The sequence below is a fragment of the Ambystoma mexicanum genome, chromosome 5p, assembly GCF_040938575.1.
Source record: "Ambystoma mexicanum isolate Mex_15411 chromosome 5p, UKY_AmexF1_1, whole genome shotgun sequence".
In the NCBI taxonomy this organism is placed as follows: Eukaryota; Metazoa; Chordata; class Amphibia; order Caudata; family Ambystomatidae; genus Ambystoma; species Ambystoma mexicanum.
This window is the reverse complement of record NC_090930.1, coordinates 512,191,482-512,263,570: the sequence shown is the minus strand read 5'-3', so window position 1 is coordinate 512,263,570 and position 72,089 is coordinate 512,191,482.

Sequence of the window (72,089 nt, the reverse complement as noted above, 5' to 3'; positions counted from 1 at the left end):
TTTTTTGATTTATTTAGCCACATTTATAAATGGTACTGTTCTCAATATGCACATACATTTTTTAGCTTTTTAAGTAATGGTGCATTCTGTGAACTGTGCAAGGTAAGTGGCAGGAACACTGTTGATATGCATGCAATGTATGTACTTGGTATGCTTTGGTAATATAAATTCTGTTCTCCTTTCCTGTGTGCATTTTAGGAATTTTATAGGAGGTGTGTTAGTGGGGGAAGAGGTTGTAAAAATGACAGAAGGAAAGAAGAAAATAACAGTTTGAACATTAGAATGGGTGACATGGGTAAATGAAAACTTTCAAAGCATATAGCATTGTAAGTGCCACTTGATGATAGGTGATGGGACAAATGACAGTATGGTTTTTGAGTAGGTTATGTCGGATAAGTGGCAGCTGCCCTGTTCACAGGCACTTATAAAAGAGTTGCAAATGTACTGTACAAAAAACATTCATGCCTGTAGTTTGTGTTGATGGATGGAGATGTGAATGAATCTGGGAGCAGAAATCTTGGATAGGTTTACTGTACTTTTTGCTGGAGGTGCTTTGCAATTACAGGAGACCTGTACTCTGAGTGTTTAACTGTAAATCTGGAGTGTTGAATAGAGATGATCGAGTTAGATGTAGAGGTCTTGGATGTGATTGGTGGATGGTTGTGGGGCTGCTTACCAGCAGCCAATGAGAGAGTGGTGTAAAGTGTAAGTGGAAAGGGAAGAAGGGCTGCCCCTATCTTGCGCGATCCGTGGACAACACGGTAGTCTGCAGATCACACGCGCTGCATCCAGGGCTTGTTAGCATGATTGGCAAGGAAATGGGAGTGTACTATGGGGATCATCCAATCAAGTGTTCAGGGTGTGCTAAACAGGAAAGGATGGCAATACTTTGTTTCATTGCTGTGTTGGTTGTGTAGTAAAGATGGCTGGAGTTACTGTATGGATAGTGGGAGATTCCTTTGTATTTGATCTCGAGAGCTATGCAAAGGCAAGATGGTTTTCTGCAGATCTTGGTTTTCCAGGCGTGGAGGCTTTATGGCGCAGTGTGCCTGGCCACTATTTGCAGGCACTGCTTGCTGTTTGTAGAAACATGTCTACTTTTGGTCCAACTGATGTTTTGGTGGTGCACTGTGGAGGAGAGTGTTTGGGCTACATCAGTGACTCACAGTTTGGTTCCTGTATTGAAGTTGTTTGTGGAAGAGTGTGTGGGAGTGAAGGGTCGTTTGAGCCCCCCTCACACATTCATGACAAAATAACCCACTTGCCTTGATGTGCAAAGAACCACTCAGTCGCCCAGGTTATCACAGAGGACAAGCCCTCTAAGCCCTGTACCACATAAAAGACCCAATGAAAGATGTTGTAATCACATGTATGCAATTTATAGGTTTTCTAGATTTATTCAAAGGTATACTAATGACTGTCATTTATTATATGTCGAATGGTAGTTTCTCATGCCAGCTTAGTTAGTGTCAAATCTATCTCGCCGTGACCTAACCCTCACACCTCCTGGACACATGCAGCCGGACCTTGTGACCTCCCGGACACATGCAGCTGGACCTTGTGACACTCACCCTCCCGCCAACTGGGCAACCTATACAGGAGAAGCAGCGCCTACAATGATATATGTGCCTCTACCCTCCAGCCAATCCTGCACTGTTGTAGTACCCTATGTTAGTTGCATCATTTATGATGCTGTTTACCTTTATAATTCTTTGTAACTGTATTGTTTGCCAGAGCGCTCTCGAGGCAGCAGAGTTCTCTGGATGTCATCTTTATATAAACTTACTAAATCTTGCCTTTACACGAGCTAATGGTGCTTTTTCCTAATGCAAATGTGGTATTTTCTCAAATAATACCAAGAGCACTATGGAACAGTCCCAATGTCTTCAATCCCCAGCAAACTGTTGCTAGGTACCTTGTCAATAGTGGCATGGATGTGGTTTTGGGAAGTGCTGAGATGTTTGTTTTCTCCAATAAGAACAATGATTCCCTTAGTGTGCACTACTGTACTGGAGATGGCGTTTCGTATTCCTTCCTTGGAAATGCTTGTTTTTTTGGAAATCTAAGGGATGCTTTACAAAGTTGATGAAAGGCAGTAAGGAGGAAAAGAAGAGTAAAAACCCTGAAAAGAACTAGAAAATAAAAGGTTTTCCTTCAGTAGCACCTAACGAAAAAACTTTTTTTCAAAGGCTCTTTTCAGGGCCACCACTAAAGAGGACTCCCCTACCCTGGTTGAAATGTGTTCCACCACGCCTGCACAAAGCACAATATCTCTGTGGCCACCGCGGTAGTTCAACGATCACAAATATCACATCCAGGGTTTTTGAGGATGGCAGGCATGGAAATGGGAGTGTGGAGGCCAGGGGATTGCTCAATAAGGTTTCCCGGGTGTGGTGTGTAAGGAGAGACTGTGGAAGAAGGTCTCTTTGCAGGGAGGTGTGCAGATGGCTGTGGGAATGGCTGTGTCGTCCAGGAGGCAGAGTGTATGGATTGTTGGGGACTCCTGGATACATTGGTTGGAAGTGCATGCAGAACACTGTGGAGTGGCTGCACATCTTTGATTCATTCATGTGGATGTCCACTGGTATGGAGTGAGTTTAATGAAGTGGCTGAATTTGGTTCCTCTTGGTGCCACTTTGGTGACGTTCGATCATCCATACATTATTATTATTCATTGTGGAGGGAACAGTTTAGGACATGTTACTGGAATAACTCTGCAGTTTGCGATGAAGGAGGCACTTGAGCAAGTCATGCATATGATTCCAAACTCCCGAGTACTTTTTTCTCGTATTGCCCAGAGACAGATGTGGCTGCATTCATCTTCATTTGGTCCGCAAATAGAGAAAGCAAGGCGCAATTTCAACAAGGCTGTTTGTGTCTTTTTGAGGGATATTGGCATGTCCTCCTTCCATAATGAAAATATTACGTTTTGTAGCACAAACTTTATTCGCAGAGATGGAGTCCATTTAACTGATGCTGGCAATCAGCTTTTTCTGCAAAATATCCAAAATGCATTGTATTCCTTTTTGCAAGTATAGGAAGCATTTTCCGGTAGGGTTGGCAACTTCAACCCTTCCAAAAACAAACAAACACCACAAAGATCCTCTTTTCAGAGCCACCACTTTCTCCCGGAAAAGAGTGCAATGTTTTTGACATAGCCACCCCTCGCATTATTTTAAAAGTCTGTGAACTACCAGGCTATCCATGGACCTTACAGGCTGAGCAGGGGCTTGCATCATTTTTCATTGGTAATTCTATTTTTTAACTGTGAAAGGTGGAGCCTTTTTTTAAATTATTTTAGTTTTATATTTCTTTTGTTTTTTTTACACATGACACACAAGGAAATGAAGGGAAGTGAGGGTAGGGAAGGGGCACCAACCACAGGGATAAAAAAGTGCAAGTGGAGAGATGAAGATGTTGGGTGGGCCTTGCTTAAATAGGGGGCAATCCTTCTCATGCTCCCGGACCAAAGCCTCTAAAGCATTTTGAAGTTGCTCCCCCCTGCAGAGTACCATGTTGCAGTACATGTACAATACAGTGAGCTTCGAAAGGTAAGGGTCTGCTGCGTTGCATATGGCCTGCAAGGCTGGTTCAGGGATCCGCTGCCCCACAGAAGTGTCCCTTGTGGTGGCAGGAGCAGATACAGAGGATTCTCTAGAAGAACTCAACCTACTGCCTTGTTCGAAGGTGACGACCCTCCGAACTGCCACCTTGTGGGTTGACCTCAGGTGTCGCTGCATGGAGGTGGTGCCATAGCTGTACAAGCCTGGTTTTCCACGACTGAGCACCATCTGGCACTCAGTGCACTGCACCTTGCTTGCACAGGTTTTGGGCATGTCTCCAATGGTGGTAAAGAGCCTCCTCACCCAAGACTCACACTGGATGCAGGCAATGGGGAATTCCTCTACCTCATCCTCATTCTATTCTTGATCCCTCTCTACATTACCATGCCTGTTCCCTCCGCAGGCCTTTCGGAAGGTGGTGGTGGTGGCGAGGGTGAGGGTGCGGGTGTTGCGAGGCAGAGGCAGTAGCAGCAGCCATGGTTGCCATTAGATCCAAAGGTAATACAGCACAGCAGAATTAAACAGAAAGTAATTCTAGCAAGGAGCAATCTGGAACACTGTTCTGGCACAGCAGCAAAAGTAGCACAGCAGAGCAGATTTCGGCAGAAAAGAATTGCAGCAGCAAGGAGCAATCTGAACCACTGCTCTGTTCTGGATAGCCAGAAACAGAATGAGGAACAGCTCCAGGGTGTGGCCTTTTATAGAGGTGCTGGGGAGCGGTTTGCACCCAAAAGCGGCCCTAAAAGGTTCACAAAAGTGTCCAGATTGCAAGGGGCATCGTGTGGGACCTCTCTAAGGGTGTAGTTTTACAGTAAAACACCTTGGCTTGCCCACAAAAGCACTTTTTCGATGTCTGGGGACCCGGACCGTGTCCGCAAATAAGGGCCGACGCTCAGCATGGGTGCGGTCACATGGTGACGTCGCGAACATTCTCGAATGGGACGGCTGGCCACAGGCCACCTATTGCACAGTATACATTGTGTGCATGTGCATAGGTGTCCTACAGACAGGGTTGGGCTTCCCAAACTAATTAAATGTGCGAAACACGTGCAGCAGACATTTCTAAATAGGCCCAGTGTTCGTAGAAACCAGGAGGTGGGATACGCATGTGCCCATGTGTCTGTCAGACATGGGTGGGTGCCTCGCACTAATCAAAGTATGTCCCAACTTTCTCTGGACATGCCGGACATGGGCGGTGTTACCAGGACACCGAGGATGAGATATGCATGGGTGTAGGTGTGCGCCAGAGAGGCATGGGCTCCCACAAGTAATTCAAGGTGTGTCACAAGTTTGCGGACAGGTGTGGCATTCTGTGGACACCTCCATTTTGATTGCGGACAGGCCAGACAGGGTAGGTGTCTGTTGGACACCTGCCAACTATATTGAATTTTACGTGAAGATAACCAAAGCCATGTCTGTTTTCCAAAGCTAGGTTAGCAACCTATTCTTTGAAATAAAACCACTGTGGTTGAGGGCACAGTTATTAATCACAGAAGATTCTGCTGTAGGTGTTAACATCCACAGTAGCAAGGCTGTGTAGGAGGACAGGAAAGGATAGAGTTAGATTCTAAATATCCCTTCCTACCGACCTCTTCTGTCCCTATGTAGCGCTGATGTACCGCCTACAAAAAGGGGAAAGAATAAGAAGAAACACTATCTACTTCTAGGTGTTATACAACATTCAGCCTTGCGTAAATACACCCTGCAACCACTCTCTTCCCCTATGTGTTTGTATGGGAAGGGACAAGTACCAGAAATAAAAACAGTGCTTAAATGATGAGTTGTACATCCATCCACTGGATTGTATACAAGTTTAATTGTCCAGGGATTGTTTGTAACGACCCCATCCACTGCGATTTTAAAAGGAATGTCACAAAGTCAGGTTGCAAGCACTCTGAGTTTGTGTTTAGACCGACATCAAAAGACAAAAGATACAACACTCTCCACTTTGCATTCTTCTAGATCTTCCTATTGCTATAGCAGTTGGAGGGTGGTAAAAAATTGCTCATGTATAGAGGGTAAATTGGTGTCTATCAATAGTAGCAATCACTGTCTACCGGTTTCAGCGGCTCATGTTCATTATGGTCACTTTCTTCAGGACAGTCTTTTTGTATTGTCAACAAAAGGGTAAGTGAGCCAAGTACTATACCACCATGTTGATTTTCTGGTCGGGAAAGTGGGTAACCAATGCTTTACCACCTCCTCAGTGTGGCGGGGCTGACACAGAAGGGTGACCTGTGTAGAAACACAAAAGATAAATACCCACGTCACCATTGGTTGTTCACTGCCAATGGATGGCTTTCAGAATTAGCGGTATTACTAGCGCTAATCATGTTCTAAAAACACTACGCTGAGCGTGGTGTGATTTACCTCTTCACATAGTTGCTACTGTAATGTTAAACATTTTTAAGGTACTAAAAATGGAAAAACAAGCACAAAAAAGAGCTTGCCTAAGCATTTTCTGACATATCTAATAGTACTGTCCAATGTCTCATAGGTGCCCTACTATGATGTACTTCATATTCTAGGGTCACAATGCACACATTGACCTGAGTGTTCCTTTTCCTTATTGTCTCCTCAGGATATGGACACCTGGTATCCCCGTGATTCGAGTGGGGTGTCCTGCTCCTAAGCCAAAGCAAACAGAACCTTCACTGTTTTAGATTTTATATTGAGCGCATCATCTTGTACGCGCACAAAAGCACTCAAAGCCGGCTAGAAAGGTACATCTGCTCTAGGATGGCATCCAAGGCGAAACCGCACTCTATAACATAGATGCAGCATTTGCGAAAAGCTTACCGTGCTGCAGTCAATGTACCACTCCCGTGTCTGCTCTCCCCGCACCGTGTACTGAAGGCGGTGTTCGAGAGGACCATTCATAAGCCCGTCTGCAGTCACGTGACGTATGCCTGAGGCGTCACGTGTGCAATGGAGCTACGCGCACGTACGGAACAGTCTGCCCGGAAGTCAGGCATACCTCGAGTTTGAAGGTGGAGAAGGCGGGCGAAAGCGGCCGCAGGAACGGCGGCCAATCTGAGAATGTGAATATACGTTGTAAGGCTCTCACTTGTACGACAAATGACTCGTGCACGTATGAACGAGATGACACGACACACCCCTTGAGGGGGATGACATATATAGTTTAAGATTTCACTATAACAAAATGGCCTTAAACCGAGTGTTTTTTTGTCATCAGTATCTTCGTAAAGTGCCAAGTGTTATTCAAAATACAAGCTTCGTTTTTCTATAGAGGTATTTATTGCTATGAATGGCTGATGTTAGGAATGTGGTATCTAATAAAGCCTACATCTTGGTACAGAGACTGGACCTTAGAGCTTGTAGGAGTGCTTATTGCAGGCATCTAGAGTGTAAAATTAGCGACCACAATCACAGGTGCTCAATTGTTCACTGCTAGTGTTTGCCATACAATGCTCTCATTGAGTCCCACCTTGTCTAATTTAAGATGAAATATCCATTTCTGCTCTCTTTTAAGGAGCAGATTGGCCATATCTCCGCCTCTTCTTGGGCAAGTGACCTTCTCTATGATGGTCCATGTGATTTTGTTGGCCTTATGTCTATGTATTTTAAAATGTTCAACTAATGGAGCGTTTTCCCTTTCGGTACGTATACATGACATATGCTCTTGTATGCGCTTTTTGACAGGTCTTATAGTCATCCCTATGTATTTTTTATTACATGGGCAGGTGATCATATAGATCACATTTGGGGTGTTACAATTGGTTAAGGATTGTTGTCGCCACGGAGTGAGTAGGCCCAATTCCAGTGTTTGGGATTTTTTGGTTAGGGCACAAACGTTGCATTGTCCACATGGTGTATGTCCAAAGGACGGTGTAGTTCCCCAAAGTGTGGTCTGTCTCACAGCTTCCTGAGATGGCATATATGAATGTATGAGAGTGTCTCGTATATTCTTTCTCTTTTTGATGGCAAACCGTGGTATAGGAAGGGTTACAGGCCCCATGTTCAGTAGTGGCCAGAGTTTTTTGATTTCTCTTTTGATTTGATTTACTTTGTTGGAATAACTGAACACAGCTGTAATCGTTTTTTCCCCTATCGGGTGTGTTTTCTGCTTAAGGGTGATGGCCCTCGGAATGTTCCTTGCCCTTTTACGGGCCGTTTTAATTGTTTTTTTGGGGTATCCCCTTTCCGCCAATTTGTCTGCCAAAATCTTAGCTTGGATGTCATATTCTTGTACAGTCGAGCAATTGCGCTTATAGTGCAAAAACTGTCCAAATGGCAGGTTTTCCGGTAGACTCCTTGGATGGAAGCTTCTATAGTCCAGTAAGGCATTTCAGTCTGTTGGTTTCCTAAAGACAGTAGTCGACATTTGTCCTCCATCGGTTCTAATTTCTATATCTAAGAAATGGATCACTTCTTTAGAGATACTGTGGGTGAATTTCAAGAAAGGATTTCCGAGAATTGAGCCAGTCCAAAAATTGTAAGAATGAGGTTTCTGTCCCTGTATATATTGCCAAGATATCATCTATGTATCTCGTCCATAGGGATATCTGTGATCGAAAGGGATTTGTTGCTGTATAAATATGTCGTTCTTCGAATTCAGTCACGTAGAGATTGGCCAGAGTTGGGACAAATGTCGCACCCATTGCAGTCCCTGAACACTGTTGATAGAAGATTTCATTATGTAAAAAGAAATTCTGTGTTAAGGCCAATTCTGCCAATTGCATGATGAAGTCTATTGGCACTTCAGGCGGGGTCTCCAATTCCCGTAGCACTTTCTCCACGATTTCCAGTGTTGCTGTCTGTGGTATGTTGGTATAGAGTGCCTCGATGTCTAGTGTCACCAAAAATTGTGTGGTTGGGTCAAAGGTGACTTCATGGAGCATATTTAGGACACTCATGGTGTCTTTTAGGCAAGACCGCATTTTCGGTATTTCGGGTTTCAAAAAGAAATCCACAAACTGCGAAAGGGGCTCCAAGATGGATTCAATTCCAGCTACAATGGGCCTGCCTGGGGGTGGTGATATGCCCTTGTGCACCTTTGGTAGTGTGTAAAAAACTGGTAATTTAGGAAATTTAGGAGTGAGGAATTCTGCCTCCTTTGCGCTTATGTACTCTTCACATGCTGCTTCTTCCACAATGTTTGCGATGGTCGACCGCAAAAGCTGTGTAGGGTCCCCTGTCATGATTTTATAATGATTGGGATTGTCAAGTGATTTGGCTACCATAGCGTCATAATCACCTGCGTTCATGATGACTGTTGCACCTCCTTTGTCGGCTTGTTTGATGATCAGTGCGAGTCATTTTTTAGGCCTTGTAGTTTAGACAGATTTTGAAAACTCGGTTTGCCTTCTTTTTCCAGTTCCTCTAGTTTTTTGAAAATGGCTTTCTCAAAGACCATTGACTCTGCAGATGGAGTCGGTGGATAGTAGGTCGATTTAGGATGTAGACCTTTGGTGTCTTGTTCTCTTCTGTTCTCAGAGTGTTGTTCCCGTTCTCCAAAGTGTTGCCATAATCAAATGTTCCTCATTAGTCTAGCGACTTCCACTCTAGTCTGGAATGCGTCATGTCGGGTGGTGGGGACAAAGCTCAGTCCCTTTTGTAGGACCTACAGCAGAATCTTCTTCTGTGATTAATAACTGTGCCCTCAACCACGGTGGTTTTATTCCAAATTCAATACAGTTGGCAAAGGCCCAAAACTTTTGAGTTACACAATTGATTAAGCAAGCGCATTCCCTGTGAACTCTATTATTTGCCCCCCCCATATTTTGATGAATGTCTGTTGGACACCTCCATTTTGCTTCATTGCGGGCATCCCAGACAGTACCGTGCTCAGCAGACTCATATCGGGATAATAAAAAAAAGGAAAACACACACACACAGCTACAGTATACATATGTAATCCTTTATTTACACACATACATAGACACAATTAGGAAAGGTAGCAGAAATTGAGACATATACAGGGGAATTGGGGTTGTGTGCAGGTTGGGCATTAGGGGAGGAAGGTATTGAGGTCTCATCATAACGTCTCTCTTCACAGGGAATTTGCGGGGATGGTTGGCTGGGAAAGGGGGAAGAGGTATATATGTGCACCATGAGCTGAGACCAATCCCTAAGCAAAGTACTTTAAGAACATACAACAACTTTAACGTCTAGATATATAGCACCTTTTGAATTTTAATATTCTGACTGGTAATGAGCAAAAGCACCTGGCCTAGATATGTCAGTGAACAAAAACAAGTGGCCTAGATATGTGATGTTATCAGTGATGCCATCAATGACATTTTTGATGTCATCTTTGATTTCCTGGGTGTTAGTCTTAGCAGTGTACTGTGATGGCACAAGTTATTGTTGCTTAGCTTACCATAACTAGCAAATCTCTGGGGTTTTTCGGTTTTAGTTGTAACCATAATATTCCTTTAACAAAGTTTTCCCACTGATTTTGACAGGTTTTTATTAGTACAACGTAACCATAACGTCACTTTCACAAAGTTTTTTCACTGAATTTGATAGGATTTTATTAGTGCAACTTAACTATAACGTCCCTTTAACAAAGATTTGGCACAGAATTTCATGGGTTTTTACCAGGATACCATTAATTTCTCTACATGTCCCTTTTATCATACCGACCCCGTGCCCCAACATCATAGCCACAGAGTCTGCGGACAGTCGCACAGTTCCGTGGACCTCGGGCAGCATTCACACTGCCCAAAAGTACAGGGATTACCTTACATTATCATATCCTGCAGCAAACAAGACATGTATTTTAAAGTACAACAGATATATGTCGCACATTCATGAATTAAATATGTATACAAATTCTGTACTTATGAAACTAGAAGTACAATGTCATAGGTTGCACAACATGATGCAATGCACCAAGCACAAAACTGAACTGTGTATCTAACAATATTACCTCAGTGCAACCTTGGATACACACTCAGAAGCAACTTTCAGAAGCAGGTCCAACCTACTCAGAAGTAACCAATACAAAAAGTAGTAAGTACACTATCAGGGTAATTCATGGAAATTCGCACAAAAGTGGCGCAGGTGGTTGGTGCACAGTGTTCCCGTGCGATAGACTGCGCCAGCCGCCTGCGATAAAATCCAATTCAGCGCACAGCGTATTCATGGATTTTAGCCTCCAAAACCAGCCGTGGCGCAGAGTGGCGCAGTGACCCTGCAGCAGTGTCAGTTACGCCCCCAAGAACACCCTCGCGCAAGGAAAAAGCATCAAAATCCCCAATCCAGCGCAAAGGTCTGCGCCAACCCAAATCCAGTTTACCGGACTGCCAAATAGCAAACGCCAAGCGGGGAACGTGTATTACGGGTTTCGCGGTAACTTCCACACGCGAAAGGGCCTGTGCGACCGGGGTACGTGTATAACTGGGGTTTGCGGGAAGTTTCACAAGTGATTGGCCTGGGTATGTGTATTTCAGGGGTGCATGGGAAGTTTCACACGCGAATGGGCTGGGTACGTGTATTTCAGGGGTACGTGGGAAGTTTCACACGCGAATGGGCTGGGTACGTGTATTCCAGGGGTGCGCGGGAAGTTTCACACGCGAATGGGCTGGGTACGTGTATTTCAGGGGTGCGCGGGAAGTTTCACACGCGATAGGCCCTGTGCGAGTGGTGTATGTGTATTCCTGGGGTTCGCGTGAAGTTTCACACGCGAATGGGCTGGGTACGTGTATTTCAGGGGTGCGCGGGAAGTTTTACACGCGAATGGGCTGAGTACGTGTATTTCAGGGGTGCGCGGGAAGTTTCACACGCGAATGGGCTGGGTACGTGTATTACAGGGGTGCGCGGGAAGTCTCACATGCAAATGGGCTGGGTACGTGTATTTCAGGCGTGCGCGGGAAGTTTCACACGCGATTGGCCTGGTTACGTGTATTACAGGGGGGCGCGGGAAGTTTCACACGCGATTGGCCTGTGTACGTGTATTTCAGGGGTGCGCAGGAAGTTTCACACGCGAATGGGCTGGGTATGTGTATTTTAGGGGTGCGTGGGAAGTTTCACATGCAAATTCGCTGTGTACCTGTATTACGGGGGTGCCGGGGAGTCCTACACGTGATTTAGCAGTGTGGGTCCTCCCAGGTGTTCCCTCTACACCCTCCACGGCCCCTGCAGGCAGCCCACACCACAGGGGACTACCCTGCACCCCTGGTCATGTCCCGCAGGCAGCCCATCCACCATGGGCATGCCCCCCCAGCAAAGCCACATGTCACCTTGCACTACTGGTCACCAACTCATGTCCCCCTGCACCCCCACTCCCCAGCAGTGCGGGGCACCTGCCAGCAGGCCCCCACTCATGTCCCACTCATGTCCCCCTGCACCCCCACACCCCAGCAGTGCGGGGCATCTGCCAGCAGGCCCCCACTCATGTCCCACTCATGTCCCCCTGCACCCCCACCCCCCAGCAGTGAGGGGCACCTGCCAGCAGGCCCCCTTTTCATGTCCCACTCATGTCCCCCTGCATCCCAACCCCCCAGCAGTGAGGGGCACCTGCCAGCAGGCCCCCACTCATGTCCCACTCATGTCCCCCTGCACCCCCCCCTCAGAAGTCAGGGGCACCTGCCTCCAGGCCCCCGCTCATGTCCCCTTGCCCCGAGGTCATGACGATCCTAAATCATGGCCCTTATGGCCAGCCTACCCAGCACAGAGACCCAACCAAGTATTGCATCCACCCACATCGAAAAGGCAATTACATGATACAACCCCAATGGCAAGTATGTAAATGTACACCTTTCCGTCAAATACACACAATGGGTGCAAGTGAATCTCAAAACACAAATCATGACATGCATGAAACCAATGAGATAATACCACAAATAGAAGTATTAAAAAACATATATTGAAGATAACATGAACGTAAATCAAATCAAACACACAACAATGGGAATAACAAAAGAAATGATCCATGTCCGGTAAATAATGAAAAACAAGAAATAATAAGCCAAAGAAATCCAAATAGGAATGGTGTCCAAAGTCACAGTCCAAATAATAAAATGCAAGGTTTAAAACAATGTAAAAACCATTGCTCCATGGTGAACACAAAAAAAATATAAAAAAAGATGAATCTAATGTAGAACTATGTACAATCGAAGAATCCAGGGTCCATGATCCCAACTCAATAAATGAAACCTACAACATACTACTACCTAATAAAAATAACTATATACAAAAATGTGGTTCAGTGTTCAAGCGGTCCAAAATAAAGAAAAAACGAAAGGAAACCTAACACTAACTTACTAACTATTTACAAGGGCAGCGGGCAAGTCCAACGGCTCACTGGTTGATGTCCCGGGCCAGGGCATCATCGAACTCCTGCTCAATGTCCCGGAGGCGGTCCTCTTCCATGGCCCCGAGGGTTCGCAGGGATGATGACATCCGGATCTCCAAGTCCCTGCGAATGGCCTCGAGGCACTCGGCCTGCCTCCGGGCCCTCCGCATGGAGTTCTCCACCTTGACCATCGTGATCCGTGCCTCTTCTGCCCGCTGCCGCTCCGCATCTATGGCATGGCCCAACCGCTGCCACACGGAAGACACTTCCCGTCCAGGGTCCTCCTGCCCTCCGGGCCGATGCCTACCCCTCCGATGATGAAGGCCCTGAGCCATCATGGCTCCCACATTGTTGCTGCTGCTGCTGCTGTGCCGCAGCCTGTGCCCTGGCTCTTGCTGCCTGCACATCCTCCTCCGGCTGGTGTGCAGTTGTTGAGGTGGCCACCCCTGCTTGACGTACGACTCCCGACTATGGCAGGGATGTGTCCTCCACCAGCCTGGCCGCATGGTCAGAGGGAGCTCCACAGGGTACCCAGGTGATACATGGGTGGGAAGATGGCATGGAGGACGACTGGGGCATAGGGGGTTCAGTTGAGGGGGGGTCGGAACAAGGTCCAGAAAACGGAGGAATCCGGCCCTGGTGAGCTGGCCCAGTGGGTCAACGCGGTCAACGAGCCATGTGAGAAGACGTGCAGTCTCCTCATGAAAAGACTGCAGGTCAGCTCGCATGGCACGTTGACGCAACGCCACCCCACCCAGGACAGGCTCAACCCGGTGCCGGATAGCCACATCCGCAGGGAGAGGAAGGCTAGTTGGTGTAAGCCAATCCCCTCCCTGGGAACGGGTCTGGACGTAGGCATCCCTGCTGGTGCAAGATGATGCAGTGGCAGGATCAGGGACAGGATTGCACACAGGCACCTCCGCGGCAGCCTGTGCTGCCTCCTGTCCTTGCCCCTGCACTGCACCACTAGCACCAGTGGAATCCTCACCTCCAGACCCCGTCTCTGTCCCTTGCACGGCCTCCCCCTCCACCAAACCCCCCACCAACCTGGATGACTCCGTGCCATCTTCCTCCGTCAGACCCTGTGGGGTCTCAGCTGCCCCTTCTGCTGCCGAGGAGTCCAACTCCGACCTCCGCCTCTTGGACCTCCCCTCGGCAGCTGCGACCTGGGACGCGGCACCAGACTCCTCACTCCCCGACGAGATGACAACCTGGGAGGGGAGCCGGGCCTTGCGTCTCCGGCTGGCGGTGCGATCCCTGCTGCTGTGCCCCACAGCACCCTCACCGCCTTCTTCATCAGTTGACGCTGCAGACAGGGAGAGATAGGAGACAGGCATCAGGGCACTGTACAATGGACTCATACACATGACAGTTGCACACGAGTGTCATTGTCAAACTTCAGACATGGCGTCACAATCCCGACACACATGTCATTTAAACTCACACACATGAGCTATTCCATAGCCATATTGCAACAGCCAGCACCATCCATACACATACAACAGCATGAACAGCCAAAGGTGAGCCTGACATCACATTAAACACAAGGAGTGCACTAGACACGCACACACGCCACCACACTCACATGCACGTGTACACCTCCTACGACTGTCGCAGTGATGAGATTTGCACCCATGTGACATCTGGCAATCAGTCTTCTACACATCAGTGTCCCAGGCATCCATGTAGCATCACTGTTGCACCCTTGTCAAATACACACACATGCACATGCACACGGTGCAGACACATGCAGCTGGAACCGACATCCATGTGTGACACCACAACCATCCCAATTTACATACACAGTCATCCAAACATGTGTGCCCACACATCAGCATTTTGCATGCAAGCTCACACACACATGCACCATCCATGTGTCACACATGAGAGGCCTCGCATGTGTCAGCCTCACGGCCATGTACATACATGGCCCGACAAAAACACATGTGCAACCTGCACACTACTGGCACACCACCACACGCACAGCATATAATAAGTATGCATGTACACTTACCGCTCGACTCCAGACGGGTCTGCCTCCCAAGGACCTGGACGTGGAGTGCTGGGGATATATGTTCCAGGACCCTCATCTGATCTTACGACAGGTGGCCCCGGCGCCCCTTAGCATCCGCTGCCTTCAAGAGGCGCCGGGCCTTGCTGAGGGTCCTGGACCTGAAGTCCCCCCAGCGCTTCTTGACATGATGGAATAGGCGGACTGCCACCCCCTCCGCGTTGATGGCAGTCACGATGTCCGTCCAGATCCGGGTTCATCCTTCCTTGTCGGCGCGAGAACTTCCGTAGAGGGCATAATACTGCCCCAGGACTTGCTCCACCAGGACACCAACTTCGGTGGCAGTGAAGCTGGTGGCCCTCTGCCTCTCTGGCTGGGGGTTGCCAGTGGTGCCAGATGGTGTAGTGCCCGACATGGCAACCCCAGAGGCAGGAGTGGGTGGGCAACTGGGTCCTGGGGCTGGGCTGTGGAGCGAGATGGTACTCCAGTCGGGAGTCTTCGGTTCCAGCAGGGGTGGTTACAGCAACTGCACCCTGGCTGATGTGCAGGCAGCAAATAGCAGGGCACATGGGCAGCAGGCAGGCAGGCAGCAGCAGATGGCAGGTGGGCGCGTGCTCGGGGCTCTGGGGGGCAGTAATTCGGCCTTCTGGGCAGGAGCGTGGTCTTCCGTGTGCTTACACGTGGCCAGCTGGATACGGAGTGATTTGGCACGTGAAAATCTTGCACGTCAGCATGTAATTCGAGGAAAGGCCCTTAGCGCGTAAGCGCGTTAGCACGCATACGCGATTTCATTGGACCAAAGGCCCATAGCGCGTAAGCGCGTCTGTGACGTGTGTGCGCAGGCATTTCCCTGTACACGTCCAAGAACTGCACGTCCGAGTGTCAGCTCGTGTAATTGGAGGATAGGGCCTTAGCGTGTATACGCGGAAGTGACGTGGGACGTGTGGGCCGGTTCAAAAGGCACGTGTAGGACGTCATTTCCTTGCACGTGCTTTTCATGGAGAGCGAGTGGGTGAATTCTGTACTTCTTGTCGGTTCACACGCGGTTTACTTCACAGCGTTTCTAGTTCGTACTCCCTGTCACCTCTGACAGCTTTTTTCTGATTTTCTGTTGGGCCTGTTTCCTCAAACAGCGTTCACTTCTTCTTTTGTCCAATCTCCTCAGACAGTGTACAATTCTTCTTTTGGCGGGGGTGTTGCCAACGCGCACACGCACGTATTTTTCACGCTCATTTTCCAGGCAGACGGTGAGTCGCACACATATTTACCAACTGTGCTTGCCCCGTGTGTCGTGTACCCCTTCAGAGGTCATTGTGGGCTGCGTGTAACACGCGTACGTTCATTTTTGTGTTTCTGGGTACCACAGCGTAGTGGGGGTTTATTTTTCCACGCACGTGGTCTACGAGGGGTTGCGTGCAAGTTATATTCTGTTTTTGGGCTGTCTGTGCTTTGCGTGACCCGTCATCTTTCCCCAGGGATCACATACAGCCTTGCTAGAGCACTAGGGTTTGAATTCCATCTAGTACCCTACCCCTTTGACACCCAATTGCCCAGGACAATAGTTTACTGCTCCCATACGCACAACAACATCAGTGCTATGGTTGGGAGGCGACCAAGCGGTAAGGGTGGCAAAGGTGGCCGAGCCTCAAGAGGTGGCCGTGGGTGGCGCGGTAGTGGACGTGGCCGGGATTTGCAGGGTACCCCTAGCCCCCCATGTGTGGAGGACCAGTCAGGGACACCCATGCTCCCCCCATAGTTGAGGGAAACATTTCTGACACCATCTCTGATCAGCCCTTGTTGCACCGGCCCATTGTGGCACCTGACCTGGCAGAGGGTGACTCCCAGGCTGACTTCCAGGTCGCCAAGTCTAGGCCACGTGTGGCGGTGCAAGTTGGTGTCACCAGGCCACGTGGATCAGGGGCAGCTATGTCATCTGCTGCCCCAAGTAGGCAGGGTGGGGAGGCTGCAGGGGCAGCTGCAGCTCCATCCACCCCAGCTCTGACTCTCCCAGCCAGGGCAGTGTTGGTCCCAGTCCATCTTGCTAACGTTCCCCCGACTACGTAACACTTTAGCCAATGCCTGCAGCAAGTCCCAGGCTCAGTGTGCATTCCCACACTCCAACTGCCCAGTCCACCGGTGCTCCTGCCCCTAGTGGCCAGAGCGGCGTAGGCCACTCAGGATCCCCAACACCTTCCAAAAAAAAGAGGAAGAGTGCTCGTCCACTACAGGCTGATACCCCAGACACGGCTACGCAGTCCGGCATGCAAAGGAAGCCTAGCTTCAATGAGGCCGAACGTGATGCACTTGTGCAGTATGTGTCCGCACACGACAGCGAAATGTTGATCACTTCAGGGTGCAAGACCACGCCTGCCGGACGTCAGGCACACTGGCAGACCATCGCAGACATCATAAGTGCCCTTGGATCAGTGAGGCGCACAGCTGGTGAGTGCTACAAGCGCTGGAATGACCTTAAGCGCAGGGCAAAGAAAAAGCTGGCCTCAAGTCATGCCGCTACTCTGGTGACTGGAGGTGGGTCTCCACAAGAGGACATTGAACTCACTGTACATGAGTCTGTTGCTGGGACCTACGTCACAGAGGAACAGATCCAAGGTGTGTGAGATCTGCCAGATTACGAGGCATTGTACGGTGAGTGCACATGCATGTGTGTGTGATCCATGTGTATGTTGTGTGTGTGAGGGGTTCTGATTGAGTGCCAGGTGAGGGTGTGTGTGCCTGAGTGGTTTGGGTCACCCATGTGCTTCTTCCAAAACATTCTGCGCCCCTGGATTTGGGTATTACAGTATCCCTTCTGCCCACAGTAGACTTTTTGTGCAACATCACGCCAGTTGCCCTTGAAGTGGCATCTTGCAACAACATTTTTTCCGTATTTCTCATTGTTCATTCAGGCTGATTGTTTCGATCCCCCCACTTTCACTACGCATAGCTGAGACCTATTGTCAAACGATATGTGACATGCCTATGGTACATGCCATCTGTGTGATGGCATGGTCATGTATGTGGATTGGACATGTCACTCACAAGCCAATGTGTGATGGCTCTACTAGCCAGCATGCAGCTAATGTGTTGCTCTTCCATCTTGGTCTCATCAGTGTCTGACATTTTCCTCCCCTTCAGACTCAGTGACAGTGCATGCATGCAAGGGTTATAGTCATGTGGGACATGTGTCAATCAAGTACTGGTTCTGTACCTCGTGAGGCCTAATTGTGTGCCATGGTGCTAATGCCTGTTTCCATTTTTTGTCTTTCATGTTTCTGCAGGGGATGACGCACTTGATGCTGTTGAGGGTGAGGAGATGGTGCAGACCCAGGAGGGATCTCAGGCATGACCTGGCACCAGTGGGGGACGGGGTGTGGTGGTGGGTGATAACCCACTCTTGCTGCAGACCGTTCTCTCCAGGGGTGTCTCTGGGTGCACCTCACCAGACCTCTTTTCGGGTGTTGATTCTGATGATGAGACCTATGTGGCTTCGCAGGTAGGTGTTTCTGGGAGGGATTCTGTTCTGTCCGACCCACCTGCACCAGGGATACAGCCCACTATGGGGATGTCAGTGTTGGTAGGTCCGCCTTTGGTGGTTACGGATGCAGGGCCACACTCCACAACAATTGATCCTGTTCCTGGGCCAGCAGATCAGAGGGGGAATGCAGTCCTGCAGCCTCAGGCAGTGCCGACACGGCAAGGCACAGTTCGCCTTGCCCCAGACAGGTGTGGTGCCTGCCAACGCGGTGGCCGTACGCCACCAGGCGATACCGCATGGGAGAGATCCATATACTGTATGGCAAACCAACAGGCAGCAGCATCTGAGATGATGGCTCAAGATATGGAGAGGGTGGCCACTTCCATTGTCCCCCCAGAGAGGCAGATGGAGCAACTACAGCAGGCAACAGACTCCATTTGCCAATCACTCAGGGACGACATGTTGGCGTCCAACAGGGACAGACGGGCGGCTCTGGACACTCTCGGGAAGCCATTTCTTTAGAGTCCCAGGGCCAGAGAGAAGCCCTGAGGGTAGAAGTCTGTCACCTCAGGCAGACTCTTGTGGAGCTTGAGGCTTCCACTGTCACGAGGACAGAACAGCTGCTGGAGCGTGTCACACGTACGCTCTCAGCAGAGATGCAGGCAACCTGGGAGGAGGTCCGGGCATCACGTCAGGTGGTGCATGGGGATCTCCGCACCATAATCCTCCAGAACGAGACCTTACACACCCGCATGCTTGCTGCCTTGGAGGACCAGACTAGGGCTTTGTGTGGGCTGCCTCCCATAGCACCACCACCTCCTGTGGCGGCAGCAGCACAGAGTGATGAGAGTGACCACAGCGATTCAGAATCTCTCACATTAGCGTAGCCGTGCAGGCCATGAGCCCATGGAGGTGTTATTTTTTGCAACATCCACACAGGTGGCTGTTGGTGTGCACCTTGTCCTCGGACCTCCTGGGTGGCCTCCCCCACACTCCCTGTTCCCCACATGGCCATTTTTGATTTTTGATTTTTGGATTTTGGTTTTTGATCTTTGATTTTTGCTTTTTTGTTACAGTGTGTTGCCTTGTGTGGCTCCCGTGGGCATCCACTGTATTGCGGCTGGGCACATGCAGGCTTGTCCTGAGTTTTGGTTAGATGCTTGGGTTCGTGAGACACACACCCCTCCTGCTTCCCGTTACCATGGGCTTGCAAAGGGTGTGCCCAAGTGACAGTAACTTACACAGTGACGTTGGACTCCCATGACATGTGTGGACAGTCTGTAGTCAATACTGTGTATACATTCCTAGTGCATATTGTTGTAGTATTGTACACTGCATGGTGTATTGATGTGTGCTTGTGCATCCATGTCTCCCTCCTAATTTGCAGGTTCATTCCACAAGGCCGTCTACTTTGGAGATGGAGTTCATGTTGTAAGCAGTGTACTTCCAGATTTGCGTGGCAGCAACACTGTACAGTTGGGGGTGGTCGATGTGCTAGCATCACCAGGTTGTAAGTCTACATATCCTTTAACTTAGTACTGTCATGTGAATGCTATGTTTGGGGTGGCTAGCTGCATTGTATTGTGGTAAGTCTTTGGTCATGTGTGTTGTCAGTTCTACATTAATGGGAGCACATTGTGTGTGGCCATTTTCCCATCGGGACACTGTACTTTGTGACACTTGTGTCATGTTTTGGGGATTCCTTTGTTTGCTCTCACATAGCATGACATGCCATGGTGTGTTGGGGGGGCGGTGCTGGGGAGGTGTTGGGTGACATGGCACTGTTGTCATGTTGTATCTTGCAAGGGGGTAATGATTTTAGCAGCATAGAAGTGTGTCTTTTGATGACACAGCATTGGTGGTGTTTGTGTAGGTAGGGATGCACACAATGTGACAATACCAGGTGAACAATCTCAGGCTGGTATGGTTGTGACAGTTGACTGTCAGGTGACTCATCATCATTGATAGTCAGCTGGTATGTGCCAGGGCTGTGTGCACTCCACAGGGGTGTGATTTTAGGTGAAGTAATTAGCCACCAGCTGCGTACGGGCTGCCTCACCCCGTGCCCTTTCCCCTCCCATGCGCAGCGGGCATGCATGTGGTTGGGGATGTGGGGGCACCACCATGTCCACTGGCAGGCCCCAGCGTGTTGCAACGTTGTGCAGGACACATGCTGCCACTATGATCCTGCACACTACTGGGAGAGCGTATAGCAGCTGCCCACCAGAGCGGTCAAGGGAGCAAAAGCGTGACTTGAGCACTCCGAATGTGCGCTCCACTATGCCCCGGGTTGCAATATGGGCTGTGTTGTATCTTACCTCGGGTGGCGTGGTGGGGTTCCGAATTGGCGTCATCATGTGGATGCTCAGAGGGTAGGCACTGTCCCCTGGGGAGGTGGTGATGGGTATCATTAGTGGGGTTGTGACATTACTCAGTATCTGACATGCATGCATGTGCTGTGGCATTAATACTCACCAACCAGCCATGTATCGCCATGCCGACCAGCTTCTAGGTCCCGGTTTAGGGTTGAAATTCTGTAAATGAAACTGTCTTGGGTGGACCCTGGATAGTTGGCATATACTGTGTTGATGATTCCCTTGGCATCACATACTACCTGCACGTTGATGGAATGCCAGTGCTTGCGGTTTCTATAGATGTGCTCAGTTGCCCTGGGAGGACGTAGAGCCACATGGGTGCAATAAATGGCACCTAGCACTTTGGGGAAGTGTGCCACCCCGTAAAAATCCCGGACGACAGCCTGCCTTTCTGCAGGTGTTCGGGGCAGGTATATGTGCCTGCGGACTGATGGGCATTGTAATGATTTCAATCATTACACTACAGGACAGGAATGGTTCGTTTCCCGTTACCCATTGTAATGTGGCCGATCCAGCAGGACCTGTTAACATTCTAGCTCCGAATGTGGCAGAAGGGACGTTGCATCAGGGGAAGGCCACTCCCACAGTCGAGGAAGCAGAATGTGTAAAAGAAGGGAGGACGGACAGCACATCGCGTAGCTACTCTCTACGAGTTTGCAAGACGCTCCGTGAGTTCGCTTCAGGTTTTTTATGTACTTTGACCATTGTTACTGGTTGCTACCTCTTGTATTTAATGAAATCTCCTTTTCCTTTTCTAAATTCTGATTTCTTTCAGTGTACATTTGTTTAGATAGCTGGTATCGCTTCATTGTTTACCTTCTATAGTGGAAACTGATGCATCTCATAATGCGTTGGGAGCAGTGTTACTTCAAAAAGATTCAGAGGGTCAAGAACGCCCGATTGCATACTTATCAAAAACTCTGTCGTCTGCTGAGTTAAACTACTCAGTGTTGGAAAAAGAACTATTGGCAATTAAACAGGCTTTTGAAGAATGGAGACATCTCTTGTTAGGGGCAAAAGAGATCATTGAGGTTAGGACGGACCATCACAATCTGAGAGCTCTGCAGTATGCGCAGACTTGTAACAGCAGACAGGCCAGATGGGCTCATTTTTTTTCGCCATTTAGAATTCTTTTTACCTTTATTCCAGGAACGAGCAATTTACGAGCTGATGCTCTTTCTCGAAAAGAGATTCTAACGCAAAAACAGTTCAGATCCGAGCCCATCTTTCCACATTCGCAGGTAACTCAAGTGGCCATTAAGGACCTACTCACTCGCATTCAGGAACAAACAAAGAAAATGTCAAAGAATTTGAGAGCAGAACTTTCCACTCGGGGTTTGATCAAGGAGGCAGGATGTTATTTCTTGGGCAAAAGAGTATTCATACCAAAGAATCACTTACGAAAAGAAATTTTAAGACTCTGTCATGCCTCAAAAGTAGCTGGTCACAGAGGGATTTCTACTACGCAAGAACTGGTAGCAAGATATTTTTGGTGGCCGTCCTGGAAGAAGGATGTGACGGAGTATATAACTTCCTGTCCACTCTGTTTGCAGACTAAATCCCCACGTCAATTTCCGGTGAGAAAACTGGTCAAAATGCCTTTACCGTCACGTCCGTGGCAGATCATTTCTACTGATTTTATAGTTGATTTGCCTCCCTCAGGAGGATGTTCCTCGATTATGGTAACCATAGACTCCTTTTCGAAACTTGCACATTTCATTCCATTAAGCAAAGTACCATCAGCCTCAGAGATGGCAAGAGTGTTTATTGAGAGAATATTTTCCTTACATGGATTACCTGAAAAGATTATATCAGACCGAGGATCACAATATACTTCAAGATATTGGAGTCAAGTTTGTCTCAAGTTTGGAATTACAAGAGCCCTTAGTTCCGGCTACCACCCACAAACTAATGGTCAAACGGAACGTTTGAATCAAACACTGGAAGGATACTTAAGGATTTTTGTATCCGACGCGCAAGATGACTGGAAGGAGCTATTACCTTTGGCAGAATATGCATATAATAATTCCTTTCATTCCACAATCAAAATGAGCCCATTCCTTTGTACGTATGGATTTCATCCTTCGTCATTTCCTGTGCCAAGTCTTCCTTCTTCTCAATTTCCTGATGTGAATAGCCTTATGAAACAACTGGGCAGGTGTCATGAATTAACCCGAAAAGCGCTTCAGGATTCACAAGTACGGATCAAGAAGTGGGCAGATAGACATAGAACTTTAGCACCGGATATCCAAGTAGGAGATCACGTTTGGTTATCCTCCAGATTTCTTCCTAGACATTTGTTACCATCTAAACTGTCCCCGAGGTTTTTTGGACCTTTTCGGGTTGTATCCAAGATTGGCCAAGCTGCTTTTCGTTTACATCTTCCTAATTCTTGGTCTAGGATTTATCCGTATTTCATGTTTCACAACTAAAACCGGATAGAAGAAGTAGATTTCATCCTAAAACCTCGGTCAGTCCTCCTCCGATGCTGACCTCTACAGGCCCAGAGTTTGAAGTGGCCAAGATCTGCGATTCTAGATATCATTATGGAAAACTCATATGTAATAGATTGGAAAGGATACTCTCCTGCTGAAAGATCATGGGAATCTGCCAGGGATCTTCATTCTCCTCGATTGGTCCAGAGCTTTCATAAGAAGCATCCGGGCAAACCGGGGGGGAATCCGGCAAAGAAGGGGCATACTGTAATGATTTCAATCATTACACTACAGGACAGGAATGGTTCATTTCCCGTTACCCATTGTAATGTGGCGGATCCAGCAGGACCTGTTAACATTCTAGCTCCGAATGGGGCGGAAGGGACGTTGCATCAGGGGAAGGCCACGCCCACAGTCGAGGAAGCAGAATGTGTAAAAGAAGGGAGGACGGACAGCACATCGCGTAGCTACTCTCTACGAGTTTGCAAGACGCTCCGTGAGTTCGCTTCAGGTTTTTTATGTACTTTGACCATTCTTAATGGTTGCTACCTCTTGTATTTAATGAAATCTCCTTTTCCTTTTCTAAATTCTGATTTCTTTCGGTGTACATTTGTTTAGATAGCTGGTATCGCTTCATTGTTTACCTTCTCTCAAGAACGGCAAAACAGCAGCATTTCCGTTCGTGTTCATGGTCGTATCTTTTTGGTAGGAGATTAATTCTTTCTATCCCCGTCATTCGACCTTTCTTGGTATAGGGAAGGAAGCAGTAACTATCTTGCTGTTTCCTTATAGGAAACCATAGCCATTTGGGGGAATGTAACAAGCAGGAAAACTACCAGTCCTAGCATCCATTGCAACTATCCGTTGCAGCAAGCCATATTCCGCTTTCTAAAGGCTTAGGTTAGAACCCTCTGGTTAATTCTTTGGGGAGATTCTTTGTGCCTAAAATCTTTCGAGTTCTCAGAGTGTCTTTTTCTGTTTATTAGCATGTCTTTTTAGGCGGAATTCGGCAATCCTGAATTTCCCTTTCGTTAACTAGAAATCTTGTCAACATTTGCTGTAGGGTAAGGTGTTCTTAGTATTTCTAGAATCTTTACTCTTTTTTATTTTCGCTATCTATTTTGGGTTAACCTCTGATAATTCACATATTTACAGCTGGGCAGATCCAAGGAATTATTCATGACCTCTGAACAGAAAACAAGATCTACAAACTGCAACACCTTGTGAAGGAGGGCGCAGACCCACGATCCCAAGCAGCTCAGCACAGCGTTTTTTCCCCCACGAGGGTTTCCCTGGGACTCCCTTCGTGGTGTAGCGTTTTCAGTGCTGAATCGCGCTGGGGGTCTCAGGGTGATTCTTACCGCCTTCATCGTCCAGTTCTTTCCTCCGAGCCCGTTAGAAGATAAGGTAGGATTGAAGATTTATATCATAAATTGTCTTCACTCACCAATAGAATGAGTGAGAAAAGATTACAGATTACAGGCATGCAGTCATGATGGCCAAGACCTGGTGTAGGCAGCGTGACTGCGTGGCCTGTGACACCCCCCCACTATGGCACTTGTCTGCTGAAATGATCCAGTGGCCAAGAAGTGCAGTACATTAAGGACCTTCACCAGGGGGCTGAGTGCTTGGGAGCAGAGGGTGGGTGATGTGAGGTCATCTTCCCACTCACTGACCAGGTCGAGTATTATGTGAGGTGGAAACCTATACCTCCCATACACGTGGTCATCAGGCATCCCAAAAAGGCTGGTTCTGGGTGTAAAAATTCTGGCCCTGGCTATCCTCCTCCTCCTCCTGCGGTATCCCACGGCCACTGCTGCTAGGAACGGTATATTCATCCTGGCGTCTGAGCTTGTTTGTTGTTTGCGCGCACTTTTATGCTGCGCGGGTTGACATACGCCTGCTTCCTGCTTGCCTACGTGTTTCCGGATTAGCGCAACTTTTTTTGCGTGTGCGTGTGGGCGTTCTGCGCATTTGCCTCCTGTACTTCCATGCCCACCACAGTGATACACGTACCCCGCTCGGCCAGGCCCAATCGCATGTGAAACTTCGCGCGAGCCCCTGAAGTACACGTACCCCGCTCGCCCAGGCCCAATCGCGTGTGAAACTTCCCGCGAGCCCCTGAAGTACACGTACCCCGCTCGCCCAGGCCCAATCGCGTGTGAAACTTCCAGCGAGCCCCTGAAGTACACGTACCCCGCTCGCCCAGGCCCAATCGCATGTGAAACTTCCCGCGAGCCCCTGAAGTACACGTACCCCGCTCGGCCAGCCCCAATCGCGTGTGAAACCTCCCTCGAGCCCCTGAAGTACACGTACCCCACTCGCCCAGGCCCAATCGCGTGTGAAACTTCCCCTGAGCACCCAAAATACACGCTATTTTTGACACAGCGGGTGTCCGTGTTTGTTGCGTACCCCTTTGCACGTCATTTGTCCTAGAGGGCCACAGTATGGGACATTCATCGAGCTGTATATACGGCTTTTTGTTAGCACACATTTTATTCATGCGCAGGGACGCTACCGCCTGCCTTCATGTGGCGGGCATGTGTTGATGTACATAGTTGACTTTTGCTTTGTGTCGTGGGATCGCCATTTCACTGCTGGGGGGTGGGTGTGCAAGGGGACATGAGTGGGGGCCTGCTGGCAGGTGCCCGCACTGCTGGGGGATGGGGGTGCAGGGGGGCATGAGTGGGGGCCTGCTGGCAGGTGCCCCGCACTGCTGGGGGGTGGGGGTGCAGGGGGACATGAGTGGGGGCCTGCTGGCAGGTGCCCCGCACTGCTGGGGGGTGGGTGTGCAAGGGGGCATGAGTGGGGGCCTGCTGGCAGGTGCCCCGCACTGGTGGGGGGTGGGTGTGCAAGGGGACAGGAGTGGGGGCCTGCAGGCAGGTGCCCCACACTGGTGGGGGGTGGGTGTGCAAGGGGACTTGAGTGGGGGCCTGCTGGCAGGTGCCCCGCACTGGTGGGGGGTGGGGTACAGGGGGACATGATTGGGACATGAGTGGGGGCCTGCTGGCAGGTGCCCCGCACTGCTTTCCATGTAAAGTACATACACATGTGATGTCATCAGTGATTTCATCAATACCATTTGCGATGTCATTTTTGATGTCCTGGGTGTTAGTCTTAGCAGTGCACGGTGGTGGCGCGAGTTATTTTTCATAGCTTACCATAACTTGCTATTTTCAGGGGTCTTTCGGATGTACCTAGAACCATTAAGTCCTTTAAACAAACTTTTTTTAATATCACGCAAACAATATACAAACATGGCGTGCAAAAACCAACTTCTACAGATGGCTTTACACAGAATGTTCCAAAGTAAGAATTTATGCTTGTTCACAGTGAAGGTCAGCTGCTTCAATTTTTTTCTCGGGCCCCGGAGAGGCTCACGAAGCGGACTATTAGGTTGTATTGTGTTTTGACCTTGACAGACAAAGATTGTGATGAAAGACTTCTCTTGAAGTAGTGTTGCTAAAACGTAAGAGAAGATAAGTATGACATTTCTGAAACAAAACCACTTTTATATATTACATCACTATGCGAAAGATTGTTGGCACACACGGAGTCGTACTTTGGGACTGCACCACTCGTAGACAATGGAAATTGCAATTGTACTGTAAGTAACCGTTTACATTATTTTATACCAAATATAATTACAATAGCGTAGCATTAAAGACCGCTCAAGTTGAACTTGTTCGTTGAAAGTGGCATAATGTTTTCTACCGCGCACTATCACCGCCAAATTGATCCCCTGTCGTTTAGAGGGCTCTGAAAAAGGCAGACGACATAGGGTGGGTTAATATAAATGATTTAACCGGTCTATAGGCGGTCAATCGCTCTACTCGCTGTGCCACTTCACTGTAGCCTGTCAAGTGGCACAGCGAGTACAACGCTCGCTTTGACATCCGTGCACAGCTTGCTAACGCAAGTTCGAATCCCGGCAAGGCCAAACTCAGCCTTTCATCCTTCCGTGGTCGATAAATGAGCACCACACACCGTGGTTAATAATAAGCACTGCTTAGATACCTCACGGTTCTTAGCGCTGTATGAATGGGAAAATATTATTATTTTATTACTAACATACTCCGTTGCACTATCTTCGATAGCAAATAGTTTCACGCCCTAATAAATAAAATGATGATTTTTCATGAAGATCGGCTGGTGAGACTAATTTATGTTTTTTATAACAGGTATGTGGCCCCATTTTGCCTATGTCACGATTTACAGACTCCAGCGGATGGGGTCTTCAACTGCCAGGTGCAGGTCCAAATATGCAACTTCATGACCATCATCATTTTATGGGACAATCGCCAAGGACCAATATGCCCTTACGCAGTACTAGCGGCTACAAACAACATACCAACCAATAGGGTAGTCTAATGGCTCGTTGTTGGAGCAACTTTCCGATTATCAGAGCGACCATTTACTGCTTTTATCATAAACCAACAGCCTATCTACCGCAAAGGAACAACGCGTGGCTCCAAATAAACTTTTGCTGATCGACAGGAGAGACAATAGCAAATCACTGAATATTCTCTAAACATTTGATGTCAAATAAATGTACTTTACAAAATTTACAATCTTGCTGTTTGCTTTTAAATCACTGTTTCATATTCCGAATTGTGGCGTGCTGTGTTGTGACATAATATGTGTTGTCTTCCGGGTTCTGTGTAAAGTCACTTAGGACTGGAGAGGACTGGGTGCGTTTGATGACGCCCCCTGTAACGTCACAGAGAGAGGCGGGGTATATGAATGCTTTGATAATATCAGGCTTAGGGGCGGGAGATATGATTTAGTGTCGCAAAAGCAAGTCAGCCAGGTCAATAGCGCCAGTCATAGGATTATCACATAATGTCGGCGCACACCAGCCGGATTTATCGTTTCTTTAGTGGACAAAAAGTCGGTTGACGCCCCTAGGAAATTGTACTATTAGCGGACAAAAGGAGTGGTCTTAAAACACTTTCACCCTGACAACGAACAATACAAACAATGTTCTCAGAACACCCCCATTTCGGGACACCGCGAGTGTTCTTAGAACACATTCAACTAGACAGATTACAATACGGACAGCGTCATGAGGACACCCCCAGTTTGTGTATTTATGAACAATTAAGTACACTGCGAGTGTTCATAGCTCATTTTTACCTTCCTTGCGAACAAAAATGATACATACTCTGTCCTCTAAACACCCCACCATTTAGTTTATTTACAAAATCTCAGAACAGCCGTGTCCTCCGCGGACAAATCGAACGCAACAAAAACGTCTAGCACATGAAGAAACAAAACATTGAACCTATCTCATACTCCCCCACCCTCCCCAAACACTCTTACACACCAACACAGGGCACTAAATACAATTTTTTATCCACGTTTCACTGCGCTGTACGCGGTCGACGGCGAATACAAGATGGCGGGCACCACAGCAAATCTGACGCACTCCACGCCCCTCGCCGTCCAATCAGTGAACACGTCACATGTCCGCGGACATGACGCAAGGCCATGGGCCAATCGGGTGCTGTCCGCGGAGCGAACAGGGAAGTCCGTCCGCGAAGCGAACACAGATATGGAAACACCAACTTAACCATAACCATGTAATATATATATATATATATATATATATATATATATATATATATATATATATATATATATATATATATATTCAGTAAAAAAACTTTGTTAAAGGGACGTTATGGTTAAGTTGCGCTACTAAAAACCTATGAAATTCAGTGAAAAAACGTCGTTAAAGGGACGTTATGGTTCAAAGTAAAACCGAAAAACCCCTGAAATTCGGCAGTTATGGTAAGATAAGCAACCATAACTCGCGCGCCGCCACCGTGCACTGCTAACACTAACGCCCAGGACATCAAAGATGACATCACAAATGTCATTGATGACATCACGTGGCTGGCTCTCCCTTTTTTTCCTTTCCTGACATATCTAGGCCACATGATTTTCTTCAGTAACAGTCAGGAACTAAAAATTGTAAATTACTATATTCGTAGACTTATCTTTCAAGTATGTTCTTAGAATAATTCCCTTATGGTCCAGTCATATCATATGAAACATATACATAGGAGAAGTCACAACCTTGAAAGACAGCAATCCTTTTTGTGCATTAAAATTATCAGTATATTTATCAGCACTTTCTGATACTTTTGATGTTTTTTTATTACTGTACTTTCCCTGTATATGCTCATATTTTTATATGTTGTACTCACACTATTTTCCTTAGGGTCCAGACACATCATGTGATATATATAGATAGGGTATGTAACAGCTTTGAAACAGAGCAATCATTTCTCTCCATAAAGGTAATCAGTTAGATTATGAACACTTTCTGCTACTATTGCTGTTTCTTTTTCCTACTTCAATTCCCTTGTATATATTCATATTTGTATGTGGTGCTGTCTCTTTGTGATTTGTGTATAATAATGCAATTATGTAGTAAGTGGGTTTTATTACCTACTTATCACAAGTTTCACTGTACGCACAACTCTAATATGAAAACAGTTATCATTTCAATATTGAACACGGCAAGCTAATGAATATTGCACCTCCATCATGTATGCTGCACACAATGCCTATGTTTCTACATGAGTACCTTAGTATACTGGATTGAAGTTAATAATAGAATGCTATTTATATCAATGCATAGCTTAATGCATTGATTAGCACTTGATATTTATTCCAATAATCTTTGACACTTTTTTTTATTAACATTACACTAAGAACCCCTTGTACAGACTTTTCATGAAAGGTAAATGCACATGTGATGTCATCAGTGATGTCATCAATGACATTTGTGATGTCATCTTTGATGTCCTGGGTGTTAGTGTTAGCAGTGCACGGTGGCGGTGCGAGTTATGGTTGCTTATGTTACCATAACTGCCGAATTTCAGGGGTTTTTCGGTTTTACTTTGAACCATAACGTCCCTTTAACAAAGTTTTTTCACTGAATTTCATAGGTTTTTCGTAGCGCAACTTAACCATAACGTCCCTTTAACAAAGTTTTTTTACTCAATTTGATAGGTTTTTAGTAGCGCAACTTAACCATAACGTCCCTTTAACAAAGTTTTTTTACTGAATTTCATAGTTTTTTAGTAGCACAACTTAACAATAATAACTGTGACTTTATGTACATATAATATGGAACATACTGAACCCTTTCTACTGAATTTGACGGTCCGCAGACATGTTTGGACAACAGTACCACCACCTAAAAACTCTGGTGGGGTATGTGTAATAGTTATATCATAACATAGGAACATTTAACAAATTCACAAAGCACCACACATACAAAGTATATGTAGTAATACTTAAAAAATGTTACCCATATATGTAACACACTAACCATTCATGTAAATACAATATGTTTTAAAATGGAATATACCAAAAGAAGATAAAGTGGCTTCCACCATAATTACCTCACAGACGCTCCACAACCAACAGCAAGACCAGACGTATACACTACTGATTACATATCTCACCAGACATAGTAAGTGCACTTCATTTTACTCATATATTTATAAACTTTCTATATTAGAAAAAAAAAACATATTTCTTTTTTGTTTTCTCACAGAAATGTGTACTACTCTCGACTGGCTAGAGGAGCATTTCCCACGAGAGGAAATGTTAGAAAATAGTCCACCTAATGGTACACACTTTACTATATAAACCAATTAATAAATATTATTCTGTATACATTTAACATATACATTTTTTTTATTACAGACCATACAAAAATTCCAAGCATCTCACAACAACAATCAGAGGATATCACTCTACAGCAGATTAATCAAAAAATGGACCACCTTATGCAAAATTTTATGGATTTGAAAAACTTTGTGGAAAATTATGTGAAACCCCCAACAGCACACCATTGTCCAACCTGCACTTGTTCCCCCTCCCCCTATCCCACGCAGTTAACCCTAAACCCTGTCTATGGACCAAAGCTTTTCGATGAGCTTTCCTTCCCTTCTTCACCTGATCCCAGTTATCTAGAAATCCCTAATTCTCCTGTTTTTGTTTCCGTTTCTCCCCCACCTTCCCAGTCATAATTGTATATATATATGAAATAAAGTTACTTTTCTTGTATTGTGTTGTAATTACTTTCAGTTCCTTGTGATAAAAACCAATTTAGGTGTCCACGGACACCGCGGTTGTTCGGAAATGTTCGTAAAGAAACGAAAATGTGACTGTCCTGTAGACACTACATCTGCGAGTGTTCATAGCTCATTTTTACCTTCCTTGCGAACAAAAATGACACATACTCCGTCCTCTAAACACCCCACCATTTAGTTTATTTACAAAATGTCAGAACAGCCGTGTTCTCCGCGGACAAATCAAACGCAACAAAAACGTCTAGCACATAAAAAAACAAAACATTGAACCTATCTCATACTCCCCCACCCTCCCCAAACACTCTTACATACCAACACATGGTGCTAAATACAATTTTTTAGCTACGTTTCACCGCGCTGTACGCGGTCGACGGCGAATACAAGATGGTGGGCGCCACAGAAAATCTGATGCGCTCCACGCCCCTCGCCGTCCAATCAGCGAACACGTCACATGTCCGCGGACATGACGCAAGGCCATGGGCCAATCGGGGTGCTGTCCGCGGAGCGAACAGGGAAGTCCGTCCGCGAAGCAAACACAGATATCACTAATTTTTGTTGCCTTACATTTTGGTCATTTTTTTAAAAAACTACTGGACGGATTTACACAAAATTTGCAAAAGCACGCTTTCGGGACCAGGCCGCCGCTCCTGCCGCAAATTTGGTGTAAATCCGTCCAGCGGTTCGGGCTGTAGCCGTGCGCAAAGTTTTTCCCCATTCAGTCTACGGGAAGAAAAAAAAGTTTTAGGACCCCCCCTATAACTTTTCCCCCCCTGGACGAATCCTCACCAAACTTTGCAATTAGAGTGGGCCATATACTTTTTTTGCAAAGTTTGGTGAGGATTCGTCCAGGGGGAGCGAAGTTATAAGCCGCCCAAAAAGAGCTCTTCCTATGGAAACACCAACTTAACCATAACCACATGGCCGCTACCGTGGCCATGTAATATATATATACATATATATATTCAATGAAAAAACTTTGTTAAAGGGACGTTATGGTTAAGTTGCGCTCATAAAAACCTATGAAATTCAATGAAAAAACTTTGTTAAAGGGACGTTATGGTTAAGTTGCACTCATAAAAACCTATGAAATTCAATGAAAAAACGTTGTTATGGGGACATTATGGTTAAATTGCAGTAATAAAAACCTATGAAATTCAATGAAAAAACGTTGCACGTGTGTTATTTCTAAGTTAGGGGGCAGTGTTTCTCATGCTCCTTCATTACAGCAGTGGTGGTGGCACTTGGGAGTGAGGAATGGCATTAGCTGATGCCATTTTAAGATAAATAGTATTTGTCATATCATCTTTGATGTCCTGGTTGTTAGTCTTAGCAGTGCCTGGTGGTTGCGCGAGTTATGGTTGCTTGGCTTACCATAACTGGCACATTTCTGGGGTTTTTTGGTTTTACTTTTAACCATAATGTCCCTTTAACAAAGGTTTTCATTAAATTTCATAGGTTTTTATTAGAGCAACTAAACCATAATGTCCCTTTAACAAAGACTTTTCAGTGAAATTCATAGGTTTTTATTAGTGCAACTGAACCATATGTCCCCTTAACAAAGTTCTTTCATTAAATTTCATAGGTTTTTATTAGAGCAACTTAACCATAATGTCCCTTTAACAAAGACTTTTCAGTGAAATTCATAGGTTTTTATTAGTGCAACTGAACCATATGTCCCCTTAACAAAGTTCTTTCATTGAAATTCATAGGTTTTTATTAGTGCAACTTAACCATAACGTCCCTTTAACAAAGATTTTTCATTGAATAAATATATCATTAATTCTTTTCAGCTATCTCTATCCTCTTAGCTTTATTTCTATTGCTTCTTGTTACACTTCCCTAATTCTATACCCCCAGTGGTCACTAGGTTTCCCCTTAGGGTCTGTGGTAATGTTTGAGTTCGCACTGTTGATGCACAGGGGGAACCTTTATGGTTCAGTATATAGATTAGTCTATAGGGCTCATCAGAGTGTGATATTATTGACCTACCCCTGGCATAACAGAGGAAATACTTCTGTTTTTAGAATTGTGATGTATTGTTTTTCATCAAAAAATCTTTTTTAACTTCTAATTTTGTTTCATGAAAGTGCGCCAAGGTCACATGTACAATAGGATATCTTTTATTCTGTCTCTTTGCCGTCATTCCTCTTCTTTTTCTGTCCTTTTATATATTCCTTCCGAATCCATAATTAGGATTTTTGCATTTTAGACTCATAAATATCAAATGTTGTGTAATAATGCTGTTCTCTGCTATGTGGCTTTTGTGAATTATTTTTAGAGACTGGGCTTTAGGTGCACTATGGATATCAGCATCTATTATTTGCTATTTTGCACAAGTCAAATGTTTACAGGCACTATGCACTTTATAGCTAGGTATGCACTTTGCACTTTATAGCAAAAAGACACTGAGCACTTTATAGGCTAGGATTAGTCTACTCGGAGTTAGCATCCAGGTTGTTGCTGCTTTGCAATTTTGCACAAGGTAGTCAACTCAGGTTTAATGTCCAGCCTGACATCATAGCATATATTTAATTGATGAATGCCAGCAACAGCTTTTGTTCACCTTTTGACAACAACTTAACACAGCATTTGGGTCCGTGTCAACATAATAACTACCGCAATAGATCTCAAATGTGGATGTTCGAGTAGCAAATATATAAATTATATATATGTATATCATTTATATTGTACAGCGTTTGAATACGGAGATATCTTGATGGCTGCTAAAATAGTCACGGTAGCGACAAGACAGAAATGGCATGCATTTCGAGTTTAAATATGCTCAAAGTATGGTTGTCTTTTTAGAATGAATGCGATGCACTAAGCGTACATTATTCTCGATGTAATAACACCGACAACATGTGAGCTTTCTAATTATTCTTATTTTAATCACACTCTTAAGCAAGTGTAAAGAATAATTGTAAATATCGCTTAATAAAGTAACTTGCACAAAAAGAGATCCTTTAATGTGCATAAATGTTGCAGCAACAACACTGTTTTTTAAACATGTAAAGATGTCTGCCTTTGAACTACAGCAAAAGCACTGTGTTGTGGATGTATACACTCTGTCCGACATGGAGATCATAGAGACTAAGGGGGTAATTCATAGAATTCAGCGCACAAGTGGCGCACGCGGCTGGCGCACAGTGTGCGCGTGCGAATCCCTGTGCCAGCCGCGTGCGCAAGAATCCATTTCCGCGCACAGCGTATTCTTGGATTCCAGCCACCAAAACCAGCCGTGGCGCACAGTGGCGCAGCGACCCTGCAGCAGCGCCAGTTATGCCCCCAAGAACGCCTCTCGCGCAGGGAAAAGCCATCAATATACCCAATCCAGCGCAAAGGGCTGCGCTAACCCTGTACCAGCACAGCAAGCGGGCTACGTGTATCACTGGGGTACGCGGGAAGTACCTCACGCGATTGGCCCTGTGCGAGCAGGGTAAGCGTATTTCAGGGGTGCGCGGGAAGTTCCACACGCGATTTCAACATGGTACGTGTATTTCAGGGGTGTGCGGGAATTTCCACACGCGATTGGGCCCGTACGAGTAGGGTACGTGTATCTCAGGGGTATGTGGGAAGTTCCACACGCGATTCCATCAGGGTACGTGTATTTCGGGGTGTGCGTGAAGTTCCACACGCGATTCCATCAGGGTACGTGTATTTCGGGGTGCGCGTGAAGTTCCACACGCGATATCAGCAGGGTGCGTGTATTACAGGGTGCAGGGGAAGTTACACACGCGATTCCAGAAGGGTACGTGTATTTCGGGGTGCGCGTGAAGTTCCACACGCGATATCAGCAGGGTACGTGTATTACAGGGTGCAGGGGAAGTTACACACGCGATTACAGCAGGGTACGTGTATTTCAGGGGTGCGCAGGAATTTCCACACGCGATTGGGCCCGTGCGAGCAGGGTACGCGTATCTCAGGGGTGCGCGGGAAGTTCCACACGCGATTCCATCAGGGTATGTGTATTTCGGGGTGCGCGTGAAGTTCCACACGCGATATCAGCAGGGTACGTGTATTACAGGGTGCAGGGGAAGTTACACACGCGATTCCAGCAGGGTACATGTATTTCGGGGTGCGCGTGAAGTTCCACACGCGATATCAGCAGGGTACGTGTATTACAGGGTGCAGGGGAAGTTACACACGCGATTCGAGCAGGGTACGTGTATTTCAGGGGTGCGCGGGAATTTCCACACGCGATTGGGCCCGTGCGAGCAGGGTACGCGTATCTCAGGGGTGCGCGGGAAGTTCCACACACGATTCCTTCAGGGTACGTGTATTTCGGGGTGCGCGTGAAGTTCCACTCGCGATTCCATCAGGGTACGTGTATTTCGGGGTGCGCGTGAAGTTCCACACGCGATTCCATCAGGGTACGTGTATTTCGGGGTGCGCGTGAAGTTCCACACGCGATATCAGCAGGGTACGTGTATTACAGGGTGCAGGGGAAGTTACACACGCGATTCCAGCAGGGTACGTGTATTTCGGGGTGCGTGTGAAGTTCCACACGCGATATCAGCAGGGTAAGTGTATTACAGGGTGCAGGGGAAGTTACACACGCGATTCCAGCAGGGTACATGTATTTCAGGGTGCAGGGGAAGTTGCACACGTGATTTTAGCAGGGTACATGTATTCCAGGGGTGCGCGGGAAGTTCCACACGCGATTCCATCAGGGTACGTGTATTTCAGGGTGCAGGGGAAGTTGCACATGCGATTTCAGCAGGGTACGTGTATTCCAGGGGTGCGCGGGAAGTTCCACACGCGATTAGCCTGGGTACGTGTGTTCCGGGGTGCCGGGAACTTTCACACGCGATTGGTGGAAATCCATGTGTGTTCTGTCACAACGTGCAATGAGGGAAACACCTGCGCGCGTCACGTCACAGACGCGCTCACGCGCTAAGGGCCTTTGGTCCAATGAAATCGCATATGCGTGCTGCCGTGCATACGCGCATGGCCCTTTCCTCGTATTACACGCGGACGTGCAGTTTTTCACGCGCGCTGAAATGCGCATGCACGTCTGTACGCGTCACGTCACAGGGGCGCTTGCGCTTGAGGGGCATTCTGTCCAATGAAAATGCGTATGCGTGCAGACGCGCTTACGCGCTAAGGGCCTTTCCTCGAATTACACGCTGACGTGCAGATTTTTCACGTGCCAAATCACTCCGTATCAAGCTGGCCAAGCGTATGCACGCGGAAGACCACGCTCCTGCCCAGAAGGCCGAACTACTGCCCCCAGAGCCCTGAGCACGCTCCCACCTGCCATCTGCTGCTGCCTGACTGCCTGCTGCCCACGTGCACTGCCATTTGCTGCCTGCACATCAGCCAGGGGTGCTGTTGCTGTGACCACCCCTGCTGGAACCGAAGACTCCCGACTGGGATTCCATCGCTCCACAGCCCAGCCCCAGGACCCAGTTGCCCACCCACTCCTGCCTCTGGGGTTGTCATGTCAGGGAAAACACCATCTGTGGCCACTGAAGACCCCCGGCCAGAGAGGCAGAGGGGCACCAGCTTCAGTGCCACCGAAGTTGGTGTTCTGGTGGAGCAAGTCCTGGGGCAGTATGATGCCCTCTTCTGAAGTTCCCGCGCCGACAAGGAAGGACGGACTTGGATCTGGACTGACATCGTGACTGCCATCAACGCGGAGGGGGTGGCAGTCCGCGACTTAAAACATGTCAGGAAGCGCTGGGAGGACTTCAGGTCCAGGACCCTGAACAAGGCCCGGCGCCTCTTGAAGGCAGCGGATGCCAAGGGGTGCCGGGGCCACTTGTCGGAAGAACAGATGAGGGTCCTGGAACGCATATCCCCAGCGCTCCACGTCCAGGTCCTAGAGAAGCAGACCCGTCTGGAGTCGAGCGGTGAGTGTACATGCATCCTGATTGTGAGCAGTGCGTGTGGTGATTATTCGGTAGTGTGCAGGTTGCACATCTGTTTGTATGGGGTCGAGTATGGGTGGGGGTGTACAGGGCCGTGGGGCTGACACATGCGAGGGCTGTAATGTGTGAGACATGGATGGTGCTTGTGTGTGTAGGCTTGCATGCCAAATGCAGTTGTGTGGGCACACATGTTTGGATGAATGTGTATGTAAGTAGACATGTCCGTGATGTCACGCATGTATGTTGTTTTCGGCTCCATGTATCAGCACTGTGTACATGTGCATGTGTGTGTATTTGACAAGGGTGCAACAGTGATGCAACATGGATGCATGTGACAGCGGTATGTGGAAGCCTGATTGGCAGATGTGACATGGATGCCCGTCTGAACAGTGCGACACTTGGCAGAGGTGTACACATGCATGCAAGTGTGGTGGTGTGTGTACATGTGTGGTGCACTTCCTGTGTTGCATGTGATGTCTGGATCACCTTTGGCTGCTCATGCTGTTGTATGTGTATGGATGGTGGTGGCAGTTGCGATATGGCTGTGGTATGGCTCATGTGTGCGAGTTGTAATGACATGTGTGTTGGGGATTGTGATGACATGTCTGAGGTTTGCCAATGCCACTCATGTTCAACTCTCATGTGTGTATGTGTCCATTGTACAGTGCCCTGATGCCTGTGTTTTGTTTCTCCCTGTCTGCAGCGTCAACTGATGAAGAGGGCGGAGAAGGTGCTGTGGAGCACAGCGGCGGGGATCCCACCGCCAGCCGGAGACGCAAGGCCCGGCTCCCCTCCCGTGTTGTCATCTCGTCGGGGAGTGAGGAGTCCGGTGCCGCGTCCCAGGCCGCAGCTGCCGGGGGGAGGTCCAAGAGGCGGAGGTTGGAGTTGGACTCCTCGGCAGCACAAGGGGCAGCTGGGACCCCACAGGGCCCAACAGGGGAAGATGGCACGGAGTCATCCAGGTTGGTGGGGGGTTTGGTGGAGTAGGAGGCCGTGCAAGCACCAGAGACGGGGTCTGGAGGTGGGGATCCCACTGGTGCTAGTGGTGCAGTGCAGGACCAGGGACAGGAGGCAGCACAGGCCGCCGCAGAGGTGCCTGTGTGCAATCCTGTCCCCGATCCTGTCCCTGCATCATCTTGCACCAGCAGGGATGCCTACGTCCAGACCCGTTTTCAGGCACGGGATGAGCTGACGTCAACTGGCCTTCCTCTGCCTGCGGACGTGGCTATCCAGGTCCGGGTTGAGCCTGTCCTGGCTGGTGTGGCGTTGCGTCAACGGGCCATGCGAGGTGACCTGCAGTCTTTTCATGGAGAGACTGCACGTCATCTCGAATGGCTCGTTGACCACGTCAGCCTGCTGGGACAGGTCAGCCAGGCCGGATTCCTCCGTCTGATGGGGCTTGCTCCGACCCCCTCCTCAACTGGACCCCCTACGCGCCAGTCGTCCTCTGTGCCATCTTCCCACCCATCAGTCACCTGGGTGTCCTGTGGAGCTGCCTCTGACGGTGCGGCCAGGCTGGTGGAGGAGGCATCCCTGCCACAGTCGGGAGTCGGACGTCCAGCAGGGGTGGCCACATGGGCAGAGGCAGAGCAGCAGCAGCAACATGGTGGGAGCCATGATGGCTCGGGGCCTTCGACTTCGGAGGGGCAGGCATCGGCCGGGGGGCAGGAGGACCCAGGACAGAGAGTGTCTTCCATGTGGCAGCGGTTGGGCCACGCCATAGATGCGGAGCGGCGGCGGGCGGAAGAGGCGCAGCTCACAATGGTCAGGGCGGAGAACTCCATGCGGAGGGCCCTGAGGCGGGCCGAGTGCCTCGAGGCAATCCGCAGGGGGTTGGAGGAGGACACGGCGTCGTCCCTGCGGACCCTCGGGGCCATGGAACAGGACCGGGACATCGAACAGGAGTTCGATGATGCCCTGGCCCGGAACACCACGGAGTGAGCCGCTGGACTTGCCCGCCGCCTTTGTATATAGTTCTTTAGTTTTAGGTTTCCTTTGTTTGGAGTCGACGGACACTGCTCCACCTTTTGTATATAGTTGCATTTTAGTTAGGGTTTTTTGTAGGTTTCCTTTGTTCAGTTGGGCTCATGGACCCTTGGAAGTTTTGTACATAGTTCTTCATTGGATTGATTTTATTTTTCATTTGACTTTGGACAACATTTTTTTGGATTAGGATTTGGTGTTTTTATTTTTTTAAACGGACATGCAGCTTATCTTTTTTTCATTGCCATTGTAGTTTCTTTCATTTCTTTTGCATTCTTTTTTTTTTAATACAATTTTGTTTTCATACTTCACTGTGTGGTATCATCTCATTGGTTTCATGCATCTCATGTTGGGTGTTTTCCCATTCAATTGCAACCATTGTGTGTGACGGACATGGGTTCATTTGCTTTATGAACATTGGAGGTGTAACATGTAATTTCCATTTCCATGTGGGTGAATGGGTTACTTGGTAGGGCTTTTTGGCTGTGGAGGCTGACCATAACGCACATGATTGGGGATTGTGAGGACCTGGTGGAGGCTGCCCATGGTGGCTGGGGGTGATAGGGGACATGAGTGGGGGCCTGGTGGGGGCTGGCCATGGTGGCTGGGGGGTGGGGGTGGTGGGAGACATGGGTGGGGGCCTGGTGGAGGCTGCCCTTGGCGACTGGGGGTGTGGGGGAGGTGGGAGACATGGTTGGGGGCCTGGTGGTTGGTGCCCCTGGTGGCTGGGGGTGCAGGGGGACATGCGTTGGTGGGCAGTAGTGCAAGTTGACATGTGGGTTGGCTGGGGGGCATGGCCATGGTGGATGGGGTGCCTGCAGGACATGTGCAGGGTAGGCCCCTGTGGTGTGAGCCACCTGCAGGTGCCGTGGAGGGTGTAGAGGGAACACCTCGGAGGGCCCACACGTGCAATTCACGTGTGGTGCTCCCCGCGCACCCCTGTAATACACGTACCCTGATGGAATCACATGTCGAACTTCCCCCGCACCCCGAAATACACGTACCCTGATGGAATCGCGTGTGGAACTTCCCGCGCACCCCTAGAATACACGTACCCTGCTGATTTCGCGTGTGTAACTTCCCCCGCACCCCAAAATACACGTACCCTGCTGATATCGCGTGTGGAACTTCACGCGCACCCCTGAAATACACGTACCCTGCAAAAATCGCGTGTGTGACTTCCCCTGCACCCTGAAATACACGTACCCTGCTGTAATCGCGTGTGAGACTTCCCCTGCACCCTGAAATACACGTACCCTGCTGATATCGCGTGTGGAACTTCACGCGCACCCCGAAATACACGCACCCTGCTGTAATCGCGTGTGAGACTTCCCCTGCACCCTGAAATACACGTACCCTGCTGATATCGCGTGTGGAACTTCACGCGCACCCCGAAATACACGTACCCTGATGGAATCGCGTGTGGAACTTCCCGCGCACCCCTGAGATACGCGTACCCTGCTCGCACGGGCCCAATCGCGTGTGGAAATTCCTGCGCACCCCTGAAATACATGTACCCTGCTGGAATCGCGTGTGTAACTTCCCCTGCACCCTGAAATACACGTACCCTGCTGATATCGCGTGTGGAACTTCACGCGCACCCCAAAATACACGTACCCTGATGGAATCGCGTGTGGAACTTCACGCGCACCCCGAAATACACGTACCCTGATGAAATCGCGTGTGGAACTTCCCGCGCACCCCTGAGATACGCGTACCCTGCTCGCACGGGCCCAATCACGTGTGGAAATTCCCGCGCACCCCTGAAATACACGTACCCTGCTGGAATCGCGTGTGTGACTTCCCCTGCACCCTGAAATACACGTAACCTGCTGATATCAGGTGTGAAACTTCACGCGCACCCCGAAATACACGTACCCTGATGGAATCGCGTGTGGAACTTCACGCGCACCCCAAATACACGTACCCTGATGGAATCGCGTGTGGAACTTCCCGCGCACCACTGAGATACGTGTACTCTGCTCGCACGGGCCCAATCGCGTGTGGAAATTCCTGTGCACCCCTGAAATACACGTACCCTGCTGGAATCGCGTGTGTGACTTCCCCTGCACCCTGAAATACAGGTACCCTGCTGATATCGCGTGTGGAACTTCACGCGCACCCCGAAATACACGTACCCTGATGGAATTGCGTGTGGAACTTCACGCGCACCCCTAAATACACGTACCCTGATGGAATCGCGTGTGGAACTTCACGCGCACCCCGAAATACACGTACCCTGATGGAATTGCGTGTGGAACTTCCCGCGCATCCCTGAGATACGCGTACCCTGCTCGCACAGGCACTATTGCTGTATGTTGCCACTTTTGTAATGCGCACGGACTCTACCGCCTGCCTTCGTGTGGCGGACGTGTTTGGGCTTGTGCGTGTCTTTCGCTGTGCGTGGCTTTGCCCTATTCGAATCCATGAATACGTGTGGTTCAGGTGCGTGTTGGCGTTCCGTCTGCTTCCCTGCAGTACATCCCCAGTTACGCCCTTGTTTTCGCGAGTTGTTCCCCATTCTGCGCGTTATGCCCCGTGTTCCGCCCACTTTCTAGTGTATGCGCAGAGGTTGTGCGCTTTCACTGTGCGCGTTGCGCACGTCTTTCGGGATGCTGCAGTGACGCGTGCGCCATGCACGGGTTTGGCGCACATCCCGAGGAAGACACGCGCAGGGACTTCCATGAATCGCACGCGTGTGCGTGCGCCTGTTTTTTTCCGCTTGCGCCTGCTTGCGCCTGCTTGCGCGTAGATTTTCGGCGCACGTTTGTTCCATGAATCGGCCCCTAAGTATCCTATTTAAAGTCACCTTGTTTATGTTTGCACTTTGAACGTGATCAAGCGGTCTGTGTACCGCGAAACGCGTCGTTTTCAGGTTTCTTTCCTTGCCATGCTGACATAAGAAATAAAGCACTGTCAGTCTGGTAAAACTTAATGTGTTTTGCCTCTGTGCAGAGAGTCACTATTGGCTTTCTCTGCTGTTCTTGGGAGTGCATTCCACTGGCCTGCTTTTCCCGGGTTCCATTGTGGATCTGGGGATTTGGTTTTCGTTTTTGAATATATATATATATATGCACAGAAACATGAGAAAATGCCACAGGGTGAAGAAAAGCACTCTGAGTCAATGATCTTCATCCCACATTGAAGAAAAAAGAAATAATCAAGCTTGACGTCGTAATGACAAGTTTATTATTTCAAATGGCATAATGAAAAAAAGGACCACAGATAGCAGAGACAGGACACCAGTGAAAAGATTTCCTGTAAGACGTGTTCCGAGCTGTACTAAGCACTTGTTCACATATATTTATATATGGATGCGTGTATATATTATAGTGGGGCAGTCGCCGCACTATAATTAAGTTGAGTATCAAATTCCATTGGAATCACCAACATTGAATTGCTAATACCTATTGACTTGCATCACAGATTTGGCTGATATCTAGCCAACAGCAGGTTTGTTAAAGGCCCCCAAACACTGCAAATTGTGGCAACAATACATTATAAAATGTAAAAGTTATTAAGAAAACGAAACACCACAGTTTCACAGTTTTCAGCCCATTAATTTCCCATAGATAAAAAGTGCAGTTTTTGAACAGCCGTAGCACAAAAAACAGAATTTATTTGGACCCTATAAAAAACAACTTGGACACAGATTGTTGACATATATTTCTTGACTGGTTTGTGGTATATCCATCCAGTAGCTATCTATATATTTGACAGAGAAGGGTAGCCCCTGTTCCTTAAAACCTATAAATCGGCCTTGGTGCTTTTTACAGCAGTGAGGCTGAGTGAGTTGTGGTGGGTCATAAGAAGAACACAGACTCTGGTTTTCCATCTCACTGTTGTAGTGCATTAAACAATAGGTGAAAACCTTCCCTAGACTAAGGGTGTTCCCTACCTAACAAAGTTAACCAAGGTGCTCGTCAGTGAGAGTCCCAAACCAACTTCAGTCAACTATCCAAGCTAACCTATCCTGACCCTACGACTATAAGAACAAACAAGGCACAGTAAAATTATCCTCTTCTCCTGTGAGCTGGTTTTGCACTCAATTCTGCTCAATAATGTATTCTTGGGTAGTTCTTAGTAACGACTTTTATCAAATCATCCAGTTCAGATACTGGGTTCTTCAATGTCTAATCAGTCATTTTTACTTGCTTGTTCTTTATTTCCTTTCTCTTCTCTTCTTATTTGATCCTATTTGGGATTATCTCTTTCCTTCCATGGGACAATTCTGTAAATTTTTCTTTAATCAAACTTAAGATTTTCTCTTTACTCAATGTCCACTCTTTGGGCCTCATCATGAGTTGGGCGGTATCCTGGCACTAATTGTGCCGGGATACCACCCAACACAATGAGAGTTACCGCAAATTGGTCTGGCGCGATTTGCATGGGGGCAGGTAAATCCCCATTTGCATTGAGTTCATTGGAACTTTAAGGAAAAATAATGTGCAATATGGAAAGTTGCAATGGTGAAGGGGCCATTGCTAGTGGGCCCCAACAAAATCTAGTGGGCAACATGTCAAGGGGACACAGCGAAAGTCTGTGGCTACCGGCCATGGCCAAAGGCTAGTTTGCCCAAAAGAAACCTAGTGCTGGGGACACTGCCATAGGCCATGGCTAATGAGCCTATTTAGGAAACATATTGAAGCAGTATACAGAGTGGCCACGGCCGAAGGCCCTGGGCACTGGGCATGGCCGAAAGTCACAGCTAGTGAAACCCAAGGAAAGTGCAACATGTAAAGGGGCCACGGCTGAAGGACGGGACAATGGTCATGTGCGAAGGCAATGGCAACTGAGCGGGAAAGAAAGGTAGTCTTTAAAAAGATACAGTGGGCACTGCCTGTTGGCATGCAGGTGCAACGTCCAAAACATCAAAAGAGGTACAGGCTGTGTACATTCTATTAGCATGGAGAGGTTGTCCGTATAGTGTCAGGATCTTTGGCATTTGTTTAGCATTTCTCTCCAAGTGTGAATTGCACTTGCCATTTTGAACTAGGCCCTGTTACAGTCTGTAGCTTTCTGACATTCAGGGTACTAGGCTGCATTTCTGAGCTTCGGTCCTGTTAATTTAATTATACTTGATTCCTGCTTCCGCCCTGAGCACCCAGATTGCCATGGCCCTTGGAGGAAGGGTGAAGCCCACACAAAGATTGGTTTTTGTTGTAAGACTTAGCTGTTCTCAGTTGCTTACGGCAGGAGATAGGTAATGCTATGTTCCCAACATTAGATGAATGTGATGTCAGGGAAGGACAGTTTTGGTGTGAGCAAGGCTTAGAGACAAGACCTACTTAGGGAATTGAGCGAGGTTGTGGTTATACTGCCCCCCATTGAGAAGTGGTAGAACCCTTGTGTCCATTTTGTTGCCACAGTGTACCGACTCTACTGTTCGCACTTGCTTCTGTATTGGGTTGTCTTGGGGGGCATGCACATCACAAAGTTGTCCTGGCCAATGGGAAAACGCCATTGTTGCAACAGTGATATCAATAATGTTGCCCAATCAAATCAGAGTATTTTTACTGACTACAGAATTAGGTCATCTTTAGATGGTTGCATTTAAATGATCATGAGGAGGTTACTGACAAATGGGTTTGTGTTGTATAGGTTGTGTTTAGATTTTTGTATAGGATCTAGTCAATGTGGAGTGTCGGATTAACATCACCTTAATATTTGTAACAAACGTTTTGTGGTTTTCATCTATAAAACTGTAAACTGATATGGGCTTGTCAAGAACAGCGCTGACTGACCCTCCTGTCCTAGTTGCATATAATAAATCCTGTTTTCCTTGTAAATCATGCACTCCTTAATGATTCCTTGGATTGTTTTTTATCAATCAGGTTTTGAGACTTCCGTACAGGCTGAAGGCTATGTGCACTGGCTACTGGGCCCAAAAGACATGTATAGTGGCTGTGGGTCCAAAAGAAAGATTTTGGAGGAATATGTACTGTGGACAGAGCACCCAGTGCACAACATATTAAGGGGTCAATGAGAAAGGCTCTGGCCACTGGCCATGGCCAAGGGCCATGGTTAGAGTGCCCAAAGGAAATCTAGTGGTGTGGGCATATCTAAAGACCATGGCTGGTGGGACCATTTGGCAAACCTATTGGAGCAATATGTAGAGTGGCTACTGCCGAAGGCCATGCACACTGGGCATTGCTGTAGGCCATGGCTAGTGGGACTAGAATAAAGGTATTGGGGCAACATTTAAAGTGGCCATCGCCGAAAGCCAGGGCCAGTGGTCATAGGCGAAGAACATGGCTAGTAAGAGGGAAAGAAAGGTAGTGTTTTAAAAGATACAGCGGATACGGTCAAAGGCCATGCTCACTGGCTAGTGGGCCCAAAAACCATGTATGGTGGCTGCGTCCAAAAGCCATGGCCATCTAGTGGGTCCAAAGGAAATATATTTTGGAACATGTACAGTAGACATGTCCCCTACAGGACTACATGTCAAGGGGCCACAGCGAAAGGCCTTGGCTAGTTGGCATGTTCAGGAAACCTATTGGAGCCAAATGTAGAGTGGCCATGGCTGAAGGCTGTGGGTACTGGGTATGGCTGAATACCATGGTAAATGGGACTGGAAGTATGATTTTGGGCCAACATGTAAAGGGGTGAAGGCTGGGGCCAATGGTCATGGGCAAAGGCTATGGCTAGTGAGCAGGAAAGAAAGGTAGTGTTTTAAAACATACAATTGGCATGGCCATAGCCCGTGCTCACTGGTCACAGTCAAAGGCCCTGGCCACTTAGTGGGTCCGAAAGAAAGATATTGAGGGAACATATACAGTGGACTACTACTCCTTTATTTGGGGTTGGCGCTGAGGTTTCCTTATGTTCTTGATCTTCGTTTCCTGCCTTCACTATGGAAGACATCATTATAGCCACTACTAGACTGAAGTCAGCTTCTCCTCTTGATCCTACTCCCTTTGGGCTGTTTAAGGAGATTATGCCTGACATTTCTCCTTGAGTTACCAAAGCCATTCATTTCTCACGTATCACCGGCCAGATTTCATCAGAGCTTAGATTGGCTTTGGTTGTTCTCCTTCTGAAAAAGCCCAACCTTCATCCTTTCATTCCGGCAAACTTTTGTACGGTCTCTCTTCTTTCTTTCTCTATGAAACTTCTGTAATCTATTATCTCCCATCTGCTGAGCTCATTTCTGGAGGACTTTCTCTTCATTGATTCATTTCGTTCTGGTTTCTGTCCAGGATGGGGCTGGTAGAGTGTTCTGGTCTCAGCTTTGGATGACCTTGTTTGTTTGGTCAAGGAAGGTGGAGATGGCACACTCATTCTTTTAGATCTTTCAGCAGCCTTCGATATGGTCAACCATTCCATCCTGTTGGCCCGACTTTCCGCTGCTGGCCTCTCTGGCCCCATCCACTTATGGTTTAAGTCCTTTCTATCAGATAGAGGTCAGATTCTCTCTCTCTGTCCTTTTCTTTCTTTGGTTTCCTCTCTGTCCTGTGGTGTCCCCCATGGCTCAGTCTTGTCCTTTGTTCTATTTAATGTATACATTCAGCCTCTTGTTGGTCTCAACCGCTCCCATGGCCTCTGCTGCCATTCCAATGCTGATGATACCCAGATTATGGTTTGGCTTAATCTGGCGCAGCCTAACACTGCATCTCAGTTTAGGGGTTGCTTGGAGGCTGAGGGTCAGTGGATGGGCCACAGCTGGCTGAAGTTGAATGGGAACAAGACCATAGTCCTGGTTGTGGGTCCCACCTCTTCTTCTGTTTCCACTTTTTGGACTCCTTTTTTCAGGCCCCCCTCTCTCAGTCCTTTCCCCTTTCCTGCTGCTGTGGTTGAAGATTTGAATATTTCTTCCGCTCTGTCGATGGAGGCTGAAGTTTTTGCCACCCGTCAAACTGGGCATTTCCATCTTAGGTTCTTATGAAATGTTCTACTATTTCTTCCTTCATCAGTGCTTTGTTGGTCTTGAGCCGGATCGACTACTGCAATTTGCAATACCTTGCCAGCCTAGTTATCTCATCAATCAACTTCAACTTTTACAAAATCTGGCAGCAAGAGTAACTACTGCTGTAGTTACTCCTTTAGGGCTCACATCTCACCTGTTTTGTGTAAATTGCATTGGCTTCCTGTTGGGAAGGGGATTGAATGTATGGCTCCCTCTATTGTTCATCAGGGCTTTTATGCTAAAGGTGCAGAGTGCCTGCAAGAGAAATTCTTTCCTTAAATACTGGCTCGTCCACTTTGCTCTCAGGGTGGCTGCCTTATTCAGGTCCCTTGAGTACGGCTGTCTTGAACGGTTGGTCGTGCGCTCTCGGTCACAGCTGCAAAGCTAAGGAATGCTCTACCTGTTTCTCTTAGAGCTATTGAGAGTCCTCTGTCATTTAGATGCCATTTGAAAACCCTTTTCTTTTAATTTATGTTGGCTGTTTTCTACTCTGTTGGTTTTATAGCACGAGCCAAGATGCCATTGGTGAATGAGCACTTTATAACAACTTTTAACATAACATACCATAACATAACACCTAGTGGGCAACATATCAAGGGGCCACGGAGAAAAGCTGTGGCCACAGCCATGGTCGAAGGCCATGGCTAGGGTGCCCAAAAGAAATCTAGTGGTGGTGCCATGGCCAGTGAGCACATTTAGGAAACCTATGGGAGCAATATGTAGAGTGGCCATGGCCGAAGGCTGTGGGCACTGGACATGGCCAAAACCCATGGCTAGTGGGAACAGAAGAAAGCTATTGGGGCAACAGGTAAAGGGACAATGGCAGAAGGTCCAGCCCATGGTCATGGGGGAAGGCCATGGCTAGTGAGAGGGAAAGAATGGTAGTGACTTAAAGAATACAGTGGGCAGGGCCAAAGGCTCTGCCTAATGGGCCTGAAAGACTTGTATAGTGGCCACAGCCAAAGGCCGTGGCCTCCTAGTAGATCCAAAAGAAAAGCTATTGGGGGAACATGTAGAGTGGACTGAAGGCCATGGCTAGTGGCCCGTAAAAATACTATGGTATTTTATGGTATAATAAAACCCTTGATCTTAAGTGAAATTCACTGAAAAAAACCTTAGTTAAGGTGCAGTTAAGTTGCACTGTGTTAATGCAACAAAACGCTTGAAATTCAGAGGATGTGGGCAGTCATGACCAGCTTAACTTGGCAAGTTCCCGTTGCTAGGCTCATGTACATATTATAAGAGAAGGGATTCACAATGTCAAACATTATGGATGACATCTACGGGAGCGTGCCAAGTTAAGCTGGTCATGACTTCCCACATCCACTGAATACCTAATTAAAGTGTATATTTAAATGGATCTTATTTCTCATTTGTTATACATTACAAATCATATTGTTACAGATGTATCATTTTTTGTACTTATACTGTTTTAGTTATTGTCCGCAACAAACTGTAATGCCTATACTACCCACCATTATTTGGTCATTAAAAATAAAAGAATCTGAATATCTACTAGTTTTAGAACTAAATGCTATATGCCCAATGCTTTTGCTCATTTTTCATGAGTCACTTGTTGACCCTCTTTTTCCATTATGAATGTTATATTCACTTGTTTTTACACACACACACACACTCTCCCTGCCTTTTCACAACTCCCCTTTACTAAAACCCTTCAGATCAAGAGCCAATGGGTCTGATTTGCAGTGTGTTTTCCAATGGCATTGTGCCATTGCAAAATGAGCACTCCTAATGTGTACAATGCAGAACTTAACCACCATGTTTCAACCCTTAAGGTATTGCACACATGTACATCTGAGGTTGAGGTTATCAGAATGAATAGCAAGCACTCAGTTCTGGTGAACATTTACACAGACAGCATTATTCGCTGTGTAGCTGTCACGTTCATCCCTAAAGTGAAACTCGTGCAAACAAAGGGCCATTTCTTCATAACAATTCTCATGAACAATCGGAAATAGGGTGGTCCATAATGATCTGCTGCTCTATTTACGCAGACAATCTGGATACAGTCCCAAAATGACTTGGAAGTGTCGGTCTTTGGGAGGCAAAAACTCTGAATGAACATTATGAATATGCTATTTTTTTTTTTTAAAAGGCCCATTAAAGTGTAAATGAAATCTGGAAATAAAGATCAAATATAGTGAGCATTACCAGGCGTCTGCTGCGGAAGGCACTCCATGCTCATTGCACCGGATGTCTATAAAGTGTATGATATGTTCAAGTGTGCAGCACGGTATATAGATATGCACTTGGCTTGGCCCTCCTTATCTTGAACAGCCTCTTTAACATCATAATCCAGGTTGCCATTGAGATCCCCTGTGAATAGAAGCCCTTTCCAGCTTTGGCTCAGCCTTTGGTTGTCAAATATATATTTTTTCATTATTGTTGTGTAGCTCTTAAAATCTCTCCTGGAGGGTGTCCAGCTCACCCTGAGTGCGCTGATGCCTTTGTAATTCACTCTGCACTGCCATGTATCATCAATTGTTCATAAATGCACTCTTCCAGAAACCTTTTTAAAACATTATACACACTCACACAAACAAAGCCAGCTCATCAAATCATGTTTCATTCACTGTCTGACCTCAAGCTGTGATTTTGGGATTGGCGTTTTGTGAAGCTAAATTCTTAACATGGCAGTCATTAGCGTCTCCAGCTCATCTCAGCCCACACTTTGCATTTCAAAAGCCTTTTACTAATACAGAAGTATCTGGCTGGCTTCTGTAAGGGTAAACAGATCATTTACCTCCTGCGGGGAAAAACGATTACATATGAAAGGTGCTATCTGCTATTAAAAGGGGGGAAAGAAAAGTGACCATTTAAGCTACTCCCATCTCAGGAGGCCCACTCGCTTCACGCTGCAACAAAAGGCACATGCAAATAGTAAACGATAACCTGATATTTATATCTCCTTTTCTCTTCTGCTTTTCATGCTCTATCCACTTTTTGTTAAATCCTGGCTTGGTTTTTATACGTTTCTTCTCTATATGTCTTTTCCCTGCAGAAACTGTTCCCATATTTTCAAGTTTCATTCCCTTTTATCATCCTTAGTTCTTGCTTCAACAGTAACCTTTTATTTAATCTGTATCCTTAGTTTTTATTTTCTCCTTTTCAGTTCTTTTATCAAGCCCTTCAGCCACCATACCAAAGAGTGCCTTCTCTTACGCAAATATACAGCACAGCAACAAACCCATGCTTTACAATACACCTCTGAGGGATGGCTGGGGTAAGGTAAAGTTACTAGTAAGAGCATGCAAACCTTTCTAACACAGACCAGTATGGTGCTTCAATCAGTTTGGGCTGGTTCTGCTGGACTCATGGCAATGACACTGTTGTGGCATCATTGCGCCTGCGTAATAAAAGGGCCGTCGTGTTCGGCATGTCGGCAGTGCAGGAGTGGAGCTGAGACAAGAATTACTCTCTCCTTGCTTCATTATTAGAAGGGGTTTGGGACGACCAAGTCCCCCAAAAATGGCGACGAGGAGGGCAGGCGCATATAGTTGATGTGCTCTCGCCGTTTTGGACCACGCAGCTATCCGTGCAAGTGCGTTGGTGCGGCTGCCTATAGTATGTTGTGGTGCCATGGCTATAGGGGTGCTGTATGTGAGCCATCCCTAGCTGACTAATGGTGTGAGTACGGGGAAGGGTGTGCCATCCAGAGACTGCAGCTCCGACGGTGCAGGGCACCAGAGCTGTGTCTGTGTGAACCGTCAGTGGCTCGCAGAGGTTGCGGCTCCTGCTGGAGTGCTTGTGCGCCTCTACAGAAAAGGAAAAGAGCTACAGTTATCGGGTAAGCCTGGATTCTGCTGGAAATCGCCGCAGAGAAAGGAAAGTGACAAAGTTGGCTGCTGTTGGTGGGCGGCCTTCTTTCTCCAGTGATTTTGTGATTGGGACACTGATATTACAATATTGATTGGACATGGCAGATGTGTTAGATGTTGCCAAGAGCCTGGAAGTCTACCAAAGCAGTAGGGTTCTTTGGTCCATTGGTCGAATTTGACATTTCGGTGCCCCATCAAGCCTGCGCCCCTGATGGAACTCGTGGATTGAGAGGTTACAAATGTATTTCAATGCCACTGGTGAATTGAATGACAATGCGAAAAAATCGACACTGCTGTACTCTACAGGACCAGCAGTACACAGCATTTTTAGCACACTTCCCCCAACTGACATGTCATATGCTGCAGCAACGGCCATGTTGAGTATTTCACCCCCAGGGTGAATGTAGATTATGAGCGCTTCACCATGAGATCTGCCAAGCAGAGAGAGGAGACACTCAGTGCTTTCCATGGCAGGCTCCTTCAGTTGGCGTTTTCATGTGCCATGGTAAACAAAGAAGAAGAGGTCTGACAACAGTTGATTAAAGTATGTTTCTTGGTGAAAATTAGGAGACAGGACCTGGAATCACGTTGGCGAGGATACTGAAGTTAGGTAGATTGCATGAACTAACTGACGCGAGGGCCTCCAAAATGGATGCCACAATGAAAGCCATAAAATTGGAAGACCTGGGGCTCACATGTGTAGGAGACGTGGCAACCTGAATCATTTTGTGAGGGTATGCCATGTCAAGGTTCCCACGATACAATAGAGGGGTAAAGCAAAATCGAAACAACTGTTTCATAAGAGGAGATAAAAAGTAGCACAGGTAGAGCAGGCCCAACAAGAAGACGCACAGTCGGCCACGGGTGAAGATGAGGAAGAGGTTTTCTTCATTTCCAGTGTACTGGAGATAGAGAGAAAGAGGAAGCAACAGCTGAAGTGTGTAGTACACCTCCATAGAACAGACACCCCTGTTCTCATAGACACAGGAGCATCGGTCAATGTGATGGCTGTGTCCCTTTATAATGCCCTACACAAGCCACCGTCTCTGCGTATTTACATTTAGAGGTACAAAACCACTGCCAGTAGAGGGTATGTTCATTGCATCGGTTCTTCATGAAGGAGAGAAAATAAAGGCCAAATTCTATGTGACCTAGGTTCAGTGCAGTATTCGCAGGCAATGGAATAATGAAAGGGGACCATATTAGTCTACATATAGATGAGATGGTTCAGCCTGTAGCTCTCAAACACAGGCACATCCAATTTCACCTGCGGGAACAGCTGGAGCAAGACCTTGAGAACTTGGTACAAATGGACATCATTGAGCAAGTAGGTCCCATCTCATGGGTGTCACCAATTGTGGTGGTGCTCAATCCAAAACAACAATGCTCGGTTAGAATCTGTGTGAATATGCGTCTCCCAAACAAAGCAATTAAAAGGGAGAGACACAACACAGCAATGATTGTCGATGCTGTAGCGGACCTACAGGGAGCAGTATTCTTCTCTAAGTTAGACATACGTGCAGAATATCACCAGTCGGTTCTTCATCCAGCCTACAGCTATATCACGGTGTTCACAACTCACAAGGGTCTCTACTGCTACAAATGGTACAAATGGTTGAGTTTTGGAATACCCTTGGCCACCAAGGTGTTCAAGAATTCGATGAGAGGGGCTCTTGCTGGCATACAAGGGGCCATACATGTAAGCAATGATATTTTGGTGTTTGCAAGATCTTGAGCACCTAGAGAAATTGCTGGTACGGATTAAGTCACTGGGCCCGACACTGCACAAAGAATGCATGCTCTGACAGAGAAAACTGAAATTCTTTGTCTTTGTGTTTCAAGAAGGAGGAATATTGGTGGATCCCACCTAGGTGAAGGAAATTCGGGGGGCAAAACCCCTGGAGAATATGTCAGAGGTGCACAGTTTTCTGGGGATTGTTAGATCTATTGTGTGAGATTCATCAAGGATCTGGCTACGTTGTCTGAAGCCCCTTTGTAATTTGATGAAGAAAGAAAGCCCATGGCAATGGACTCCATTGGAACAAGCAGCGTTTGAGGCGATAAACAGCGGATAACACTATGGCATTTTTAGACGGTGGCCAGAAGTTGGAACTGGTAGTCGATGCCAGTCCATTTGGGCTCGGGCAGTGCTGACACAGACAATTATGAGAAGGGAGGTCAGGCCAGTGGCATATGCCAGCAGGGCATTATCAGCAATGGGTACTTGCAGATTGTATGGGAGGCGTTGACAGTATTGTGGGGCTGCAAGCATTTTCATCTATTTGTGTATGGGAAGCTGGTAAGTGTGATTACTGACCACAAACCTCTCCTTCCCATTCTGGTTGGTTCATCGTCAAAGCCGCTGGTGAGGATAGAGAAGTGGATGCTGTCTCTCCAGGAATGCGTTACCCTGGTATATCGGCCGGAGAGTGATAATGCAGCCGACTACATGTTCATACACCCTGTCCCTCGTAACACCAAGTGGAGGGACGAAGAATGCATGAGGGAAGAATATATCCAGCTTGTAATGGAAGCAATGATTCCCAACTCGACGTTGGTTGATTAGATCAAGGAGGAGTCTGAGGACAATGCATGCTTCCAGATTATGAGACAGGCAGTCAAAAGGAGAGAGTTCTGGTGAGCCTTGATAAGCGAACGAACAGAACCAAACTGATGTTGGAACAACTGTACAGAGTGAAAAATTAACTGACATCCACAGAGGATGGATTACTATTGTGGGGATAATGAATGGGTATACCCACCAAGCCAATCCAGAAAGTTATTGAGCTGGCACAACATGCATACCAGGGGACGGATAAAACAAAAGCGTGTCTGAGACAGAAGGTCTGGTTATCTGGCCCGAGGATCTTGTGCACAGTTTTATCAAATCCTGTGTGTGGTGTCAGGCTGTCGCCCCTGAGCAGAAGGAGCCCCAGATTGAGTCCATGAAAAGAAGCTGTAGGCCCTCAGAAAATATTCACATTGATTTTGGGTCCATGAGCAGAGATAGCAATTTCCTGATTATTATTGAACAGTGGTCAAGATACCCAGAGGTTCAATTTGTGGCTTCCATAGCCCTGCCAGGTGTGCTTACAGTGTTGGAGGAGATATTTGCTATGCACAGATGCCCATATATAGTGTTTTAAGATAATGCCTCTCTGTTTCAGGGTGAGCTGTTCTGTTCAGTTATGCAAACGTGGGGCACCTGCCATAAAAAAAATAACCCCTGTATGCCCTTGAGCTAATTGGGAAGTGGAACGATTTATGAGGGCATTGAATAAGGTATTTTGAATTGCAAATGGTCAGGGTGCATGTATGAAGAGAGCACACTAACAGTTTTTGTTCAATTACCTGACCACCCCTAACTGCTCTGCAGTGGTGGCCCCATCAGAATCATTATTTCAAAGGTGTCACAGGGCCCTTATTCTGGATCATAAGTCTTGTATTCCGTACACAATAGATGCCCAAGCAGTCCAGGAAGGGAAAAGGAGAGCAAATGAGGAGGAGAAAAGCAGAGGAGATTGCATGACTATCTGCTGTCATTAGGTGATGACGTCTTGCTCTGATCTCACCATCCCGTGGTTAAACTATCTTTGACTTATGCACCTCTACTGTTTCAGAAGGTTGATATGAACAGATCCATGGACACAGCCTCCAATGGACAGGATACACTGACTAGAAACTTGTGTTTCTTCTGAAAGTTTGAAGCTGCGTTAACAGAGGAAGGGGAGATTAACACTGAGAGATTGAAATGTGCTCCCTAGGACCTACAAGGAATGATGATGAAAGTATGAGTGATGGACCACAAGAAATTGATGTAGGAGTTATTCCCGGTGTCAAAGGTAGGGGAGAAGTCAGTCCACAGGAACAAGAAGGACAGAGATATCCACTGCGAGCATCCAGAGGCCATCCTGAATTTTTACATGACTATGTGCAGGATGGCTGTGCATTCCTGAAGAACAAAGGTTAACATATTTGTTTGTTTATGCTGTACAATACACCTGTTGTGTTATGTTGGTTAATGTTATGAAAAAGGAAGAGGGTTGTGGTCTCCTTGGGATGGGTAGGTACTGACACGTCAGTGCACCGGGATAATAAAAGGGGCGAGAACTACTGTCTCCTTGCCTCATTATTGGAAGGGGTTTGGGATGACCAAACCCCCCAACAGACATCAAGGCCCAGCAACATGCTGAGGCAGCACTGTTGGAATGCAAAGGGCCCGACTGAGGGAGAGAGGTAGAGGGAGAGGAACCGTTGCAGAGTGGCATGGTGAAATCATCACTGGGTGCCACTGCTCTATGCCAGCGATCCCTAGGGGTGCAAGGTCTTGTGCGTGGGCTCATAAGAGGGGGCGCAAATTGGTGTCCCCTTGATTGGTTCTGCACAGCTGAGACTCGGCACATAGAAGGGCAGTAGACTGAATTTTATGTTTTTTAGTATTTGTCAACCCGGTTCACCTAGATTGTGTGCGTGTTTGTTGAGGACGGATCCAAGCATCTGGGAATGGCAGTCATTAATATGGTGGATTTGGCTGCAGCATATGAGAATCAATAGTGGTTGTTAAGTGTTTCTAGGTGCAACAAGACAAGGGAAGGGGTAACAGGGGATAAGACAAGACAAATGATTTTACTAGACTCGTAACATTCAAATCGGGTAAGTGCGTAATGAGAAGTGCATGGGGGAGGTGCGGGGAAAGTGCAAGCCAGCGCCTCAATACGATGAAGGCAGGTGACTACAAGTGTGCAGTCCCCACTCTAAAGTGCGATGGAGGCCTGGAGGCAGTGCAGGAGACCTGGGCAGGGAGGGGCCGGGTACCCGCCGAGACTCTGAGGGCACTAAGCAGCCATACAGGTGGGCAGGTATATCAGAAGGGAAGAGGGAGTGAGAACGAAGAACATCTTCCGGATTTTAAGGTGATACGACTCCAGTCCGAGAGAGGCAGGGAGGCCATTCCAGAGGGAGTCCCCTGCATAGGAGAGAGATCTACCCCCCATTCTCTGCTTGGACAACCATCTGACCCGCAGAGAGTTGGAAGTAGATGAACAGAGGGCTCTAGCAGGAAGCTATTTAGGAAGAGAGAGTTGGAGATAGCGAGGACCACGGCACCAAAAATCCTTGTGAATGGTGCAGAGGGTCTTGAAGTTGATCCTCGCAACCACCAGGAGCAAGTGGAGAGATTTCAGGGCTGGAGAGATGTGGGACCTGGGCTTGAGGCAAAGGATAAGTCTTGCTGTCCTCTTCTGTATTAGCTGGAGGGGGCAAAGAGCAGATTTAGGCAAATTAATAAAGATGTTTATGCAGTAGTTCAGCCTGGAGAGAATCATAGCTCTGGAGACAGTGAGCTTCTGGGGGAAGGTGAGCAAAAGAAGGATACCTCTGAAGATGTGCAGCTGGTAGTGGGCCATCTTGGCAAGGTCTGTGAGGTGATGAGAGAAGGATAGGGTGGAGGTGAATATGACATCAGGTTTTTTAGCCTCACAGGAGGGTGAGGGGAAGCGGCCCAAGGAGGTTGGCCAGGGTGCAGGAGGGAAGGTAGGAGCAGCGGTCCCAATGAGAACAATCTGTGTCTTATTGGCATTAAGGCAGAGATCATTGGAGGCACACCATGCCTGAATAGAGGATAGACAATCAGGAATGAGCAAGGAGGGGAAGGAGGCCGAGGGTAGCCTGAAAGAGAGCAGCGTGTCATCCGCATAACACTGAAAGTTAGAGGAGAAGGTGGAGATCAGGTGGGCCAAGGGTGGCAGATAGAGATTGAAGAGCCAAGGTGAGAGGATAGATTGCTGGAGGACACCCCACGTGGAGAAAGAGGTGATGGAGAGAAAGGAACCTAGCTGGATCAGGTAGTAGTCGATCGCGGCTGAAGGAGGTCACCCAAGCCAGAGCCTGATCCTTAATACCAAAGTTTACACAGGATGGCGTGATCGATCGTGTCAAAAGCAGAGGATAGGTCAAGGCAGATGAGGACAGAAGGAGAGATGGAGTAAATGTTGGACAGCAGATCTTCAAAATGTGTTTAGGAGAATAGTTTCCATTCCTCTGGCTGCTCTGAAGTCAGACTGATGGTCGTGGAGACAACCAACCGATTCAGTGTCAACGGTTAGCTGGGAGATGGCCAGCTTCTCTAAGAGTTTGACCAGGAATGGAGTGATAGAGACCAGGCAGGAAGGATCGGCAGAAGGCTTTTACAGGAAAGGGTGCACAAGGGAGTGCTTGAGAGGAGAGGGGAAGATCCGCTGGCAAAGGAATGATTACAGAAATCACCCAAGACTGGAGCAAGGGAAGCAATGTTGTTCTTAATGGTGCTGGAGGAGCAAGGAAGCACTTGTTTGGATGCAACTTTCATAGATCGCACTTGTCTAGTAAACTCATCAGGTGTTATAGGAGAGAGGGAGTAGTGCAGGAGAGGAGGGGGATGGAGTCCAAAGGGGGCTTGGGAGAGGTAGAGGGAGAGAGATGAGAAGAGGAGGAAAGTAAGAACTGGATGTCCTGGGTTTTAGTAGTGAAATGATAAGCCAGAGTTGTGCAGAGGGCCCGCGAAGGTGTATGAGAGGTGGACACTGCGGTAGGATTTGCCAGCTCCTTGCAGATTTTGAAGAGTTCGTCCGTGTTGTTAGTGCCCACAGAGAAGCAGGCTTGAATATGGACCCTCTTTTTAGACAAGAGGGGGAGTCTGTATTGCCTCTGGAGCAGGCAGCAGGCCAGTTTGTCAGAGGATGTGCCCAAAGTCCTCCACTTCTGCTCCGATGCTCTGCACTTGCATTTAAGAGCAACCAGATCAGAGTTATACCAAAGAGTTGCACTTGGAGGTAGGTTTCAGACATACCCTCATGACAGGGGCAAGGACATCCAGAGTGTTGTAGATAGAAAGTTGAAGGTTAGAAAGGGCTGAGTCAGAGTGGGAGTCAGCCGCAGGGGTAGTAGGAAGAGAGAAAGTGAAGGTAAAACTGGCCACTGACACTTGCTTCATAGGTCGAAGGACTGTGAAGGAAGGTGGCAGTGCCCGGGTGGTGGGGGAGGGCTTTGCCAGGGAGGCAGGGAGTCTCAGATAAGAGGAAAGAAGAAAGTCATCCGTCCAACAAAGTTAAGTAGTGAGAGGGTTGGAGAGTTGGATGTCTGAGGAGATGAGGATATCTAAAGTGTGTCTGGCTGAGTGTGTCGGACCAGACACTGTATGCATATTGACAAGAAAAATCAACTCCTTCCATATAGGAAGTAAGGCATGGAAGCTACATCACTTTTCTAATTGTAAAACATGTAACGTCCTTTACATCATTGAATGCCCTTGTGGCTTACGTTACGTGGGGCGGACCTCGTTGTCCTGTAGTCATGGGGATGAGTAAACACCAACAGATGCACCGGTTAGATCAGTGCGATTGATTACGAGGATCGGGAAACCTTCAAAAATATGAATGGAGGTTACACTGCACCACAGAGTCATAAGTGTAAAATAAGGGGGGGAAGTTAATGTTTAAAATGAAATTGGAAATGGCCTGGTACGTGTAAAATACATTTGAATCTAAGAGAAATCAATGGTCATTACTCATGCGGCAACTGCACTGTATGCAAAGTGACGAGAACAATCAACTCCTTCCACATAGGAAGTAAGGAATGGAAAATACGTCACTTTTCTAATTGTAAATCATATAACGCCATTTACATCATTGAATTCCCTTGCGGCTTACGTTACGTGGGGCAGACCTCCAGAGCTGCCCACAAAAGAATTGGCAAACACAGCGCAAGGATTCGATGCAAAACTCTGTTAGCTCCACTTGTGCCACACTTCCTTGAATTCCAAAACAGAGCCTAGACAATTTTACCTGGTGGGTAGTGGACAAAGTGTTTAACACCAGCAATACTACGGACTCTTTGAACTTTAAGGAATCCTGGTGGATGTTTAAACTCCAATCAATATCCACTGGTCTCAATGAGTCACAACCATCTGGCCCAATTTCTGATTCCCTGTCACAGCAGATTTTACCTTCGAGCCTCTCTTTAAGGGTTGTAAGTAATAATACATTGTGGGTACCCTAATGGCACCTGCACAAGACTACAGCACATATCAGACCAACTTACGTCTTGCTCTCTGTACCTACATGTACACATACTTCCAGCCAACCAGTAACACCCACTCATCTATACTATCCTGATGCCTTGGATTATAGGGCCAAGGGGCTTACAGTAGTAACATACGAGGGATGCAGCCAGATACATGACTACCTGCAGTAAGTCTCTGCCATTTAGTCAGTCAGCACTGCCCCCACTTCCCTACATAATTCTACTACGCACTTATTTCGCAGCCATAGGCACAGCTATCCTAACAAGGCCACCCAAACCTTGCAACACTGCCTTCGCGTGCAGTTATTACAATCTGCTTTGCAGCCCCGCCCTCAGCCAACATTGCACGTATACGTGGGATGCCATAACAGTGTGGTGCATGCCAGGGGATGGATGTTTAAAATGTGTGGTATGTGGTGTGGCTTTTTGCTGTGTTAGGGAGTGCGGGTGTGTACTGGGGGTTTGGAGGTTCAGTCAGTGATTTGTAGCGCTCATTGTTAGGGTTGTGCATTTGACCAGAGAGTAGTCTTTCTTTCATCAAGGAATTTGGTGATTGAGGTTTGGGAATTATGTACATGAGGAATTGAAGTTAGGTGATTGTGTACATGCATTGGCAAAGAGTTAAGGCTTATTTTATTAGCTGTTAAGAGGCTGTGTCAGCTCTTGTCAAGATTGTAACAATCTACTGTTGGCCTCACTGAGAGGGTTTACAGTTTGAGCGATTGATGTAAAAGGTGTGAAATATTCACAATGTGAGATGAGCATTAATGGTGCAACACGATAAAGGTGGTGGGACAGTAATGGAATTAGCACCACTAATACCGCTCCACCGGATCATGAGCCGGCACAAATACCGCTGACTGCGAAATCATCAATCGCCTTACAGCCGGTGCTATCACAGCCGGCACTATTACAGCCGGCCACATGAGGCACAAACACAGCCGCATCACAAGTGCTCGTCGTGCGTAATTATAAAAGAAAACCGGCACTAATACTGCTGAAAACAAGGCACAGTTACCTCCAGCTTCCAGCTTGAGTTAAATGAACAAATGTGCCGGAAATGAAACCACGGGCGATCTTAATCCACCCCAGAGGGCTACATAAGGCACACCACTGCCCTAAACACTGTTTCCAACACCATGCTGCCACTATCCACTGTGAGCTGGGACAGGCATCTGCTCATGCTGCTCCTGGAAGTAGAGAGAGAGGACAAATATGCCACGCCACAGGGAGCTGTGGGGGGAGGGGTGGGGAGGAGGAGGAGGGGGAGAGTCCAAACAAGGCATGCACCAGTTCACAGGGTTTGGCCCTCACCGTGGACCCTAACCGACAGCCACTTCGTCACCCTGTACCACCTCAACAGGGAGACCATAACAGAGCTGCTCATCACAGTACAGGATGACATAGGGAACAGGATCAACACCCAGACAGCTGTGCCCCCACTGCTGAAGCTAGTGTCTGTCCTAACAATTACTTGGAGCTGGAACCTTCCAGCACTCTGTGGCCATAGCACATCATGGCACAGCCCACATTCTGTGCAGTGTTGGGACAGGTGCTTGAAGCCCTCCTGCAGCAAGGGCAATGCTACATCTCACTGCTTACCACCCCAGCCCAGGTCAATGTCATGAAGGCACAGTTCTATGCCATTACCCAAATGCCAAATGTGATTACTGACCTGGACTGTACCCATGTTGCGCTGGTGGCCCCAAAGGCCCACAAAGCAGTGTACCAAAACCACAAGCACTACCGCTCCCTGCGACCCGACCCCAACCTGTTATTCACCCACTGCGGTGCCCACTGCCCTGGTTCTACCCACAATGCCATGGTCCTACCGAACAGCACACTGCCAGGATACATGGAGAGTTACAGAGAACAACCGACCTGGACAGTGAGTTAGTAGAAAAGCATCTACAGATATGCCGGGAAGCACATGCCCAAATGTTGGGGAGGGGAGGTGTGAATGACACTTCAACAGTCAGTGGATAACACAATTAAAAAAAAAAAACCTCTCTGGGTATTTACTCCACCATTATATTCCTAATAACTTTTAGCACACAAAACAGGTATAAAGTATGGTGTATCAATGATTTTACTTAGATTCAATTTATTGTACCACTACCACTGTCCCTACACAGAAGCACACCCGTTCCCTGTGAGGGAATGCCCACCCTAGGTCATCGGTGGGGTGCTGTCTATCTAACAGAAAAGGGGGAGAGAAGCTATCCCTATCTATACAATATAGTACACATTTCTAAAACAACTCTAAAACATGATTCCAGTTGCCCATCATCAATAAACAGAGATTAATAAATTCTCATCTTGCAGCATCCTGGACATTTCACGGGGGATTATTTGTACTGAAAGCAAGCCTTATTTATTCACTCACAGTGAAGTGTGTACAGCCAATGCAAGGTGAGGGCTAACTGTTGATTAAAATGCTGTGTCAGACCGAAGGTTAGGCATTCTTGTTTTATTGGGAACTCACTGCCCAGCCGTTTAGCCGGTATACAATGTTAATTGCAACAAGCCCCATCGAGATTCCTATGTGAATATGGTTACTGGAAATGCTCGAGCTGTTTCAATGACTTAATCTATTGGGGTCATCTTCCTCAGGACCAAAGGTTTGCCTACTGAAGCCAATTGGTTTCATCCCTCATAGCGGATCTGGCAGCCATTCTGTGTCCTTAAGGCCCAGTTAAGATCTCTGTGGGCTCAAAAGGCATGGGCTTGCCAGAGGCGCAAGCTGCTTTTTCTTGTTAGTGTGCCTCTGGGTTCCACAATCTAATAGCCGGAAAATGCAATTGTATAAATATTCAGGCCCGCAGTCACCCTTCCAGTGCTCTAAGGAGTCAGTTTCCTACTTCTTAATTTTCAAAAGTGCTCAATGTTCAGGATCTTAAAACAGAATCAAAAGGCCAAGTCATCATGTCACGTGCACTTCTGTGACCCCTCTGTGGGTGTGGTGAAGGTGGATGGGACAGAGCCTGTCCTCAGGTTCTGCTGACGTTGCACCTCTGTGCTCTGTCGGATGGCTTCTGCTAGGACAGAGATGCATTCTGTCATTTCCCTCACCCGTTGTGCATACAGTGTCAGGGCTGACACGTTGGCTGTCTTCTCGGCCCTGTCCTGTGCAATGGCATGTACAACCCTGCAGGTAGCCCCATGGATAATGTCCTGAATGGCCAGCAGGTGTGCAGAGTGAGTGTGGCCAATCTCCTCTTTCTCCCGCTGTTGGCGCTCCATGTCCTCGAGCCTCCGCAACAGTATGCTGTGCATAAAACTGCACTGAGGGCTATGCAGAGTATCAACATCCGGCTCTGGTGTCCGTGTGTGCTGGTGGTGTGGAGGGCTATCTGGGTATTGTGGACCAATGGTAGGTGGAGACACTGGGTTGCTGTCCCCCTGTGGCTCCTCAGTCGCCTTGCCAGCAGGTGTGGCCCCAGTATCTGTGCGTATAGCTGCAGGTGCGGGTGCAGTGTGCCCAACACAGCTCCTGGTGGCCTGTGACATGGTTGTTGCCTTGGCCCAGCTCTGCTGCAGTGTTACGTGCCAGGACATCTGCCTTGGTGTGGCCTGTGTTGGCCTATGCAGGGTGGGGGTGAGGGTGTCGGTGGTGGCAGACCTTGTGGGCGTGGATGCACCTCTTAATGAAGGGTCTGCATCATCCTCCTCCTCCTCTGAAGCCTTTGGCGATTCGTGAGTGCCTGTAGGCGACATAGGAAATGTCATCAGGTATGGTTCCCCCACGCGTGTTGCCATGCAAGACCCAATTGCTATGGTACAGAGTGTGACCCCACATATATGGGCAAATGGGCATGGTTGGTCAAGGGAGGATGCATGTGGGCCAGGGCCAAGGGGTTGCTTGTAGCAATGGGTGTGTGACCCATGGCCTGTTGATGTTGGTCATTGGCCTGTGTTTGGGTAGGGCAGGGTGTCCATGCTGGGGCAGCTCATGTCTGACATGTATGCTTGTGGTCCTTCATGGCCTCCCATCCCATCCCCGGGTGTCGCTCACATGGTGGAGGGGTTGCGTGGCTTGTTCCATGGCAATGTCATGGCTCTGTGGGGCACTGCTGTGCAGCCAGCAGGGCTGTACTGACCACAGCGCCCATGTACCAACATGGTGATTGGCAGGCTGGGCACATGTTGGTGTGTGTACGTGTACTTCACTGTGGCTTGTCAGCCACACCATCGTGGGGCAGGCATACTGGGCCCGCAACATGCTGATGTGACTGCTGCATGGTGTTGACGTCATCTTACGCTCACCTGGTATCCACAGGGGAGCCACATGATACTTGATGGAGGTCTAATCGCTATCCCGGACCCCTCTCTGCTTGGTTATGTGCCAGACATTGGGTAGCGCCTATAACAGGAGAATGGTGGGTTACGATACTGGTTCTGTGATGGGTGGACTCCCACCTCGCTGTGGTCCAAATCTCCTCCCTTGGGGTTATTGCTCCCGTTAGATTTTTGTGCGTTGAACTCTTCATCCTGCGTCTCTCTGCAGGGGCGCGTGATTGGTGTGGGCGTTCCGTGGACCTAGTTGCTTCACTGGTCCGTGTGCCCTAATGTCGGGTCCAGACCGGCTGTGACTCCGACTCTGCTTGCTGTCTTCCAAGTGAGTTATAACATCTTTTCCGTCTTTATTCTGTCTCTTTCTTTCCCTCCGTTTTCTCTGTCTTCTCGGCGTCTTGCTCCACAACGCTGTTCCCTAACAATGTCTCTTTTTGTTTCACAGGGATGGTTGCAATCTCAGAGATGGCGTGCCGATGGCGAAGACCACGGTGAGTTATTGATGCGCGGAGTGCTGCGCTGTTTATTGGTGTTAATTTCTAACCTGTGTTCTCTTCTCTTCTTTGTATAGGTTTCGGTGATGTTCCGGAGTGATGAGCGATCGAAGCACTGCTTGCCCACGTAAGTGCTTTCTTAATGCTGACCTTGTTCCTTCTCCCTTGCAGGTTGCAGTGAAACCCGGAGATGGGCGAGGTAAGAGAAGTGCAAGGTGCTGCCAGGACTCGCTGCTTGCCCGGGTAAGAATTGTTATTAATGCTGTCCTTGTTTGTTTAACTTTGCAGGTTGCGGCAAACTCCAGAGATGGGCGAGGTAAGTGAAGGGCAGGATGAATTCAAGGTCGGTTACTTCACAGGTAAGTGTTCTTGCTTGCTAATGCTGTTCTTGTTCTTCCAGGTTATTAATGGAATCCGGATCTAGGGCTTCAGGATCGGGCCACCGGAGAAGCAGATGAGCAGGAGCTGGACACGATGAGCTTTACGCTGCAGGAGTGCAGAATAATGTGAAGCGTGTTCTGCTGTTTGGATGTGGTTTAAATAGCCTAGGTAAAGTACTTCTAGGCCAAGTAGTTCCAGGCCCAGCCACACCCAAACACTAGACAGCATGGCTTGATTCTAAAGAACTGAGCTGTGAAATAGGCCTCTATGTTCGATTAAGGTCCAAAACTGGTATTGCTTTATTCCTGATAATGAGCCTGCGCCAAAGGCACCAGGACTGACTCCATTTTTGTTTCTGATGGAGTTTTAAGGCCCTTGGGGCCGCTGTGAAGGGCTTTAGCCCAACTGCTGCCAGGGGGCTGTTATACCTGAGGGGGTCAAGGTCATGGACCGTATCACATCGCTCATGCACCTCAATCCCGTTGGCATAGGGTGTGTCAGTAGGGGTGTGGTGCGCATGCCATTTGTTCTGTTCACTTGACTGCCCTTGCCGCTGCTATGACACTCAGGGGTGCCCCTGGTGCCCTGCACCATGGCTGCTGTGAAAGGTGACTGATGTCTCACTCTGTCACTCTGCCCAGTTTGCAGGCCCAGCTTCTGGGTCTGCTGACTTGTGCCCCTGTCCACTGGGCCATCTTATGCTGGGCTATCATTTGTGCATGCATTTGTTGGGAGGGATTCACTCACCTCTTGACTCCTAGCTACTGGCACCGACCTCTGCACTGCCGAATCCCTCTATTCCCTCAAGATCCAGAACTGTGCTACATTCCTCCTCCCAGGTGGTGAGGACCAGTGGCTCAACAGTGTTTCCTCCTGTCACCAGGAACTCCTGGCAGTGTTGGGACAGCAGTCCACACACCCTGACCCTCAGGTTGTTCCACCGCTTGTGGCAGTCCTCTCCATCGCGGAGTACACTTTAGACTGCAGTAATCTTCCGGGAGATCGTGTTCCAGATGGCGGTCCGGCGCTGCCCACTGGTCTTCCGTTGGCGGCTTCCATAGAGTTCCTCTCAGTGAGCAATTACCTAATCTATAAGGACCACCAGCTCCCCCTCACTAAAGTTTGTTTTTCGCAGGCGATGTTCAGCCACTTTGCCTCTTGTCCTCTGCTGGGACATTTTTGCTGCTTTTCACAACCGGATGGCTGCAGGAAGTGGAGATATTTAATGGATTTTGTTTTTAAAAATGTCCAGCGTGATACTTCCCATTCTGGTGGAGATGCAATATCCACCAGTGCTAATAACACTGGTTTGCCAGCAGTAAGGCTATTTGTGCCACTTTCTCTGCAGTAGCCCTTATTCTGGCGTAGTTACCGCTGGGCGCTAATTGTGTTTCCCTTGGATTTGGGGACCTGTTCACACCAGTTTATGATGCAGTGCAGATTCCGCTGCATGACCCAGTGGTAACGCTATTAGCACCCAGCGGTAAATGCACCAGTTTACCACCAGACTTGTGATGAGGCCATTTGTCTTCAGTTGGCTGCTCATCAAAGGGAATTCTACATATTCACTCTAAGAGCGTTGCCATTGTCCTCAACTGATGCTTCAACAGATGGTTCAACACAATTAATGAGCGCCCTATGTTCTGGGGTAATGTGGCTCCTTTTGGCCTACTCTAAAGGAGTTTTTCTTTTTAGGGATGTCGATGTGGGTGGTTGCTTTAATAACTAGTAATAGTTCGGATCCTAATTTTATGGGCTGGCTAGTAGTGACTAACGTGTGGCAGGATGTAATTCACCGGTCATGCGGCTCTCTACAGAGGAAGTTTATTCCCACTCTTACCATAGTGGTCCTCCCCTTTGGCAGTGAGCGGTATTGTAAGGTGGGTAATTGTGGGTCAGTGGGAGGGCACCATTTTAAGGGTCCTTCTGGGCATGCTCAAGTGATGTGGAGAATTACAAGACTTGGAACGCATGCTAGTAAAATATTCACATTAAGTCTTGCTGCGTGCACTGGTGCCTTTCATAATGCAAACCTGTGATCAGTACAGTAATTGCTTACATAGTTGTATTGGGAAGGGATCTCAGTTGAAGATGTGTGCATTGGGGGCCCAGGACCAACCCCCTTCCCTAGGGGGGAAAGTGGTTTCCTTTGTTATGATGGGGCAGACAGCCCTGGCATTTGAGAAGCAACAATAGTATTGGGTCTCTGGCGGGAGCTGGGGGATCGTATTAAAATATAGTTTCTGTCTATCGTCTAGTGTATTTGGCAGGCCGGTGAAGTCGCCTTAACAAGGGCGTGGGCATGCTATTGACACAGCAGGCTCTCATAGACAGCTGCAGAGGTAATAGTCCTGGGTGTTTGCTGGTGGTCAGCTGGGGCCAGTGACTTCACCATGCAGCAGCTTAAAGAGTGTCAACGGCTTGGCTGCCGCACACAGGTTACCGCAGAGGTAAGACTGTTGGAAACACGTCACAGTCATGGAGGAGGTTTTCCATGCTGGAGCTTACAGAGTGAGCTTGCTGACCCTGTTTGGGCATGCAGACTGTTCAGGAGTGTTATGCACCATGGTTTTTATTAGGCTTAGATGGTGAATGGCCATATGGTAGGCCTCTGTTTTGTCTAGGTGCATCTAGGGGCCCAACCAGTGCGGGCACGTGGCTGGGTTTGTGGGTGGGTTTTAGACTTTTTGCCAGCTATATGGGAACTATGGTTTAAGCATACCATTAGTCATCAGGGGTGGGTCCTCAGCAGACCTGGTAGACGCTGTCGGGCTGCCAGAAAGGTACAGCTGTTGGAAGCCCACTGTGGGCCAGTCAAGACCTGTAAGGGTACAATTGGGGTGCTCCCAAGGAGCCTGCTGACCTGGTGGGGGCATGTGGTGTACCACTGTTGGGATAGGTGTTTGGAGCATGCTGAAGGTCAACAAGGCCACAAGGTCTGCCATGCTGGAATTTACAGGCGGGCCTGCCAACCTAGTAGGATTTCTTGGGCTACCCCATGCATATTGGGGAGTGTTGCCAGAGGTTGCTAGAGGCCAGTAAGGTTTATCATACTGGAGCTTACAGTGGGGAATGCAAACCTGGTAAGCACTCTATGGTTTGGTTCAGGTGTGGTGTACAGTGGTGTGGTAGGTAAAGAGGTCTAAACAGCCATGCAGCGGTTAGAGAGGTTGTGTGTCAGGCACATCCGGATCGATGTGTACGCAGTACAGTGTTTCTGAAAGGTGCAGGGTGAATTTCTTACGTTATGGTGGGTAAATGGGAGGAATTGTTCGTGGGCACAGGTATGCATCTAGAACTGGTGAGGGTGCCTATGAGTAACTTTTGGTCTGATCCAATCCTGTAGTGGTCCCTCAGATGGGTCACAGTGAAAGGTATTCTTTCCCAAGGTCTGCTTCTCCATGCAGGTCCAAGCATGTCATGGATACAGGGGAGATAGAGCTCTGGGCATATGTCCCCCAATCACCCAATCACCCCTGATAGGCAGAGTGCATACTAAAGAGCCAGTTTATACAGGGCAAGTGTTGTAGCATGCCTCAGGGGAATTCAGTGGGTCTGTTTGCCACACCAGTGGGTACAGGCGGGATGTTGTCTCACTAGAGATGCTCGAGTGAGTCACCGAGCAGCGGTGAACGAATTTATGGGTTCAGCGACCAAGCAGCAATTAAGGTACTTATAGATTAGTCTTTTTCCCCACCCCTAGAGGTGTAACAGTATTTGGCAGGGGCCGGTAAATTGGCATTCAGGTGCCCATTGACAGCTGACCTGATAAGTGTGTGGGAGCAAACTGCAGGGTTGTCGGGCTGGGCAATGGAATGACATTGGTGGTCAAGTTGCTGAAGACTGTACACAGGCCATCCACATGGTGTAGGGTCATAGGGGTATAGGTGGCCTTCAGGGGGTTAGCCGGCCCAGGAAGGGCTGTTAGACTGAGGTATGATTTGCAACAGATTCTAATGGCTAGATTATTGGTTCCTACAGATGGACCAGTGGTCAGTGTGGTTGGTGTGGGCCGCTGATGTTGCCATTTAAATTCTCTTGGAATGCTAGTCCGATGGTGTATAGGATCAGGATGTGTTGGGAGGTTTTAAGGCCAGTGTGAATGATGTGGCATTATGGGTCCAGGGGTCACCCTTGTTTTAGAGGTGCCTCATTGTAGAGGTTGGATTGGCCAGGGAGTCAGCTGCCCCATGCCAGCAGGATGCTATATGCTACATGTCAGGGGTCTGTTAGCCTGGCATTGGTCCCCGGCATGTCTTCGGAGGCAGTTATTGTATAGTTTCATGCAAAGGGGTTGAGGGGATGGCAGTTAGGAAGAGGGAGACCATTTAGGTTGTCTTCTGGTCAGTGTGAGAAACCTGAAGGTGTCTCACCCGCTAGTCCCCAGGGATCTGTCAACCATGTGGCCAGGACACGGCCATCATTATTGGAGCCAGTTCCTGGTGGTGGACCAGTGTTGGAGGATCACCTGGATGGCATCATTTCCCCATCCTGCCCTGTAGAATATTTAGAAACTCTACCCCCACCCTCCTTTTGCAACACAAACACTTTCCCGCACCGTGAGCAACAATGGACTAAAATTGGAGCCGTTTACCTGACATGTCTCAACACAAGGGTCAGGCAGAGTCAGACAATTGCTGACAACTACACACACCTGACTGCCCTTTCCCTTCTCCACAGGGATAAAAGGCAGAGCACAAGAGCACACTCTGAGCAGGGATGCACGCACAAGGAAGCAACTCTTCCAGGAGGGCAGTTCAAATGGAGGAGAAAGGTGGCGAGACCTGAAAGGACGCAGGGGATGGAGTTGCCCTTGCTTTTCAACCCAGACATGCAAACCCTCCGGCAAAGGAAACATAAGTCGGAGAATTGCAGCTGGTATTTTTGTGAATAAACCTGGTATCAGAGATAGAGTAGTCTGGCGCTGTGTGGGCACTCATCCTAAGGTCACTAGCTGCTACCCCTCTCCTGAACAAAGAGAATGTGGAATTACAAAAGTATTGAAACTACTACCAAGAGGTCAAAGGGAAGGCCGGCGCGAGGTGTCAAGGTGGTGATAAAAGGGTCGAGCCAAACCCCTTGTACAATCGAAAGTCCTTGACACGTTGCAAGCAGAGGTTTTGACAGTGGTGAAATCGTGAACCTGACTGAGGGAATTGTGAAACAGGCGTTTGCACCCAGCTGAGGGGAACACAGTGATTTTGTGATGCCTGCACTTGCCATAGGCTAACAGAGTGACCCAGCGAGATGATATCACCCTTTGGAAGTGTCTGTGTAAATTGGCAAGTGCTTTGAGAGGCTGACGCTGAAAGAAGGATCGGAGTCCGGCTAGGGGGAGACTAGGGTGAAGAGTAATCTTCCAAGGTGAAGATTAGCAGAAGGAACTTTTGTTGTTTTGGCATATCGGGCCCTCTGAAGCAAGAGAATTTGCATGAGAAGAGAAATGGGCTCAGAAGGCCCTGATATAGGAAAAAGGAACTGTAAGCTTGTGCCAGAGAAGCCCAGGAGTGTACTGTGCTCAAGAATCCTGTGTTGTCCTGTGCTAAAAATGTGGGGAAGGTAGACCCCGTCCTTGAAATCCTGACTTATCATTTTGTGAACACTTCTTTGTTTTCTTTTGAACATTATCCCACACTATTTTGTAGCAAAGCGGTAAGGATTGGTAATAGGTGTTTTAGTATAGGCCCTTTTTATTTGACTGGACTCCACTAGGACTGTATTATTATAATTTGATGGTCGTAGCTTGCTCCCATCTTAGATTTATTTTTAGATGAGGTGTTCATCTCACTTATTTTACAGTTTAATAAACACCCTTGAACTGTGATCACTTGTGTCTGTCTTACTTTGATACCATGCCTTCCTTACATCAGGCTCCCAGGTTGACTTGTGGACTGACGGTTGACGGTCAGAGGAGGAGTCTTTGAGCACGCTACAAGATGGGTGGCATGCATTTATGGTGAAAAACCAGGTTGTTCCAGTCAAAAGGAAGTCAGGGTCTCAAGGGTCTTGAGTGGGTTCAGCATTGATGTCCTACTTAGGGTTCCCAGGATGAGGTGGTCAGCAGGGCCAATAAGGTGCGTGCTGGTAGGCTGGGGGGCAGGCTATATGAGTTTGCCATGGGGTGGGGTTTTCACTGTCTAAATTGATGTTGACCGTTGGCCACAGGGAGTGAGTCAGTGGTATATTATATTTGCAGTTACGCATGGGTCAGGTGCTGAGAGCATACAGAGGTGCACTGCATCAAGAAGGGTCAGAATCAAGCCTGCTAGGGGGGGCATCAACAGCAGTTAGTAAATGGAGGGCTAGTGGCCCCTCGATCATGTGCCTCACTGAGCCAGCAGGAATAGCAGTGGCCAAGGGCAGGAAATGTCGATCTCAAGAACTTCCTGAACCAGAGGTTTGTCTTTTCTCCTCAGGTGATCTGATGGCATTTGGTGAACATCCTGTTTTTCAACAAACAAAAAAATGTGGAAATGTTTATGTATTGGGTGTTGCCAACAGGGGGCAGAAGGGTTCACCGGACAGTTGGAGCGCAAAGGCCTCAATATGTGAAAAGAAACTGAATTGAGTTCTGATGTGTCAAGTTAAGGCCACATAGGAGGCACTTCTCATGTGCCAGCTGGCTGCAGCCCTGGGCAATTTCTGGAATCAGCCAGGGAGGATCTATGAGGTTTCCTTTCATTTTCCGCCGAATGCAGCTTTGCTGAATTGTATTGCCCTATTTTATCACTTTTTTTTTTTACCACACAGTGTTAGGGAGAATTCTCAAGAATGTGCTAATTTCCCTTACCTTTTGAGACCCCCAGCAACTTTGCTGGATATCTACGATTTGATTGTTTTACCTGGGAAGAGTGTGAGCCCCTTTTCCCACTCTTCCATGTATTTTGATGTGTGTTTTACTTTTTTGTTCTTTGGTTATGGAGTTTTAAAACAACTCCAGAGGCATCATCTTTTTCTGTGTGTCACACAGCACTTTCAGTGCAGTGGCACAGGGAAGTCTTTCAGACTTCTCATGGTTGAAATACCTTCTTTGGGACTGACTACTGTCTCCCAGAGCATGTAAAGTTAAATTGATTTTACTAGTCTCTTTAGATTTACAGACCCAGTACACCCTATCTTCCTATAGAGTGCTGGAGTGGTTGCCTAGCATCCCCTGAGTCAAAACATTCATGTAACAGTTAAATGTTAACCTTTCCTACTTTAAAATGCTGGTGGCAGTGGGTTAGATCAAACTACCATGATTTTTCCCGACCGCTAACAACAGAAGCTAAAAATCAGGTCAGCCATGTTTTCAATAAGGCACCCCAGACCTATCTCTAAAAACAGACTTCGGTAATCTTTTTTCACCATTTCTTTTAGGAAAGGTTCTTCTTGTGTTTGTCTCTGCACCAAACCAGGTTTGGTCGCTTTGTTCTTTGGCCATTGGCGGGCTTCAGTGCTGAAGCCCTTCTCTGGCGCCTGAGTGTCTGAGATGGACAGGATGTGAGGGAGGTGCCTGAAACTTCCTGCGCTTAGTCTCCTAAGAGACCTGAATGCACTCTGGCGTGATTGGCCGGCTGGCTGTCTGGCAAGGACAGCCACCCTGCTGTGTGAGTGACTGCCAGGCTGGAATGAATGGGGGAAAACTGTTTAAGAGCAGGACTCTGGGACTTGGAAAGCAGAGTCGACCACTGCAATGAAAGAACCGAAGACGAGCTGAAGGAAGAGGAATGCTGCAACTCCTGGATGACCAGTGAAGCCCTGCTGCAGGTCAGAATTGCCTGAAACTCCATCGAAAGAGAAGACCTTCAAGGTTAACTTCTTCCTTTGAGTTTGGTGGGAACAACCACCTTGTAAGCTGCCTGGACACCGTCCCCTCCTGGTCGAATTTTCTGCAGAGTGCTGTGGAAAACCGGATAGGCAGTGGGAAGGATACCAGTTTATGGTCTTTAAGGCACTCATACTTTAAACTGATGTTTTGCCAAGCTTGTGGCCTCATCCCTGGGCAGTGCAGGAACCTCCTGACGTCCTCCTTCTTGTCCCCACAACTG